Source organism: Heterocephalus glaber, unplaced genomic scaffold (assembly GCF_053883595.1).
Source record: "Heterocephalus glaber isolate CG9 unplaced genomic scaffold, H.glaber_assembly_v1.0 deba00001733, whole genome shotgun sequence".
Taxonomy (NCBI): Eukaryota; Metazoa; Chordata; class Mammalia; order Rodentia; family Bathyergidae; genus Heterocephalus; species Heterocephalus glaber.
In genome coordinates, this window is record NW_028258444.1 from 18503222 (window position 1) to 18555000 (window position 51779).

A 51779-nucleotide genomic window follows, 5' to 3' on the forward strand; every position below is an offset into this window, starting at 1 on the left:
CAACCAAGCCAGGCCCATCCAGGAGAAGGACCTGGCAGCTGTGCACAGAGAGACTAATAGCCTGGAAGGAAGGCAGGGCCTGGAGAAGAGAAGAAGGCGCAGGGATGTGAGCAGGCAAGCCACTGGCTCTGGCCCATCTCGGAGGACACACAAAGGAGGAGGGCATTCTGTCCTTGCGGAACAGAGGAGCTGGCCAGCCAGGGAGCCACCCTCCTCACCCCAGCCCGGGATCCAGCCTGGAGCCCCAAAATTGCTTCCCCAGATGCCCAACTGCCTTCAGGGCTAATCTGAAGTGGGCTGAGAGCCTCGAAGTTCCTAGCAGCGGCAGCCTCTTGGCTCCTGGCAAACCCAACAGGCCTCAGCGCCAGCTCCTGCAGACCCCTGGAAAAAGCTCTGTCTGCCCTGTGCCTGCACTCTGGAAGCTGTGTCACATGCAAAGGCCAGACATCAGCCTTCCTGCTAACTCAGAGTGTGGAGGGGCATGAAGGGATGTGTGGATGTGACACAGGTCATGGGGCTATGCCTGTCCCTCTGTCTGTGGGCCTGTCCGGGGCCTTCTCTCCCCTTCAGACAGCTGGGAGCGGGCATCTTAAGTTTCTCTTTCTCTTCTGTCCCCCTCCAGCCCCACTCATCCCTGGGTACCTGCACCTCCTCAATACCGCCAGTTTGTCCACCTCTCCTCCTTGGCAGCAGCTGCTTCCCCCTTCCCCTCCCCACCTCAGCAATCGCCCTGGCTCCCGGAAGGGCCCGTGACTGAGCAGCAGTTGATGGGGAAGGGGGAGAGGAAGAATCCAGTAAAGACAGACAGCATTCCACCGGCGGCCCACTCAGCCTCTGGCATGGCACAGACCCTCCAAGTGGAAGCAGAGCCAGCCACCTTCAGCCTCCTGTGAGGTACTCTCTTTCTTGGGGCCTGGGGAAGGTGCAGGTCTGGGGGCTGTGTCTTTAAGGCAGAAACAGCAGCAGGCAACCTCTGCCGGGGCCCAGGGGCCGGGGGAGGGGAGCTGGTCAGTCCATTAGCGCAGAGCTGGCAGCTCTACATCATCAGCTCTTCAGAGGGCCCTGGGGATCAGGGAGAGACCAGCCATTTGCCAGCCCCTTCTGCCTCTGCCCTCCTGTCGCCCACTTCTCCTGGGTGTGTGGTGAAGGAGGGGGTAGCTGATAGCAGGTGACAGCCCCGGCTTCGTGAGACAAGGGGAGGCAGAAGTTCTGGGGCCTACGCCGCCGGGCCAGCGATCTTTCGCCAGGCCTCCCAAGTCAAGTGCTAGAAGCTTGCCCTTAACCTCAAACTCTCCTATTCCCCTAATCTCTACCAGCTCTTCCAGGCAGGGACCCCAGCTCCAGTCAAGCCCTCTGGTCCCGGGTCCCGGCCCCAGTTTTGGATGGTTGCTGGAAGGCGCCGTAAGTCACCCCTGCCACTGGTCGCATCCCTGCTTCCATTCCTGCCGGGAACCTTGTGGCCCGGCGCCAGCAACCGGGGAGGGGAGGGAGCGGTGCCGCTGCGGTCCGCAGGGTGGGGCGCCCCCCTCCCCAAGCAGCCGGGCTCCAGCCCGCCTCAGGCCAGGAGGAGGAGCTGTCTGGCCCCCACCCCACCCCCACCCCGAGACCGCAAGGCTATAAAGCCCCTCGCAGCGTCCGGGGATCCTTCGCGCCCCGGCCCAGCCCTTCCAGCGCAGACCGCTGTCCTCGTCCTCGGCCGGCCAACATGAGCCACCACCCGTCGGGCCTCCGGGCCAGCGTGAGCGCCACCTCGTACCGCCGCACCTTCGGGCCCCCGCCCTCCCTGTCCCCCGGGGCCTTCTCCTACTCGTCCAGCTCGCGCTTCTCCGGCAGCCGCCTGCTGGGGTCGGCGTCCCCGAGCTCCTCCGTGCGCCTGGGCAGCTTCCGCGCCCCTCGGGCGGGGGTCCTGCGCCTGCCCTCAGAGCGCCTCGACTTCTCCATGGCCGAGGCCCTCAACCAGGAGTTCCTGGCCACGCGCAGCAACGAGAAGCAGGAGCTACAGGAGCTCAACGACCGCTTCGCCAACTTCATCGAGAAGGTGCGCTTCCTGGAGCAGCAGAACGCGGCCCTGCGCGGCGAGCTGAGCCAGGCCCGGGGCCAGGAGCCGGCGCGCGCCGACCAGCTGTGCCAGCAGGAGCTGCGTGAGCTGCGGCGGGAGCTGGAGCTGCTGGGCCGCGAGCGCGACCGGGTGCAAGTGGAGCGCGACGGGCTGGCCGAGGACCTGGCGGCGCTCAAGCAGAGGTCAGAGCTGGGGCTGGGCTGCAGCCATCCGGCCACCGGTCCGTCCAGGCGGTGGCTGCAGCCTCCCCGCCTCCCCAGAGCCCAAGGTCGTGGCTCCTGGGGCCAACCCGAGTGGGTGCGGGTTGCATCGTCGCCCGTGGACGCCGAGCCTCAGCCCAGCACTTGGACTTGAGCATTTGGGGAGGTGCAGGAAGGCTCTCTTGTCTCCCCCTGGGTATCAGGAGGACCCGCTTCTCAGGTTCCCGCCCGTTAGAAAGTCAGGACATTCCACCAGTCAGCCTGAAGCCCTCCCTTAGAACCCTGGGCGGCACAATAGTGGGTCCTGGGGGCGGGGTTCTGGGTGGTGACCCGCAGCTTCGTCTCTGCCCCCTCTGCTCCCCAGGCTGGAGGAGGAAACTCGCAAGCGGGAGGATGCGGAGCACAACCTCGTGCTCTTCCGTAAGGTGAGTCCCGGCCCCATGTGGAGTTCTGCCTCCTACCTCAGCCCTGGTGTGCATCGGTGGGCGCATCCTGAGGCAGAGAAGGAAGGCGCGGCCCGGCCCGCCCTGGCCTCGTCCTGACTGCGCTTCCCGCTCTCGACCCCCGCTCCCACCCTACGAAGGATGTGGACGACGCCACCCTGTCCCGTCTGGAACTGGAGCGCAAGATTGAGTCCCTGATGGATGAAATTGAGTTTCTCAAGAAGCTGCATGATGAGGTGAGTAGACTTGGGTGTCAGGAGAGGCCTGGAAGGCTGGGGAGTGGCCTCAGTTCCGGAGAGCCCGGAAGACGGGTGGGTGGAGCAGCAGAAGCGCCCCGGGATGTGAAAGCTTCTGGGGGTGGACGAAGCCGCGGGCCCGGGCCTTACAGGTGGTTTAATTCCCACCCCTGCGCCACCTGTTGGCAGACAGCGGAGCTGCACCCCGGACCTGCGGGCCGGCTGAGCGCTGATTTGGGCGCGGTTCGCGCAGTGCCGCGCGCCTCTTGTTATCCACGCAAGCATTTCTTCGCCTTTCTTTCTTTTTTCCTTTTTATTTATTTCTTCGCCTTTCTGCGCGGCCGCGTGGGTTTTCCGCCGTCTGTCCCGCGGTGGGCTCTCCTTTGCCTGCCCTGGCTGGCAGGAGCTTCAAGACCTGCAGGTGAGCGTGGAGAGTCAGCAGGTGCAGCACGTGGAGGTCGAGTCGACTGTGAAGCCAGAGCTGACGGCGGCGCTGAGGGACATCCGCGCGCAATACGAGAGCATCGCGGCGAAGAACCTGCAGGAGGCCGAGGAGTGGTACAAGTCCAAGGTGTGGCCCCGAGGGGGGCCCGAGACAGGGCCCGGGAGGGCGGGCGCCGGGCTGCGGGGGGTCGCGTCCATCCCGTTCTATCCTGAGTGACCCCCTCCGCAGTACGCGGACCTCTCGGATGCCGCCAACCGGAACCACGAGGCCCTGCGCCAGGCCAAGCAGGAGATGAACGAGTCTCGACGGCAGATCCAGAGTCTGACGTGCGAGGTGGATGGGCTGCGCGGCACGGTGAGCACCCAGCAGCGCCCCGGGGCTGCGGCGCAGAGGAGGCCGGCTTCTCGGCCTGACCCCGTCCCGCCCCCCAGAACGAGGCTCTGCTCCGGCAGCTGCGGGAGCTGGAGGAGCAGTTCGCCCTGGAGGCGGGCGGGTACCAGGCCGGCGCCGCGCGGCTCGAGGAGGAGCTGCGCCAGCTCAAGGAGGAGATGGCTCGGCATCTGCGCGAGTACCAGGAACTCCTCAACGTCAAGATGGCCCTGGACATCGAGATCGCCACCTACCGGAAGCTGCTAGAGGGCGAGGAGAGCCGGTGGGGGTCGGGGCTGCTGGGGCGAGGCAGGGAGAGGTTGGCCCTGGGGGTGGAGGAGAGGGGGTGCCCTGGCAGGAAGGCTGACGGCAGCACATTGCCTGCAGGATCTCCGTGCCCGTCCATTCCTTTGCCTCCTTAAGTATAAAGACGTCTGGTGAGTTCTCCACGTCTGGCTTCCAGCCTCTACTCCCCATGTCCATTTCTGCCCTGGTTGAACTCTTCTCGATGACTCTGCTCAGCCATCCGTTCTCTCCAGGGAACTACTGAGTCCTGGTCTATATCTGACCCCACTCCTCTCCCTCTGCCTATGGCTGCCCTCGGGGAGTGGGTGCCCAAAAGAAAAGATATCCCAAGTCTTTTCTCTTCCACCCCTCGTGCTGCTTTCTCCAGTGCCTGAGGTGGAGCCAGCCCAGGACAGCCACAGCCGGAAGATGGTTCTGATTAGGACCATAGAGACCCGGGATGGAGAGGTGAGGCCCCTGTCCTGGGACTCCACTTTTTGCCACGTTGTTCCCGAGATCCAGCCTGGCTGCCGATCTTAGTGTGCTGTGGTTGGGTGGGAAACCAGAGCAGGTGGGTGGATAAATTGGAGCCTCAGCTGATTATGCCAGGCAGGTGGGCCCAAGGAGGGCGGTGCTGAAACATCAGCCTCTCATATTCCTTGCCCCCAGCAGGTTGTGACGGAGTCTCAAAAGGAACAGCACAGTGAGCTGGACAAGTCTACTCACAGCTACTGAATCCCTTGGTTGCCCTAGGCCTACTGTAAGCCCAAAGCCTCTCACCCATTCTGAATTGGTCTCCCTTCCCTCCCACTGCATGTGTCTAGGGGATGGCACCAGGCCCCCCTCCCTGGCCCATGGCCAAGTAGCCAGCCCCCTCCCTACTCTAACACACAGATGTGACCTATATGCTTTCCTTTGTTCCCCAATAAAGAGGACTGTAACTCCCAGGACAAGTCTGCTGTGGCCATGATCCCTTGATCTGTAGGGTGGGCCAGGGTCTGAGGTTCGATTTGAAGTCAAATAAAACTGCTGTGGAGAGAAACTTGTCTGGTGGGTTTGTGTCTGGGGCTGGGGCTGGGGCTGGGGCTCAGAGCGCCAGCAGTGCTTTCCCTTTGTCTCTATCACTTACTCTTGCAGGCATCTGTGACTTCTTTTTTCCCTGCTAGGTTTTCTCCTACCCGTCCCTTTGTTCTGCCTTCTGTTCCCTTTGCAGCCAGGACTGAATGTCCAGCTGTCTGCTGGGTGTCCCGTAGCGCACTCTAACTCAGCATGTCCCAAACTGAGCTCCTTACCCTCTCTCCATCTGCAATCATGATTTTCCTTCCGGATTCCCACTCCTGAAGAATGTGCCAGTGGGACCCCTCTTGTCCAATTAGAATCCACCCATCTTACACGCTTATGCATTTCTTTTCTTTACTTGCTCCCAATTCTCCCTTCCTTCTCTTTCTTCTGTCCTAGGGTTCAAACCCAGGGCCTCACGCATACTAGGCAAGGGCTTTACCACTGAGCTATATCCCAGCCTCTCACCACCATGTGCTTCTTACTTCTCTTTCAAGATTGTGTAGTTCTCACGCAGGTGTGGTGGTGCCCACCTGTGATCCCAGCACTTGGGAGGCTGAGGCAAGAGGATTGCTGTGAGTTCATGGCCTGCCTGGACTACAGAGAAAGACCCTGTCTCAAAGATTATGTAGTTCTCCCCCTCCCCACTACTACCACCCCAGTCCAGCCCACCATCATCTCTTGTCTGGGTTATATAAGCTAACATCAAAGGTTTCCATCTCTGGCCTTGGCCTGCCATCTACCCAAATCTATTCAGTATACGTAGACACCAAATCCGATTGCTACCATCACCAGTCCCATACTGCTTGCTTAAAATGTCCATTTCCATGCTGCCCCCAACTCCATTCCATCTGACCTTTACCCTCAAGACCAAATCCGCTTTTGGATTTAACACTTCCTTCCCCATTCAATGAGGACACTAGGTTCAAGAAATAAGTCAGAGTCTCTGCTCTCAGGAGCTCCTGTGTGGGGTGAAGAGATAGATAACATGCCAGCCTGTGGTGGGCACTGTGTCTGGGAAAGCAGAGAGCGATATAATGGGAGGAGCTGCTAACCCATCTTGGAGGGGATCAGGTTTGCTCTGGAGGTGACATCACATCGAGCCCTGGAGAATGAGCAGCAGCTGGTAGAATTGGAGAGAGGAGGCGACTTCTCTAGGTAGTAAATTTCCAGGCTGTGAGAGGGCAAGTGGGGACTGGAGGTAATCTAGAAAGCTGGAGGAAAGTATAGGGGAGGGACACTGTTGAGACTGGAAGAAGAAAGTGGCCTGCTGTGGAGGGCTTAGTAGGCCTTATTAAGGCATCCAGAATTTGTCATAAGGAAAAGAGAAAGAAATGTAAGGGTTTCCACCAGGAGGGTGAAGTATTCTGATCTGCTTAGGGTTTTGTTTCTTTGTTTTCGTACTGAGAACTGAACCCAGAGCCTTCATACTGGGCTACATCCCCAGACCTTTTTTATTTTTTATTTTGAGATGGGATTTTGTTAAGTCACTAAGTTGCTCAGACTGGACTGAAACTTGCAATCCTCCTGCCTCAGCTTCCTACAGGTGTGCACCACCACACCCTGTTTTCATTTTAGAAAGGTTTCCGGGGAGGGGGTAAAAAGACGTAAGATGTGTACAGTACATTCTGTACTGTAAACAGGTGCTAATAACAATAAAAATTAATAAAAGAAAGGTTATTCTGGTAACATGCAGAAAGATTTGGAAAGAGAGATGATGGTGGGCAGGGCAGCAGGAGAGGGATTTGAGAAACGTCTGGGCCCCCAGGAGGAGGGACGGTGGTGTCCTCGCAGAAAGAGGGGAAACTGGAGGGGCTGGGGGTTGAGCTCAGTGGTGCCACCACCTGCTTTGCAAGCACAGGGTCCTGAGTTCAATCTCTGGTACCAAAAAATAAAAAAAAGAGGGGAAACTGGAGCAAGGGGAGGGAGGCTGAGACAGCAAAGTCTCTTTTAGACTTAGGGATGTGAGACATTGTGGAACATCTAAGAGGAAGGGATGGTAGGCAGCTGAAGCCCTAAGTCTGAAGTTCAGGTGTCACTAGACATGTCAGATACAGACTCTATAAGAATGTATTCTATTACAAGTAACAGATAACCTCAAAAAAAAAAAAAAAAGGAAATGTTTCATTTAACAAGGAGCCAGAAGTAGGGGTGGGCTCTGTTATGAACTGATTCAGCAGTTCAATGATGTCATCAAGGACTCTGGCTCTGTCCTTGGCTCTGCTTAGCCTTTCTGTGTGGAAGGCTTGTGTGCCTTGGGCCTCATGAACCCAAAATGGCTGCCAGAATCTACTAGCTAATGCTTTCCTATTCACATCCAGTAGAGGAAAGAGAAAAATCTCCTCCAAGATAGGAGATATTAATCCCTCCATTTAGGTTATTTAGCTAAAACAGTTGCTCCCTGACCAATAACTCTTGCCAGGAGAGAGCTTCTGATTGGCTTGAGCTCACCACTTGGTATGGAATGGATGTTGGATGCAACACGTATGGCAGAGATTACTCAGACTTCCCACCACCACCTCGTCTCCACAAAGCGGGCAGAGTACCGCCATCATCTCCATGCTATGTGCCTTCCCTGCATGTCACATAGTGGCATTTGGTACCCCAGTGGAGAATATCACAGCAGAAAATCAGACAAAGCTTTGGAGTTTCAAATGCTTAGGTTCTCCCTCTCTCTCTCTCTCTCTCTCTCCCTCTCTCTCTCTCTCTCTCCCCAACGCCCCCCCCTCAAAGTGTTTAGGTTTTCAAGTACGCAGATTTTAAATTTGGAAATGTTCACGCCAGAGTTTGTGTCCTGTGATTTGTACTGACTACAAGGAAGACAGATTGAGCTTCAGTAACGACATGGGACCTCTCAGGTGTCACACAGGAGAAATGAGAGGTGCATATAGAAGTGTAGACAGTGAGAAACACAAGGGCCACAGGAGGAGGAGAATCAGGAAATTGAACTCTGAGAAGGCAGGGTGAGAAAAATCCTGGAGGGAGTGGGCCAGGGAGAGGAGGTTGGAAGTCTGGTTGAGTAATAATAGGAAAATCTGAGATTTATCAACAAGGAAGATGCTAGAGACCTCTGCAAGGAAGGGCACGGAGTTAAGTTCAGAAGATACAAGTAAAATGGTCAACTGAGGATGAGATGAAATGAGGAAGTAGCAACAGACTACTCTCTCAAGATGTTTGTTAGAAAAAGAAAATAGGTCCTTTGGTCACAAGAATAAGGAAAGAGTCATTTTAGCATAGAAGTGCTAAGTTAGTGCTTCCTATTTAACCACTCAATAAAAAAATAAAATAAAATAAATAAAAATAGGGCCGGGATATAATCTCAGCACTCTGGGAGGCTGAAGCAGGAGAATCACAAATTTGAATCCAATGCAGGCAAATTTGCAGCCTAGTGAGATCCTGTCTCAAAAAAGAAAAAGGGTTGGAAATATAGCTCAGTGTAAAGGCTCTGGGTGGGGGGGAAGAAGAAAGAGAGAGAGGAGAAGAAAGGAAAAAGACAGAGAGAGAGAGAGAGAGACAATAGGGCTGGGAATGCAGCTCAGTGGTAGAGCACGTGCCTAGCATATGCAAGGCCTTGGGTTCCATCCCCATTACTGAAAACATAAAAGTCACCTCCGAAGTAAGGACGCGGCGTGGCCACCTTTATTTAATCGGCTGCCTGAAGAGAGAGCCTGCTTGTGTTGGGTGCGTGTCCCCGGCCCCCAGGAGCCACCCGCTAGGAACCACCCGCTATGGACAGTCATCTGGTTGCAAAGATGGAGCTGGGTGGAATCTTAGGCAGGGTGGGGACACGGGAATGGGAGAATGGGACAGGAAGACAAGTGCTGCAGCTGCCTCGAGGGGAAGCAGACACTGGGGTCTGGCCTCAAACAGTTGGGCAGTGACTGGGGGCCCCGGTAGCAGGTGCACACTGCTCCCTCACCCAGGCCTGCATGCCGAGCACACCCACACTGGCATGGCTGACTTCCTCGTCCCCCTTCTGATCTGCTCTTACCTCCCATCACAGAAGACAGCCTCCTCGCTCAATCCTATGAAATGAAACAAGATTCTTCATCTCTCTGGAAGACATAGTCATAGATCTCAGAAGTACTGAGCTCTTGAGTACTGGTGGGCCATTCCAGTTCCCTCTGTACTTTGGCTCTGATTAGTGAGTTAACAGATGTTAAATGCCGAACAAATGCTGGTTGTATTTGTTTTTAAATCTGTTTTTCACAGTCATACTTTTTTTCTTTCAGTATAGGGTCTAAGTTGCCAAATTGTCCAGACTGGGCTTGAACTTGCAATTCTCCTGTCTCAGTCTCCCAGAGAGCTGTGATTACAGGTGTGTATCACCAGACCTGGCTCACACTTGTTATATATCCTATAGCTCAAGTAAATATGTCTTAAACTGAAGAAAGACTGTGAGAAATACAGTGTATGTGGTTATGGGGTACTGGGGATTGAACCTAGTGCCTTTGCACTGAGCTACTTCCTCAGTCCTTTTTATTATTTTGAGACAAGGTCTCACTAGGCTGTTATGTTGCCCATATTCAGTTCGAACTTGCTATCCTCCTGTTTCAGCTTCCCAAAATGCTGGGAGTATGGGCCAGGGATTTAGTTCAGTGGTGCTGCCTGCCTGCCTCGAAAGTGCAAGATCCTGAGTTTGATCCCTGGTACCAAAAAAAAAAGCTAGGAGTAGAGGCTGTGCTACCACACTTGTTACTGATGTGCATTTAAAGACCTATCTGTCTAATAGGGGGCGTGGTGGTGAAGACCTGTAATTCCAGTGACTTGGGAGACTGACATGAGAATCACTGGAACCCAGGCATCCTAGATTAGCTTCAGCAAAATAGCGAGGCACTGTCTTCAAAAAATAAAATAGGACGGGTGTGATGGTACATGCCTGTAATCTTCGCACTGGGAAGGCCGAAACAGGAGGATTGCTGGGAGTTCGAGGCCAGCCTAGGCAACATAGTGAATTCAAGGCCAGTCTGAACTACATAGTGAAACCCTATCTCAAAACACCAAAAATGGGGTCGGAGATTTAGCTCAGTGGTTTCGCCGCCTGCTGCGCAAGCGCAAGGACCCGAGTTTGATGCACAGTACCAAAAAAGAAAAAAAAAAAAACACCAAAAATAAGGATCGGGTATGTAACTCAGTGGCACTGTGCCTCCCTGGCAAGTGCAAGGTCCTGAGTTTGATCCCCAGCACCAAAAAAAAAAAAAAAAAACCCACCAAAAATAAAAATAAAATAAAGCCAATGGGGTGACACATATCTGTAATCCCATATCTGTTATCTGTAATCTCTGAGAGGCTGAGTCAAGAGGAACTCAACTTTGAGCCCAACTTGGACAATTTTGTGACTTAGTGAGACCCTATTATAAAGTTAAAAATAACACTGGGGATGTAGCTCAGTGGCACTGCGCCTGCCTGGTAAGGACAAGGTCCTGAGTTCAATCCGCGGTACCAGAAAAAAAATAAATAAATAAAGTTAAAAATAAAAATGGGCTGGTGATGTAACTCAATACAATCTGGGTACTGGGTTCAATCTCCACTACCACTAAGTAAATAAATAAATAGCCAATCTAGAATTCTTGGTTTTCCATACATTTGGACAGATATAGAAATAAATGTGTGTGTGCGTGTGTGTGTGTAGACCATATCTCCTACCTCTGACTCCTGAGAAGAGTCTGGGAGCAGCAGCACCCTGACAGCACTGAGTGCAGCTAGTACCAAGTTTGGGATTTCTAAATAGCATTATCCACTTGAAGGAACCAGAGCTGCCTGGAGAAATGGCTGACTCCACAACTGATGAAGGAAAGGTGTATCTGGGCCTGGAGCATGTTGCTATGCTGAAAAGGGATAAGATCATGCTACAAGCATACAGACTACAACTTGAAAGGGCTCCCACTGACTGAATCAGCGACAACTTGTATATCAAAAAAGGAGTTCACAGTGATATAATTAAATGAAGCAAAAGCTTTGCACAGCAAAAGAAACCACCAACAGAGTGAAGAGACAGTGCATGGTGTGGGGAAAAATTTCTGCCAGCTGTTCCTCAGACAAAGGACTACTATCTAGAAAATATAAAGAACTCAAAGAAATCAGACCCTCCCCCCAAATGTAAAGACCCAATCCAAAAATGGGCATCTGAAATGAGTACATACTTCTCAGATGAAGAAGTAGAAATGGCAAATAAATATGTTAAAAATGTTCAACATTGGGCCGGGGATTTAGCTCAGTGGTTCCGCCGCCTGCCTCGAAAGCTAAGGACCCAAGTTCAATCCCCGGTACCAAAAAAATAAAAAAACAACACTGAGATTCCATCTCACTCCAGGAAGAATGGCTGTGATCAAGAAATCAACCAATAACAAATGCTGGAGGGGCTGTGGGGAATAAGGAAACTTTCTCCTCTGTTGGGAGTGTAGACTGGTGTAACCTCTGTGGAAATCAGCAGGGAGAGCTCTCAAAAAGCTGAAATAGAGGTTCCATTCAACTCAGCTATTCCCCTTCTTGGTATCTTCCTGAAAGAATTAAAAGCATCATAGCACAATGATATATGCACACCCATGTTTATAGCAGCATATTTATAATAGCTAAATCTTGGAAACAGCTTAAATGGCCATCAACTGATGAAGTGATAAAGAAGATGTGTCTTTTAAAAACAATGGAGTACTACTCTACTCTACCATAAAGAAGGATGAGCTGGAGACATTTCTAATTTTAGTATATGTGCTGCCGAAGCGAGCACTAGCTGGAGACATTTCTAGCTAAATGGATGCACCTTGAGATCATACTCTTTTTTTGCTTGTTTGTTTGGTTTTTTTGTACCTGGGATCAAACTCGGGACCTTGCACTTGTGAGGCAGGTGGTGGAACCACTGAGCTAAATCTCCAGCCTGAGATCATACTCTTAAGTGAAATAAATCAGACACACACGTTTAAATACCACATTGTTTCTCTGGTGTGAGAAACAGAAACTGGAAATAAGAAGCAAAATGTATAACAGATATTAGGAAATGGGAAGAAAATGTTCAAATGAGAAGGAGAACAAGGGAGGGGGGAAGGGGAAAGCAAAGAAGGGACAAGGAAAAAAGAGAGAATAGAAGGAAAAAATGTAAACAAAGCTTTTGTAAATAAGGAAGGAAACGGCCAGGGATTTAGCTCAGTGGTTCCACTGCCTGCCTCACAAGAGCAAGGTTCTGAGTTTGATCCCTGGTACCAAAAAATAAATAAGGAAAGAAGGGAAGAGAGGATGAAGGGAGGGGAGGAGAATGGGAAAAAAGAAGTGAGATATATCATGTACAGTTACCAATTTCCTATAATGAATGTTATCATTATGTGTATCTAAAATGTACCAATAAATGTTTTACTTCAAAACGAAGCTGATGAGGGATTAACAGTCACATAATTTCAATGTACTCCCCTGCCACAAAATCCTTATTAATTACAAAGGTAAAGAGTAACTGACCAAGGGCCGGGGGTTTATGCGCAAGGTCCAGAGTTCGATCCCCAGTACCAAAAAAAAAAAACAAGAGTAACTGACCAGGGAGAAATCTGGCACACACAAATGCACTCAAAGCAACATGTCAAGTTGAAATGAAAGCCACCTGATACAATGCAGTAGGAAGAATACAACATCCTTCTGTGACAGCCCTGCCATAGGTTAATCAAGTTTAATCATGATGAAATATCAGACACACCCAGATGGGAGTGGTGGTGCATGGAACTCAGAAGGCTGAGGCAGCTGCAAGTTCCAGGCCAGCCTGTGATACATAGTGAGTTCAAGGCCAGCTTGAAATACACAGTGAGAACTTGTTTCAAAACACCAAAACAAGCTGGGCATGGTGGCACACATCTGTAATCCCAACACTTGGGAGGCTGAGGCAGGAGGATCACCATGAGTTCGAGGCCAGCCTGGGATACATAGGAAGACCCTATGTCTCAAAAAGGGGGGGGGGGGCTAGGGATTTAGCTCAGTGGTTCTAGTGCCTGTCTCAAAAGCTCAAGGTCCTGAGTTCGATCTCTGGTACTAAAAAAAAACAACCCAGAGATTCTTGCTTTCAGGAAATACATGCTAAATTACTTGGGGGAGACTGGACAACATATTGTCAATTTGTTTTCAAATGATTGAGGAAAAAAGTTATGTTTATTCATACAAAGTTTCTGTCAGTTTTAGATTTTTTTACAAAACAAGAAGAAAAGAAGAATGGGAATGACTTAGAGGAGAGATTTTAGATGGTTCCCCACAAGTCAAGGCTGTGCTGGTATTCCTACTGTTGATATAATGTTGGCAGTTCTGTATAATCACATAAAAAAGCAACAAAAACAAAAGTGATGGAGACAATGTCACAATTAGGAGAAACAAGTTCTGGTGTTTTATTGCACAGTTCATGGCTATAATAACAATAAAGTTTTTACGAGTTCGATCCCTAGTACCAAAAAAAAAAAAAGTTTCTACTGTACACTTCAACATAGAAGGAAAGATTCTGAAAATTTTCACCAAAAGAAACAATAAATGTTGACAGGTGTGGTGACACATGCCTGTAATCACAGTGCTAGGGAGACTGAAACAGGAGGATCACTGAGAGTTTGATGTTAGCCGGGGCTACATAGTGAGTTCAAGGCCTGCCTGAACTACAGTCATATCTATCTTTTTTTTTCTTGGTACCGGAGATTGAAATCAGGACCTTGTGCTTGTGAGGCAGGTGAGGTGCCACTGAGCTAAATTTTGGGCCCTATGGCCAGCCTGAACTACATAGCAAGACTCTGTCTCAAAAAATATATATAACTGTTTAAGGCAATGGATATTCTTTTTTTTTTTACTTTTCTTTTTTGGTACCGGGGATCAAACTCTGGTTCTTGCGCTTGAGCAGCATGTGGCGAAACCACTGAGCTAAATCGCTGGCCCGGCAATGGATATTCTAATCACCCTGATTCAATCATTATGTAACGTTTACAAATATCAAAAGACCAACTAGATGCCAGGGATTTAGCTCAGTGGCACCGCACCTGCCTCACAAGCACAAGGTCCCAAGTTCAACCCCCAGTATCACAAACAACAACAAAAACAAAACACCAACTGGACAGGTGTAGCTGTAATCCCAACTACTTGTGAGGCTGAGGGAGGAAGATTGCAAGTTTGAGGTCAATCTGGAAAGTTTAGTGAAATGAAACCTGTCTCAAAATAATTTTTTTTTTTTAGCAAAACATTTATTGGTACATTTAGATATACATGATGATAACATTCATTATAGGAAATTTGTACCAGTACATGATATATCTTGATTCTTCTTTTTTTCCTCATCAAAAGGGCCACAATGTAGCTCAATGGTGGAGCACTTGCCTAGCATCCCCAAGGCCCTGGATTTAATTTCCAGCACCTCAAAAAGAAAGAAAAGAACCTATAATATTTTACTACATAAATATGTTCAATTATTACATATCAATCAAAGATAAAATAAAAAATTTTTAAATCAAACAAAACAATAAGAAAAATCTAACAAAGTATAAAGATTAAAATGAAATTTTAAAAAAACTGTTTTTGTTTGAAGAATAATTATCTCTTAGAAAACCCAATAGAATCAATAGACAAACTAGGAAAACCAAGAAAAGAGTTCATTAAGGGTGCTGAATAGAATATCAATTCTATTCTTCTGCAAACAAAGGAAATAGTTGCAGTGTTTCTGCGGACATTGGGTTTAGGCCTAGGCATGGAGCTTAGCAGCAGACCACTTACCTAACATGCACCAGGTCTGGTTCCATCCCCAGCACTCAAGAAAAAAAGTATAAAGAAAGCAGATTGAACCAGGCACAGTGGTACAAGCCTCTAAACCCAGTCAGTTCAAAGGCTGAGGGAGAAGGATCCCAAGTTTAAAGCCAGCCAGGGCAATTTAGTGATAGCCGGTCCCCAAAAATACAAGGTGCTGGGGATGTAGCTCAGTGAGCACTCTCAGAGAGTTCCTGAGTTCAATCTCCAACACTGTAAAAAAAGAAAAAAAGCAAGCAGATTGGAGAGGTGTGGTAGATATTCTGAGCATTGACTATTTTAAAAACTTTTCCAGGGTCGGGGATTTAGCTCAGTGGTTTCAACGCCTGCTACACAAGCGCAAGGACCCGAGTTCGATCCCCGGTACCAAAAAAAAAAAAAAAAAGTTTTCCAGCCAGGAATGGTTTTCCAGCCTGTAATCCCAGTACTTGGGAGGCAGAGGCAGGAAGATTGCTGCAAATCAAGGCCAGACTTAACTATGTAGGGAGACTCTGTCTCAAAAAACAAAAAGCAAAGGCAAACAAACAAATAAAAACTTTTCTGTTACAAAATCAACCTCCCCTAGCTGGGCATGGTGGCATACTCCTACAATCTCACCACTTGGGAGGCAGAGGCAGGAGGATTGTGACAAGTTAGAGGCCAGCCTGGGCTACACAGTGAGTTCAAGGCCAGCCTGCACAGCAAAGCGAGATCCTTTCTCAACCCCCCTCCCCTCAAAAAATAAAAAATAAAAAATAATAAAATCAGGGCAACCCACTTTCCAGTTACCCTTCTGTCTCTCATAGACAGAAGCTAGCTCAATAAATCTTCTTACTCTTAAAAAATAAAATAAAATAAAATTTCCTTGTATCTTGATGCTGTGACGAAGATGCTGTGAAGAAGAGCAGACATGCATACTTTGGTCATTGAAAGACCTATCACTCATAGTACTCAGCTTCTCTTATAAATTTGATTTCTGACCCAACATCTATTCTCGGTAGCCTGATAAACTTAAGTTTCCAAGTCCATGGAGTTGAAGACAAGTCCTGAATTGTGAAAACTACCTTAAAATCATGTACAACCAACCCCTGGAAGCCCATTTCCATTCTGGTGTCTCTTCTTCAAACTTCAGCCTTATACCTCTCTGTACACCAAGGCCTAGCAAAGGGCCTTACACATAATAGTTGCACGACACATACTAGTAGCCATCCCTGATGGTTAAGGTTTAGCACATCTGTAGTACTTGTTAGCAGAATGAGGTGATCTTTTCTTCAACTCAAGACCTCAGATCATCTTCCAGTTTTATTTCCTACTGTTCCCTACATTCCATTTCACTATTTTCTGAACACACCATTCCAGGTCTATTTTCTGAATACTCTATATTCTTTCTTTGCCTTTGCAAGTTTTAACTCTACTCTCTAGAACAGTGTGTGTGTGTGTGTGTGTGTGTGTGTGTGTGTGTGTGTGTGTTTCTGGGGATTGCAGCTAAGGCACGCTAAGTAAGTCTCTACCACTGTTCATTCATGACCAGTTTCGCATTTTGGAAAGATTAGTTACTGTAAGGAGGATGGATTCATCTGGAAAGGCAGAATGGAGGATGGGAGACTCTTGAGTCCTCTAGGTGAGATTAGGGGAGTAAGGTGGTGGTAATGGAGATATAGATTAATTCTAAAGTTAATTAAAAGGTCAAATTAGTAAAAGTCAAAGAGAGATGGGCGGTGGAAGGGGAGAGGATGAGTACAGGATTAACTCCTAGGCTCTTGGCTTGTGTAATAGGAATTGCTGAGGTCAGAGGACAAATATTATTAGCCTTGTTAATCTGAAACCACTACTTCCTTTCTTCTTTTAGGGGTTACCCCTTCCATTCTAAGGCTATTCTAGGATCTAACTACCTCACACCCCCGCCTGCCAATTGGCAGGTGAACCCTCCCTGCCATTCTCCAGGCCTGCAAATGACAAACTGAAGCTGAGGAGAAGGCTGAGGCAGGAGGATTGCAAGTTCAGTTGAGGAGCCTCTAAATTCGGGAATTAACTGTGTTCCAGCCACACCTAGTCTGACCACCTCAAAAGGTAGTAAGGCCTGAGTGAACAAATTGTTTTTTGTTGTTCTTCTTCTCAGGAGACTCAATTCAATTCCCTTCAGCTCTCTCTACCAGTTTGGAAGCAGTCGCTTGTCTCAGGCACTTGCTTTCTTTAAATGTCTGGAATGGCGTACCCAAAGCTTGGCCCGAATTAAGGACAGAGTCGGTAGTGCGCTCGGTGCAACCTCCAACAACTCCCGGGAAATAGGGAGGTCCAGGCCTTCCCACAATGCTGAGGGGCCCCGCTGTAGAGGACCCTGCCCTAGCCAGTCGCGAGACCTCGCGAGAACGCGGTATCGCCCGTTGCCGCCCAGACTCAGAGCGCCACGCCTTCTACTGCCTCAGAACGACCTCCTCCTACCGTTTTCCCCGCCTTCCACTCGCGCTCCGTTCTCGGATAGGCTGTTTGAGCCGGGTCAGTTTTTTTCCCTTGCCAAAAAGCGGTTCGACAGCTAGTCTTTCTTTTGGCCCCGCCTCCAAACGCCTAGGATTGGACGGTTGAATCATGCGTCACGCGCCTCTTCGCACTAGGACGAGCCAATCAAGAGCTCGGCGTATTTTACGAATTGGGGAAGTAGCAGCCCCAGAAGCTCAGAAATTTGGGGAGAAATCGAAGAAAGTGGAAGCGACCGTGAAGGGTTCCCGGGACGGTGCGGCACAGGGATCCTGCAGGAAATGAGGCCTGCAGGAGCTCAGAGGGAGATGAGCAGTTAGGGGTCTCGGGGCGAAAGAGGAGGGTTGGGGTGTCTGGAGGGGGTAGCCAGATAGAGCGGCCTTTCAGGAGCTGGGGGCTTCTGGGCGCAAAGACTGGGGTGGAGGTGGAAGTATCAGGGATGTTAGGACCCGTGCCCCGAGAACTGGTTGACTTTGATCCCCTATCCTGCCGACTTTCTTCCCCGTCTCATTGTAGCCGCCATGACCACCATCCAGGCCACAAAGGATCCCCTCCTCCGGGGTGTATCCCCTACCCCCAGCAAGATCCCAGTACGCTGTCAGAGACGCCCGCCTTTCCCCACAGTCAAATCGAGCACCCAGGACCAGGAGAACCAAGATCCAAGGGTAAGAAGGGCCTGGTGGGTAGAGAGTACTTAACAGAAGGCAACACAGCAATGCACCCTGGCGCTGAATCCCAGCTTTTTCTTCTTGTTCAACCCCAGAGTTTGGTGCAGAAGCCTCCTCTCAGTATTCAGCATACCCTTGTTGACTCAGCAGGCGGCAGGTCCAAAGCCATACACCAAACAGAGAAATCACAAAAGTTGATGGCAATCACTCAGCTCCGGAACCCCCTGGAGGAGCTCAGGCCTAGCCATGTGGGACAAAATGTGGGACTTCGTCCCCCTCCCCAGACAGGTACCACTTGGATGCCTCCTTAGCTGAGTGGGAGTGAGAATGGCCCGCAGGGACTGAGGGTGCTTCACTTCCTTGGTCTTCTGCTTAGTATCAGAGTCCAGGGGCCCGGGATTTAGCTCAGTGGCACAGTGCCTGCCTGGCATGCCCGAGGTCCTGAGTTTGATCCCTGGTACCAAAAAAAAAAAAAAAGTCCTGGTAACTAGGTGTGATGGTGTGTGTTCACCTGCAATCCCAGTACTCTGGGAGTCTGAGGCAGGAGGATTGCAGGTTTAAGACCAGCCTGAACAATTTAGTGAGACCCTGTATCAAAAAATAAAAAGGTGGGCTGGGATGTAGCACAGCAGCACCTCGCAAGCTCAAGGTCCTGAGTTCAATCCCTGGTACCAAAAGAAAGTGGGGGGGGGGGGGCGGCTAGGGATGTAGCTCAGTGTGAAGGGCCCTAGGTTCAATCTCCAGTACTGAAAAGTTAAAAAAAAAAAAAAAAAAAATCCTGGTTCTGCTTCTGGAAAGCTATCCTTAGAAGCCAGCTTTCTCCTCTTCAACAAAATGTCATCCCTTCTGAAGGCTTTTCAGCCCTATGTTCTCCTAATTCTTTGCAGAACTTCTTTTATAATCTGTCCATACTTTGGCTTAAGTCTGTTACCTTTCAGTAGTTTAATAATAGGGGCTTTGTCTTCTTCATCATTGACCTTGAGCTTAGAGTAGTCTTATAAATTGGACACATGCCTCTAATCCCAGCTACTCAGGTGGTTGAGGCAGGAGAAGCACAAGTTCAAGGCCAGGCTAAGCTATTTAGTGAGGCCCTGTCTCAAAATAAAAAGTATGTGACAGGTCCTGGGTTTAGTCCCCTAGAAAGAAAGGAAGAAAAAAAAAAGAAAAAGAAGGAGCTAGGCATGGTGGCATATGCCTATAATCCTAGCTCTCCTGAGGCTGAGGCAGGAGGATCACTGCAAGTTCAAGGCCAGCCTGGGCTACATAGTGAGACCTTGTCTCAAAAAAAATAAATAAACAAAAACAGGAAGGAAGGTATCCTACCTAAAGTTCTGTAAACATCTGGTGAGCTGGAGAGACCAATTAAATGTCTTTTTTGCTCACTTCTGCCCCTCAGGGTGACTGCCAGTGTCCCTGGCCCCTTAGCCTCCCGCTTCCTGTTCCTACTCACTTTTTCTTCTTTAACCTTGCAGAAGCTCCAGGGGCTATAGAGTTTGTGGCTGACCCTGCAGCCCTGGCCACCATCCTGTCAGGTGAGGGGGTGAAGAGCTATCCAATGGGGCGCCAGTCCAGCCTGGCTCAGAGAGTACTGGTTCGAGGGAACCAGGGAGGTACCGTCCGGAGGGGCCAGGTAATGAGACCAGATGTGAGGTCAGGCTGGAGAGGGCTGAAGAGAGAATCCTGAGCTCATGCTAATAACCTCGGTTGGGGTTCCAGGGTGCTTGGGCCTCTGTGTATGTGGCCCCCAGAACCCCCATCCACCAACTAGGCCCTGCCAGGGCTTCCTGCTTCTCAAGGCTGGAGGGATCGGGACCCCGAGGTCAGACTTTCTGTCCCCAGATGAGGCTCGAGGCGCAGGTAAGTGCACTGGAGGGGCTGATGTTTTGTGCTTCTGGGAGCTTCCTTCCAGGGACAGTGCTGGGACCTGGGAGCCAAGGGGTCCTACTCGGGGGATGGAGTTGGTGGCAAAGCCCGAAGGTTTGGGGCCCACCTTTGACTCTGCTTTTCTCACTTGCTCCTATGGATCAGGTTCCATCTTCAAGATCTTCCTTTCACCCCTCCACCCGCCCTAGTTTACAGGACCTCAGAAGAGAGATAGGTGGCAGCAACCGGTAAGGAGAGGATGTGAAGAAGGTCATGTGAAAAAAAATGAACCAGTGTTCGAGACCCAGGTCCCCCGGATCTAGGGCCTTCTGGTAGCTTTAGGACTCCCCAAAGAGTCCTGTGGCTGCCCAGGGTGAGCCCTTGGAATATGGTTCAGACCTTCACAGTCAGGCTTGAGTGTGACATGAAAAAAGATAGAAAGGTGAGGTGCTATTTCTTTCAACTACAACATAGACTGTGGCAATAAATGGGATTTAGATTTAACTCCTGACCCTTACGAGTACTAGCTGTGCAGGCTCGTCCTAACCTCTCTGAGCTTTGGTCCCTTTATCTGTGAAATGGGAAGAATGTTTGTACCGTCATTAAAGGTTGCTGTGAGAGTGAAGTGAAATGATGTATGTACATCACTCAGCACATGCCCATTTCATGGTTGGTACTCAGTGACTTCTGTGGTTCTTACTGTCATTAGGACTTCAGTGAGCCAGGCCTCAGGATTGCACCTGGAAACCCCTGTGCAGCCTGGTGAGTTTCCCCTGCAGCAAGAAACAGGATGAAAAGCACAGCAGGCTTTGGAGGGTAGGGGTTGGGTGAGGAAATGGGGAGGCAGTGAGGCTAGATCAGCAGGAGCAGGAGGGCTGGAAGCATTGGTAGAACACTTGTCCAGCATTTGAAGTGCCTGGGTTTCACCCCAGTGCTGCAAAATGAATGTATGAGTGGGAAAAGAGCTAGGCATGGTGGTACACACCTGTAATCCCAGCACTTGGGAAGCTGAGGGAGGAAGATCACTTCAGATTTGAGGCTATCGTGAACTACATAGCAAGACCCTGTCTCAAAACAAAAACAGATCCAGGGATTTAGCTCAGTGGCACTGTGCCTACCTTTCAAGCGCAAGGTCCTGAGTTCGATCCCTGGTACCAAAAAAAAAAGGGTAGGAGGGAGAAGGACGACAGAAAGAGATCTTCTGGCTTTTGGATAGGCCAGAGGTTGGCCAGTTGTACTTGTGTCCCCATTTTTGCCCTCTCCCTGCCACTTCTGCAAGATTGACCTTTCATTTACTGTCCTGTCCCCAGCTCACTCATGATGCTCAGATTGATGAGGATTTACTGAGGTTGTGTTGACTCTTGGGATACTCAATGGGTCCCTGCCTCTGGTGGGCAATGGGGACTCTTAAACTGGTGTACCTTTTTCAGAAGTTGCAAAGCCCTGTGCCAGACTTTTGTGGGTCTTCTTGATACTACAGCAGATTTCCTATCTCCTAGCTTCTCTCCTTGAAGAACATGAAAGTGTCCCTCATTCAGATGAAGGAGGAGGGGCCCTCCTAGGTCTGGCCCAGCGAGTACCTGTAAGAGAAACCAGAGAGAGAATACACACTGGGGTGAGAAGGGACCCTCCTGGTATGGGGATGGGGACACAGAAGATGCTTAGGGGGATTTAGAATTGGGAGTGAAGCCAGGCAGGCCTGGTCCTCAGGATGTTATGGCATCTGGGTTTGCCACATGTAGGCCGAAGCCCTCTGCAAAGTTGGGTCTGGGGCCTGGAGGGAGAGGTCACAGATTGGCATATATTTTATCACCATCAGATCAGTCCCAGGGCTAAGACAGTTCTGATACTTGCCAACCAAAAATATTCATCAGTGGGCCAGGGATTTAGCTCAGTGGTTCCGGCGCCTGCCTCGCAAGCACAAGGTCCCGAGTTCGATCCCTGGTACCAAAAAAAAAACCAAAACAAAAAATATTCATCACTTCATTCCAAAAATAGTTAACAGCTACTGAGTGAAGGTACTATTCTAGGCTCTGGACATAAATACTCTAGAAAGGGAGACAAAAACACGTGTGAAATATATATGCTCTCAGATGGCACTGAAGGGGACTGGAGAGTGGCAGAGTTGTTATCACAGTGTAATGTTGCTTGGGCAGGGGGCTCACTGAGAGATGACGTTTAAGTGAAGACCAGGAGTTGAGGGCCTAAGCCATGCATTTATCTAGAAGAGAGCATTCTAGGCCAAGAAAGCTGCAGATGCAAAGGCCTGAGGAGAGAATGTGCCCAGTGTGTTTGTGGTTCAGCAAGAGAGAGAGGCTAGTGAGACTGAAGCCGAGTGAGGAGGAGAACAGTAAGAGAAAAGCTTACAGTAATGACAGAGTCAGAGTAGGTAAGGATTTAAACCTGTGTAAATCCTTAGGTTATTTTGTTTTGATTTTGGCTTGGAATGAGTAGGAAGCCAAGAGAGGGAATGAATAAAGGAAGTGACATGATTTGGCTGTGACAGTGTGGGCCCCACAGGAAGGGGAATGAGATCGCTCTTGCCACCTTCTCCTTCTCCACAGGATGCCCAGGACTCCCACCTGATGCCCTCCCCTGCCCCTGAGGCCCAGCGCGTGCGTGGCCGCGTGGTACCACCTTCTGTCACTCACCCATCGCCCTTTGGACGGGCTCAGCGTGTACACTCCCCTGGCTTCCCTGCTCTGGTTTGTTTCAAAAACTCCTGGGGCCTGGGCAAGAACAGAATGATCTGGCTGGAGAACCCTGCCAGGCCTGGGGTTTGTTCCTGCTCAGCACCCACATCTCTCCCCAGACTTCATATTCATTGTTGCGGCGTCTCGGCATTCAACCCAAAACCCAGTTTACTCCATCCACCCCCAGAGTTCAGCAGGTAAGAAAAGTCAAGGGGGGCCGGGGATTTAGCTCAGTGGTTCCAGCGCCTGCCTCGAAAGGGCAAGGTCCCAAGTTCGATCCCTGGTACCAAAAAAAAAAAAAAGAAAAGTCAAGGGAGGGCCGGGGATGTAGCTCAGGGGCACCGAGCCTGTATGGCAAGTGCAAGGTCCTGAATTTGATCCCTGGTACCGCAAAAAAAAAAAAGTCAAGGGAGGTAGCTGACCTGGGCCGACTGAGGAGAGGAAGGAGACAGATGGGTACAGGGAGAGTTAAGACAGGCAAGGGGAAAAAAAAGACAGGCAAGGGGAGACTGAATCTATCTGTGGGTTACTGGGCCTTCCTGACACCTCATTTCTGTCACAGGCTCAGTGGTTGAGTGGCCTCACCCCTCAGTCCTGCACTGAAGAGCCTGCTCTGCCTTGGGTAAGTATGAGAAGCTTGTCTGTGTTGAGGTCCTTTGTGCTGTCCCCTTGGCATGGAGTCCTAGATGTTTGAAGTGAAGCAGGTGTGTTCTCTGAAGAAACCACCTACCTCTCCATCTCTCAATACTTCTGTGCTGCCCTTCTACTCATTTTTTTTTTTTTGGTACCGGGGATCAAACTCGGGTCCTTGCACTTTCAAGGCAGGCGACAGAACCACTGAGCTAAATCTCCAGCCCCCTGCCATTCTACTCTTAAGTCCAGGGCCTCTCAATTAGAGACTCAAACTGGTCTTCTTGGCCCAGCCTGGCTACCTCACCCGCCTTCTTTCCATCTATGTGGCAGGAGCAGATTGCCGTACGGTTGTTTGACCAGGACAGTGGTGTACGGTTGCAGGAGCAGCCTGGGAAACCAGCTGTGGCAAGTCCTGGATCTCACCCCTACAGAACCTTCAACTTCCAGGAGCTAAAAATGCAGGTGGACTTGTGTGAACAAGGCCTTGATGCCTGCTGGGCAGTGACAGGGCTGGGGAAGGGGGAGCTGGGAGGGGAGAGGGACCCACATCCTGACATGACTGTGGGCACTCTCTCCCACTGTAGCGCATCAGTATCCTGCAGCAGTTACTGCGCCAGGAGGTGGAAGGGCTGGCAGTGGGCAAGTATGCCCCACCTAATGGAGACTCCTCTCTGGATATGGTTGAATTTCATCCCCTGCTGGCTGAAATTTCTAGGACTCTAAAAGCCCCAGGGCATAATTCTGGGACTTCCTATCTTCCAGGACTGTCACAACACCCTGAGCTGCCAGAGCCCTGCCCTCCGGAGGAGTGTGAGGAACCACCGCCCTGCTCTGGGGCAGAGCCAGAGGTGACACAACCCTGCCCACCAGCAGAGACAGGGCCTCCAGAGTCCTGCTCTAAGGCCAGGCCAGGGATACCGGCGCCCTCCTCCCAGGAGCAGCCTGAGGTAGCAGAGCCCTGCCCACCAGCAGAGTCTGGACTCCTTCAACCTAGGCCCCAGGGACAGACTGCATCCAAAAAGGCCTGTCCTAGGATAGAGTTGCGGGCATCAGAGGCCCACTCCCTGGAACCAAAAAGCCTAGAGTCCAGCCCATGGCGCTGCTGCAGTCAGGGGGCTCCAGCAACCACCAGCCCACCTATCTGCTCACTTCAGTCTCCGAGGCCCCCAACAGGCCAAGCAGGTAAGGAGTTGCCTGGGAAGGGATTGAGCCAAGGAGATCCTATCTCTGGGAGTGGGGCCCTGACCTGCACCAAATGTTGCTATGCTTTCTTCCCTCTGCTGTCCCCTCTGTCCCAGCCTGGCTACCCTCAGGATGAAGGGATGAGCTCCTTCTCTATCCCTGGGCTCCTCACTGGCTTGGCTCTTGAGGGAGGGGAAGGGACCATACATGATGAGAGTACGGGACTCCAGTCTACCCTCGAAACTCTGTGGCCCTCAGGTCCCGGCCAGCTGGCCCCTCGAACCCTGGCCCTGAGGCAGCGCCTCAAAGCATGTCTCACTGCTATCCACTGCTCCCATGAGGCTCGTCTGGATGACGAGTGTGCCTTTTACACCAGCCGAGTCCCTCCTCCAGGGCCCACCCGGGTCTGCACCAACCCTGTGGCCACAGTGCTTGAATGGCAAGATGCCCTGGTGAGCCTCCAGTCCAGGCAGGGGTGGTGGCAGGGGCCAGCCTCCATTTCTTTACTGAAAAGCAGTGGGAATATGACAAGATCTCTTTCTTCTTCTAGTGTTTCATTCCAGTTGGTTCTGCGGCACCTCAGAGCTCTCCATACTGAGGCTCCCACCTCAACCCTCTCCACCTTACCCTTTCCCATTATCCCTTATTTATTGTTGGTCTGCCCATGGGACTGGGGGCCAACACTCTTTTATCTTTTAATAAAGTTTCTACAGTGTCTGAATAGCCAGCAAGTGAACTTGAAGTATCCAAATTGGGCAGCCACTGGTTGCTCTCCAGTTGCCCACATGGTGGCAATGTGCTCCAGCTCAGAGGCTTCCCAGGGCTCCAAATCACCCCCCAGGCTCCAGGAGAAGCTGTCTTGCCCTGCCCACTTTAGGCAATCTCCGAGTGGGTTGGGGTCAATTATGGGGTCTCTGCTTCTCCCTGAGACTTAAGATCAGTTCCAGGGACCATGAGCTACTCCCTCATCCCCTAAGCACCTTTGCTAGAACTCTCAACCGGCATGATGGTGCACACCTGTAGTCCCAGCCACCCAGCAGTGGGAGGATCATTTGAGCCCAGGAGTTAACCCAGCCTGGGTAATATAGTAAAACCCCATCTCAAAAACAAAAAACACCCAGCTCTGCTACAACCCTCTCCCTGCACTAGGCAGAATGGCAGAGCCCAGAGTCAAACCTCTGGAATCCTCCCTTATTAGTGTCACTGGACGGCATCCCCCTCGGCCTACAGAGGGAGGGCCCGCAATTCTCCTGGAGCTGATACTTCTTCCTTCCCGTAGCAGAGAAGCCTAAGCTGCCCCCCCACCACCACCACCTTGCCAGTTATAACTAATAAGCCTTTGACTTTGTCAGAGATTGACAGGCAGGATGGGAGTCCTTTCTGGAGATCAAAGAAAGGGCTGCCATTTCCCCCCATTCCATGCACCAAGTTAAAGCAGCCACACACGATCCCCCAACCTCATTTTATTGGAAGAGACAACAGCAGCTATAGCCCTGAGGCCTAGGCCCGAGAGAGTGGAATGGCGACTGTACAGAATGAATTTAAATGCTAGGAATGAATTCACCAGTACCTCCAGTTCACAGGAAGGCTGCCAACGCTGGAGCCTAGAGCCTGAAAATGGAGATGAAGGAGGAAGGGATGGCGAGAGAAAATTGTCATAAGCGAGGACCAGTGCCTATACCAACCTAGCGTCTCTTCTCGCCTACACACTGGCTCCTAGTTTTTGTTCTTTGCCTCCTATGCCACCATGGCTTCCCTTCTGGTTTCTGGGCCTCTGAGGCCTGGCTGGTCAAGCTGCTCCCCAGCTCCAGGCAGAGGAGCGGATCACGATCTTGGACCCATTCTGGTCAAGCTTTCCCGCACAGCTGGTGGATGCGGCCGGTCCCTCCCTCAGCGCCCCGCTCCTCCTCCCGCCGGCCCCCTCGAGCCCCAAGAGTCCGCCCTTTGGCTGCCTCAGAGTGGGAGGGTCCGCCCCAGGTTACTAAAGGATGGGGTGGCGCCTTGGGCGGGGCCCGCAGGAAAGGAGTGAGGACTGGAGCGAAAGGGGAGCGAAGGTGCGGAGATGATGCCCAGCTCAGTCCGGGTAGATGATGAAGCCCGAGAAGGTGCTGTACTTGTTGGTGTTGCCGCCGTGCACCTTCCCGCCGTCGAGCTTGATGAAAACCTCGTCGCCCACATCAAGGTGTAGAATGACGCTGTTGCTGGCGTAGTCGTAATTCTGGTCCGCATCCTGAGCAATGGCGCTGGCCCGAACCTAGTGAGGGAGTAGACGAAAGTGGAGCTGGGATGACCAGGGAGATGAGCGGAGAAGGTGGTACTAGAGGGATCAGGGTGTGGGCTGGGAAAGGCAAGATGAAGCTAGTAGATCCTGAGCGGCTCTGGCTGTGCCGTGCACTAGCTGTGCAGCTTGGGGCACACATCAGGGCCCCAATCTGAGCGATAAAATAGGGGGTAATAATAGAACTTACCTCCTGAAGTTGTTAGGATTAAATGGGTTGCTACAAGTGGGGTGCGTTCAGAACAGTGGCTGTTATAGAGCCATTGTTACTGTTAGTGCTATCATTATTCTCATTTTAAAAATAAAATTAGAGCTGGGCGTGGTGGTGCAGACCTGTAGTCCCAGCACTCCAGATGCTGAGGCAGGAGGGTCACTGTGAGTTTGAGGTCAGCCTGGGCTACATAGTTCAAGACCAGCCTGGACTATATAGCAAGACTTTGTTGCCAAAAGCTAAAATAAAATAAAACAAGAAGCCTGTGGGATAATTTTTAAGATTCTGTGCCCACTGGGCCCTCTGGTGAGTCCTAAACTTGTGCTGGGTCATAGGTAAATCCGAGTGTGTGCCACAGCATGCTGGCACCATTGCTCTGGCCTCTGGGGTGCCCATTTCCCAGTGGAGCAGCAGCTGGTGCCCAACACATTCTGCCAAAACGAGGAGCCCTGTCTCCCCTCTCTGGCCTCAGGCTATTGCCTCAGGCTGTTAGCCCCCTCTTCAGCCCCCCTCTTCCTGTCCCACTGGGGCTGGTTATTAACTCATTAATTATTCATCATTATTCTAATCATTATTTACCATCCCCAGGGCCGCAGCAGTGCCCACAGGGTGGACAGAATACAGAGTAGGAACGGCACAGCCCCCACCCCCTCCAAAACCAACACACTCGAAATACATACTTGTCCCTGGGCCTCCTCCCAGACACCCTGCATAAACCAAGCATGCCTGCTCAGTGCCACATGCCCATCTACACCACCACTGTACTTTCACCTTCGCCGTCCCCACCGACAGACACTCAAATCACACACACTCACACTTCCTTACACACACACACACACACACACACTATCTCACCCCCATATGGACACCCAGGAACTCTCACTTGCTTCCTTCTGGTGCTGTTGGGAGACCCCAAAGCAGGTGCAGGAGGTGGGCCTGCAGCTGAGGTGTCCCCCTTAATGCGGAAGGGTGCTGCGGCAAAGCTGGCTTAGACAGAACTCCAAAGAATAGCCCGGAGGTACCCAGGTCACACCTCCCTCCATCCATCCCCTACTCCCTCATGTGGGGCATTCAGGGGTCACTGCTCAGCTCCAACCCCATTTGGCCTACATCACCCAGGCAGCCACCTCCGCCCTAGCCAAAAGCCTCACCCAGCAGCTCTGTGTGTCTGCAGCTGAGTCCTTGGGACTATACCCCAAAAGAGGGAAAAATGACTGTCTGGAGGGGCAGCAAGCAGGAGAACCTGGAGGCTGGGAGATTGCTAAGGAAGAATGTGAGGACTACTACGGACCAGGCCAGAATCAAAGATCTTGATCCTCCCTGTTCCTTGCCTCATTCTTCCTCCAAATCCATTTCTTCCACCTCCTAGATGGCCCCTGAACTGTCAGACCATTTCCCATCCCTGCCTACAAGATTCAGTCTTGTCAGAGGGCAAGGAATGGTCTAGTATTGGCCCCATGATGATCTGGGGTGAATGATAGGATCACTGCCTACCAAGTGGGCAAGCATTTTCTATTTTTACCTTTTCCTTAAAAATCCAAGCTCAATGCCCCCACATGGGTTATGCCTACTGACTGCTGATTGCCTGAGAAATGTGTTACATTCTGATTCCAAAAAGCCAGATAGATTCCAGGTAGCTTACCGCACACCAGGGATGGGAAACCCAAAGGACAGGGAGGGTGTCCACACACATACATGGGAGCTCAGGATAGGAGGAGAAAGGGGGCTGGGTAAACGGTAGTACAACACAATTGCCTAAAGTTGTAACGTGAGGTCGAAGCTGCCCAGACACTAAGCTTAAGTCATGAGTTCTAAATCAGATACCATTCCTAATGCTCTGTGAGACCCTGGGCAGGTGATCTTTCTCTGGCCCCTAATTTCAGTTGGCTAAATGAAATTATTTATTTGTTCTTTGCAGTCTTTCGCTCCTGGATTCACTGACGCTGTTTCAGGGGAGGAGCTGGGGTTGTGGAATGAGTGCGGGATTTGGGGCTAGGTGGGAGAGGGACATCTCACCTGTCCATTCTTCATCAAATCTGCCCACATGCTGGTACCGTCGCCGCCGCGCATGAGCACATGGTAAGCGAAGAAGTAGACGCCCGGCATGGGGCAGGTGAACTTGCCACTGGCCGCCTCGTAAGCATTGCCCACGTTGGTCACCACGTCGTCGAAGCGAAGCACCTCGTAACCCTCGTGAGGCCGCCGCAGGCCCGCGTAGAAGGCAATTCGAGGCATGTAGCCGGCAGGGGGCGCTGCCCCTCCCGGGCCTGGGCCAGGCGGGCCAGGAGGACCTGGCCGGCCTGGCTCTCCCGGGGGCCCTCTGGGACCTGGGGGTCCCGGAGGTCCCCGCAGGCCTGCCTTTCCGCGCCGGCCCACCTCTCCCTTGGCACCTGGCGGGAAAGGGGGCACGGAAGCGGGCGCGCCGTCGGGGCCCGGACCTCGGGCCCCGTGTGGATCACACACCATGCGGCAGCGGCCCAGCATCTCATAGTGCGCCGGCTCGCGCGAGCTGTGCACCAGCAGTGGGATGGCCACCAGCAGCAGTAGCACCATGGCCACCCCGACGGCCGCGCCTGCCACCCGCTTGCGGCGGCTCAGCCGCGACGCGGCCAGGGCCAGCAAATCCTCTTCACTTTTGGGCGCAATGGCGGCGGGGCCTGGGGCTCTCCGCGGGCCCAGAAGGCAGTGGCCGGGCTCCGGCCTGGGTCTGGGTCCCCCCGACGGCGGCGCCTGGCCCCCTGCCCCTGGGGGCTCCCGCCGCAGCGGCGCCGTTCCCCGACCCGCCTGTCTAGGGGGAGGTCCGTCCCCCCGCGGGCTGGGCCAGCGGCACCTTCTGCCGGCTCAGAACCCTTGATCCTGTTACCCTTCCGTGCAGTCCTAAGGGTCCTGGGCGCCTGGGATCGCGGCTTCTTGGACGGCTGGTTTCTTACAGGTCTTGGATACCTGCTCTCCAAGCATCTGCTTTCTCACGGATGGCGGTGCCAAGGTCCCAGGCTACACACACTGACCCGGCAGGAATGGGGACTCCTCGCGCTCTGGACGTCCCAGGCTCTGAGCTGCGGGTGGTGGCCCCTAGACGCGACCTCCTTGGGGGTGGTGCGCTCTAGCTCTTGGGGAGCCCTGACCCGCCTTCCTCCCTCAGCCGCGGCCACAGCCCTTGCGGGAGCCTTGGCCCGGCGTCTGTCTCCTGAAAGCGCTTTCCTTCTCCGAGTCCCTACCCTTCCTCCCCTTCCTCCCGGGCCGGCAGTGCGGGTGGTGTGAGTCGCGGCGCGGCGGGAGCCACTATAAGCGGCCGAAGGCGGAGCGACCCCTGGCGCCCAGATGCGGGAACGCGGGGGCGAGGCGGGCATCGCCCGTCCGCCGCCCCCCCCCCCCCCCCCGGGTTCCCGGCCTCTGGGTTCTTTGCTGCCTCTGAAGGTTCTGCAGGGACTCGCTGCTCCCACCCTATTCTTACTATCAATCTCTACCCGAAGTTTGGCATTCTCCGAGCCCAGAGGAAGCCAGAATCAGCGATAGGATAAACAAGGGTGAAGATACAAAGCGAGAAGATAGAGATGAATTGCCGAGCTAAAGGTGGGGGGGGGGCTCATAAACAGAAAACAAAACAAGAAGGGAGAGAAAAGATAGAAATTCGACCCTCCGCGACCCAACAGAACGCTGAATAACATATGGTGAAAGGTGTAACGGATACTTGTTGGCCTGAACTGGAAAAGGCACATTTCCTGCCCCCAACCCCAGCCCCTAGGTTTGGGGGTGCAAAGAGGTGGGGGGTGTGTGCGTGCGTGTCTGTGTGTGTTTGTGGAGAGAGAGAGAGAGAGAGAGACCGACCAGCCTCGGGGAGCAAGCAAGAAACCAACAGAAAAGCAGAGAAGGAGGGACAGAGAAATCAAAGAGACAGCCGGATAGAGAGACGCAGAGACAGAGACAAAGCTGCGAGAAGAGACTAACTGACAGCCCCAGAGCGGGAGAGGGAGAGACAGAGACGGAAAGAGAGAGACTGGAGCTGAGACAGGTTGACAGATCCAGAGAGAAATGTAAATGGCGCGCTGCAGAGAGACACCCAGGTCCGTGTTCGGACTCCAATGTGACATATCAACTATCGGGAAGAGGGGGCGGGGCGGTTCTGCCAGCAGAGTGGTAGGGACTGGGCCTGTGCACTGTGACAGTGTGCTGGAAAGTGTGGAGGTGGCCACAGGATCCTGGCCTTGTGTGTCCTTGGGTGAGTGGGATTGTGGATTGTGCTGTTTCTGTAAATGTTTGTGTGCGTGTGAGGGCTGTTTGAAGAGAGATATTTGAATTTATCTTCCTCTAAATCCCTAAATTTGGGAAAGCAAATGCCATCTCTCCTATGTGAGGACTGAAGAGTTCGGCGGGGGGAGTCTGAAGGCAGCTGTAGTCTCACTTGCCTAGCCCTTCTCAGCCCAACCTTCCCCCTGCCTTAGTCCCTTTCTGCCTCAGAAGTCTGCCCAGTCCACCTCCCTCGAGTGTCTGCTCTTAGACAAAACCCAGAAAAGTTACACCCCACCTAATGGGCGTTTGGTTAATTATGCAAATTGATACAACTGAAATGCAGATTAGGTGCTAAGCACCTTTCTGTCACTGTCTGCTTTCTGGGTGACCAAGAAGGAATGCCAGCTTTGATTTATCAGGGACTGGGTAGAAAACTATTGGCTGCACCCTTCTCTAACACCCAGGCCAGAGGCTTGGAGAAGGAAGGGGCTCTAGACTGGCAAAAGTGGAGCTGTTTGGAGACCCTAGAGGTTGGCAAGAGCAAAAGCCTCTGAATGACTAGGGTAAGCTAGGAGTGTGATGTGCAGAATATGTTGTGTAAAACAGAGCACGAGGCACACCAGGGTGTGGTTGTTGGGTAGAAAATGATTTTCTCATTCTTTACTGCTTCCCTGCACTCTGTCCCCATAATGATTTGGGGAGACTGAGCTTGCTGAGGCTGGATCTGTGTCTGGGTTAGAAGAGGTCCCTAGGGGGCTGAAGGGATTGGGAGAGAAAGGGTTGGCAGCCAGTGGGGGAGGGGCCTCCTGCTCCAACCCTAAATATAAATTCTATTCAAGGCCTTTGTTGCCATTTGTCGGGGGGGGGGGGCTGAGGGCCACGTCAGCCCCGTGCATGTCTAATTCCAAATCTGCTCCCCCAGGCTGGATGATGGATGGATTAGAGCAGGCCTGGCTCACTCCAGCCTCCTCTACCCGAGCCCCAGGCCCCATCCACCCCAAGTCCAACCACTGCTCTTTTTCCTCCTTCCCCCTGCCCTGCTCCACTCAGTAGAAGCCCTTGCTCCCCAGCCCTGCTCCCCATCCCCCTCATCCCACTCCCCACCATCCCTTTTTGAGCCCCTCACCTCAGCCCCTTCCAGGTACCAGGTCTCTTCTCTAGGCTTGAGCTTCCCCTCTGCTCCCATGCCCAGCCCAGGCTGTGAGCTGTGGTGACCAGCAGGGCTGCCAGTGGCCGCAGCAGCGGCATGTGTGGTGGGGGGAGCAGGCTTGGCTCACAGGGAGCCGAGGGGCCAGCTCCATGAATTTATTCATGTTCTGTTGCTCTTTCCCCACGCTCTGGAATGAAGCTGCCAGCTCACCAGGTCCTTATTGCTTCCTCTGCAGCTGTCACATTCGTCTGAGGAGGGACCTGGGTAAGGCTAAGACCAGCCTGTGCTCCAGAGGCTAGAAGCCAAGAAGGAATGCTGGGGCCCAAGCTGGGGTCCTGGACAATTTGCCCAGAGCTCTTCTGGTAGCCAAACTGGGAGCCTTGGGTTGGTGGTGTGCTTAGAAATAGAAGTAGGTAGAGAATGGTGTGCTGCAGGACAAGAAGGCCATGGATGCCGAAAAATAAAATAAAAAAGAGGCCTCGGACCTAAGGGCAATGTTGGTAGGAGGAGGGGATAACCGAAGAGCACTTTAACAGTCTCCTAGGTGCTTCTGTTTGAAAGCACACCTAGTCTGAATCCTGTATTAATCTCTCCCTTGATTAAGTATGAACTCTGACCCTAATCTCAAAGGATATAGCACACTTCTCTCCAATCCTAAAATGAATTTTAGCTCCATGACCTGACCCTAGGTGGAATGCATCCCCACCTGTCCCAGAACACAGGGTCTTCCCAGAATTTCTCCCAGGGCTATAGCCAGGTGTGTGTCAGAGTTCTGAGGACCAGACTTTTGATTAGCATGTGATTTACATATGATTTGCATGTGATATGTGCCTTCTACTCTGCAGAAGTTTTCATGTTAAAATTTTATGAAGTCTAGCGGAAAGGTCCTAGGTCCTTGAAGGTTCTTTTTTGTTCCTTCTCACTTTTTTTCTTTTTTGAGACAAGGCCTTGTTATATGACTTTTTTTTTGAGACAAGGTCTCTCTGTATAGTTCTGGCTGGCCTTGAACTCACTATGTAGCTTGAACTCACTATGTAGCTGGCCTCACACTTGTGGAGATCCTCCTGTCTCAGCCTCCTGAGTGCTGGGATTACAGGTATGCACCACCACACCTGTCATGGGTCTTGTTATATAGTTCAGACTGGCCTTGAACTATGTAACCCAGGCTGATTCACAGCAATCCTCCTGCCTCAGCCTCCTGAAGGAGTACTGAGATTACAGGCTCACCTCTCTTACACTTTTTTTGATTGGATTGACCCAGACCCCCTCAAGGAAAGAAAGGAGAGGAGAAGATAAGCAATAGAGAGCTCTTGGAAGGGAAGATTCTGGTAGTGTGATCTGCCTCCATTACTTGCACAAGCCTTAGTTTCCTCATCTATAAGAAGAGAAGAACCAGCTGGCTGGTGTTCCATGAAGATCCAAGGAAGCACTCTTTCACCCCTGTACTCTCTCTTTCCTCCTCCAGAGCAAGCCCTAATCCTCCTATACTCTGGCTTTCACTTCCTTACTGGAGGTTACATACAGCGGGAAGGAAAGCAGCCTGGGTTACCTGGTACCGGAGAAGGGAACTTGGTCCATTTGAGAGGCCAGCGGATTGCATCGGAAGGGAAATAACAGTATCGAGTATTGTATTGTAGGGCTTTTAACATGCATTTTTATAACACTCCTGAGAGGTAAACATGTTGTTCCCATTTCATAGATAAGGAAACTGGGGCCTAGAAAGGGGAAATGTCTTGTCCAGTCTCACCCCATAAGGGACAATTCTAGAATTGGAGTTATGATAGCTTGGATTCTTTCCCAAAGCTCTGGAAAAGAGTCAAATGGTGCCTGAGGCATTGGGCAGGAGAAAGCTGAACAGGAGTGTGAAGTGAGATTTGATGGGGTCTCAGAGGAAATCTCTCTATATATGAAGCCAACTGGGCAGGGTCCTGGCCCCCTGTGTCTGCTAACCCACTCAATGCTGTCAACTCTGACATCTAACATGCCTCAATTGCTGACTGAAGGAAGGCCAAAGTTAGTTAGCTACAGAGAACTGTTCAGTTGGATGAGGAGAAAGAAGCACAGGATGCAGAGAGAACAGAAAATGAAGTGAGCTAGAGGAAAATTGTCTCAAGGGGCTGACATCGGTTGTCCTTTTCTCACCCTGAGAGGAGCAACAATGGTGGCCCAAGAACCTCTGCACACTTGGCCTCCTTGTGGAGTTTAGGAGGCTCCACCTTAGGGGCCGAGCCAGTGTGCAATCCCAGGCCTAGGGCCTCCCACTCCTCAGTCAGTGCCGCTGGTCCCGCAGCTGCTGGCAGTCTTGGGTTCAAAGGGTTGCATCAGGGCCCATGGGGCTAAGAACGGGTTCCCAGCACCCCAGAGAGTGCGTGGAGATTGTCTCCAAGGGGCCTGTCGGGCCAGAGAGCGCTGATTTCCACCGGCTTTGGCTTCTGGTCCTCACCTACTTCTCAGCTTCCCTTTGTCCCGCCCCGCCTCGTCCCACTGCCCTCGCACTCCAGCCTCTGGAGTAATGAAATGTGGCTACTGGCTGCATAGACAGCTGTCAGAACCCTCATTTCTCCGCAGGGATATTGCAGGCCGCGCTGGGAGACGCACAGGGGAGGGGAGGGAGGTACGGCGGCGGCCGGCGGCGAGCCGAGGGAGGGGCGCGGGCTGGTGAGGACCAGGAGCCCAGGAGGTAGTGCCAAGCTCCAAGTTTCCAGGGTTTGGCTAAGTGAGATAAGCCCTAGGATGCTCTTTCTGCCTGGGGGCCCCTAGTGTTTTACCCTGCTCTGACAAGCAGCAGACACAACGGCCCCACAGCCACCGCCTGCCGATAAGACTTGACCCCGCACTCCCGTCCCGCACCCTGGGTGGGCTTCAGTGCGCACGGGCGTGAAGCGCCTCGGAGCCGGCAGCCGACCCGGTGCTTGCTTCCTCCCATCTCCTTCCATCCCTTCCCTCTTGCTCCCCCTCCCTTCTACGCTTCCTCCCCCGCGGCCGCGGCCTTTATTAGGGATTCCGCGGCTGTCGGTCCCGCCATCCATCCTGTCCGCCGGCAATTAGGCGGCCAGACAAAGAGCAGCTTCGGATGGATGAGGGTCCCGGCGGATCGGAAATGTGAAGGGTCAGCGCTGCCGCCCGCGGCGTACCCCGCTCCCCCTTCCGCATAATCACTGGCCGCCCGTCACTCAGCCGGGCGCCAGGGGAGCTCCAGCCCGGGAGAGGGCGGGGCTGGGGCTGCAGCCTAGGCGCCCAGGGCCGGGCGAGGGCAGACCTGCAGCAGGTGCGCCTCCGGCGCGGCGACCGGGAGCGGGACCCGAGGCGCCCGGCGAAGGGAGAGGGAGAGATCTGGGCCTCGGGCGACCTCGAGGGGATTGAGGGCCAGCGGCCTGGGGCCTTCCGATGGGGAAGCCGAGACTGGCTGCGGAAGAGAGGAGGATGTGGCCCAGGGTGCCTCCTGCTGGGAGACTGGGAGAGAAAGCCATAGGGTCTCCAATCCGAGCAAGTGGAGCTAAGCCCAGGACCACCCTCCTTAGGGAAACTAAGGGTCTCTAGTGTAATGCGCCTCCTAATTGGAACAGAATGATGCTTCGCTTTCTAATCCCCGATCTCTTGAATGAAATCCAACCCATCCACGTCAAATTAAGAAAAGCTCCAAGTCCGGACGAACCTGAGTGGAGTCTAAAGGAAGTTCAAGGAGTCCAGGTTTTACTGCAGATTCTTTGGCGCTAGCTCCCAGCTGACAAATCAACATCTCAATCTGACAATTAGTGATCGAGGTGGGGGGAGAGAGGGTCTTGCAGCCCCGGCCGCAAAGCCCTCCGGGCGGAAGGCAGAGGTAGGCGGTTCTGGCAGTGATGAACGACTCCAGGGGGGCCCAGGGCCCCGAGCAAGCATTCATTACTCCGCTGACAGGTGGGCGGCGGGCCTGGCGGGATGCGAGTGGACTTGTGTGAGGGGTGACAGGAGGGGGAGTGAGGGAGCATTTAACATTCCCACCTCTGTCTGCTGGGGTTTCTTCACTTCGACCCGGGTAGTTGGCTTCCTTGAACTCAGCCTTCCAGGTGTTGAAGCTTGCCCCGGTTGCTGGATTAGGGAAGGAAGGGTAGGGGGACATAAACTCTCTCCTAAGGTTAAGCAAAACGGTGAGGTGTCAAGAAAGGGTATAGATAGGCTTTAAGATTAGGCTCTTGGGTGTTACCTCAGAGGAATTTTGTGATTGTTCACACAGAGATGATGCCTGTGGCAGGGATTGATAGGTGTGTATCCGTGTTGGGATCATTGACCATGTGCCAGGGATGTGTCAGCCTGATTTTGTCAGCGGATGTGTGAGCTCCGAGTGTCTGAGGATGAGCCACCACCCCTCCCTGAGTGTCAGCCCCCTTCCCAGCTTACTGTCAGTTCTGGAGGAAATGGCAGGGGACACAGTGACAGCTGAGGTATGCTACTGAGGGGTGTGTGATATAAGTTAACTGTGAGAGTGCTGGTCAGGACAACTGCTCCCTCCTACAACCTCCACCATATACCACTACCACCTAATCATCTCACCATTTCTTCCCAAGCAAGTAGTTAATTTCCAGTTGGGAATCTTGGGGTGGGGGAATGATTCCCCAAAGAGTTCTTCATAGCTGAACTTCCACAGTCCCCGGTCTAAGATGTAATCCCCAGGCCTAGTCTCCAGAGAGAAGAGGTAGGTGGTGTTGAAGTCAGGAAGGGAAGGGGCAGAACTTCAGTTCTCCAAGACAGCTCACCTCATTTAGGCCTAGAGTTGCAGCTGCTGGGACCCTGACAGTTTTATGTTGTTAGTTTCTAGGGTAATAATTCCTCCCCCATGCCTCTCTTTCGTCACCCAGCTTTGCCTCCACTCTCCTCCCTCATTCTCAAACCATCAAGAAGTTAAGCCTAGCTATCTTCTCAGTTCTGAATCTCCTGGGCCTGCAGAGCAGAACTGAAACAACTCTAGGTCTCTGACCTTTGTTTTGTTAGCGAGTTTAAGGCACTTTCGCTTTGCTTTGCTCTGAGAGCTAGGTTATAATTGGATTCCCCATACCTTTGTCTCTTCCATCTTTGTGTCTGCATGTTTCCACTTTTACAGATCTTTTAATTTTGTCTCCCTACATTTTGGGGAAGTCTTTGTTCCTCTTGGGGCTCCCCTCTCTGGGAATATGCCCATGGGGATTGTGCCAGAGGGAGCAGGGCTTCTTCCTTCTTGCCCTCATCAATAGGCAATTTCCAACCCAAAGATGGTCAGGCCACTTCAGGGCCTGGCACACCAGGATCTCTTCTCATTCCGGGCACAGGCGCACCTGGTCGATGCCCTGCTGCCCGTCCCCCCTCTAAACGGCCCTCCTCCTGGCCTCCACCCCCTCCCGCCCGCCTGGAAAAGGCAAATTTGACATTTTTAAATCCCGAGCCTTAGAGGGATCGATGCGGCCCGAGGGCCCCGCCCGGGGTCGATATTCCTGATTGGGAAGCGGCTGCTGCGCGGAGCTCGCGTGTAAATCACCCGGACTGGGGGAGGGGGCCCGGGGAGGCTTCCAGGTCCTGGGCACGAGGAGCCAGGCGGGGTCGGGGCCCGGGCGGGACCCGAGGGCGACAGAATAAGAGCAGGCTTTCAAGAACCAGGGAGAAGCCAGCCCTGGGCCTCAGCCCTCCCCCGCCTAGCCCTGCCAACTCCCCGAGCCCGCTCCGGTCTCGCTTCAACGACCGCCACCCTCCATTGCCCCTGGAGCCGCCAGGGAGGTCGGTGTCGGAGGCAGCCATGCGGCGGCTCCTCTCCGGCCGCTCCCGCGGGGCCCAGGCTTCGGCGGCGGCTGTCAAGGAGCCGACAGGCCGGGCCGGCCGGGAAGGGGCGAGTGGCGCGCGAGGCCACGGGGGAGGCTGGAGCAGATCTGGCGCTCAGTGGGCGCGCAACACATGCTGCGGAATTGAGGGACAGCGAGGTGGCCCGGAACACCAAGGAGCGCGGGGCCAGGGGCGAGAGGGCGTGGGTCAGGCAGGAGGCGCTTCAGACCGAGCAGAGGGCTGGCAAAGCTGCAGGTTGAGCCCAGGTATCCAGGTCGGAAAGGCCAGGAGAGAAGGGGAGATCGAGGAAGTTCCGGCCGCAGCTAGACCAGCCTCCGCCCCAGGGCCTTCAGTCCTTGTCGCGCTCTGCTGGGGAAATCGAGGCAGCAGAGGCAGAGAGGGACCAGGAAGACGAAAAGCGGGATCAACCACAAGGCTGAGGAATTCAGAATTCCCACATGGATCTTTATTCTCATCCGGCCGACCCGGGTCCAGTTGCGGGTAAAAACACCAGCGCGCCCCCCACTGCCGTTCAGACCCTCCACCCCCCACCCCGTGCTCAGCTTGTCAGATCCCCCACCTGCCACCCCGCACCAGTTTATAGAACAACAATTTGGGGAAAACAATCCGGGCCGAGTGACGGCCCCGTAATTGTGACAAAGTGAGTGCGGGCGGCTGGAGAGAGCTCCAGGGCGGGAGCGCAGCTGGGCGAGGCGCGGGCAGGGGCGCCTCTCGCCTGCTCGCCGCCCCTAGTTCTCATTCTGATCGCCTCCCATTCCTCTCCTTGACTCTTCTCCAATTGCTCTTCCCCGGCCCCTCGCGCTTCCATTCGCTCGTTCCTCCGTCGCTCTTTCCTCTCCCTAACAGCTCTCCTCCCGCTCCCCACCCCCGCTGCCCCTCCCTCGGGCGCTTTTTCCTCGCTCCTTCGCCCTCTCTCCTCCGCCCTCCACCGTCTTACCTTTGGGTCCCCAGTTCTCCCTGCACAGTTCCTTTCTCTGGCTCCCCAATCCTCGCTGGCATTGATGAGCCCCGAGCCCTTCCACCCGCTCTGCGACGCCAGCGCGGCCCGGCCCGGCCCCCCCGGGTCCCTCCCCGAGCCCGCAGCACTCTGAGCCGCCCTCCTCCGCCGCCGCCGCCTTCCCCGTCCCCATCAGGCTCCCAGCGCGCGGAGCTAGTTTGTTTGTCCAGGGCCGCGGCTGCCGCCCGCGCTGTTTGCCAAGCTTAGCGCGCCGCCGCGCAGTGCGAGCCCAATTAAGTCTCATTCATTATTCAGCGCCCCTCTTGCCCCGCTCGCAGCCCGCCGCTGGGGCGTCGCTCGGAGGCCCCTCCCAGACGAGTGCTCTCACCAGGCCCGACCCGGCCTCGGAGGGAGCCGCGTTTCCTCCGCGGGTCGGGGTAGGGACTGAGGGGCCGAGGGTTTGGGAGGAACTCAGGCGCGCTGCCTACCGCTGGGAGGGCTCACCCCGCCCTTAAATCTAGACTGGGAGATCTGAGAGATCCAAGCCCCTCCTCTGCAGTGGAAGAAATTGAGGCCCCCAAAGCGGCGTGACTTAGCCAAGGTCATGGGGCTGAACCTAGGATTGGAGCCCGGGATAATGGATCCGGGGGCTCTTCAGGCTCAGGTCTAGATATGGAGCACCCTCACTGTAAGGCCCGAGGCAGGGCAGCGAGGGAAGCCAGAGGGGGTCTCTCCCTGCAGCCTGGCCGTGGGTGTCTCTGCCTCAGGAACTGGAAGTAGGACCATCCGTGGCCGAATGGAAGGGCAAGCAAGTGAGGAGAGAGAGACAGTGCAGCCTCCCATTTGTAGGGGTACCAAGAGGAAATCAAAAACTTTTTTTTTAATTTTAGGACCACAGCTGGTAGGCTACCTTGCTCCGGCCAGCAGCCCCCGCGTAGCGATCGACTGGAATGCTGTGTGTGTGCCTGGCCACAGGATGGGTCTAGGACTCGGCCGGGCTCGCCCTTCTGTACTCGGCAGCGCCACCTGGCGGTCACAGTGCTGCGCTGCAGGAGGCGCGCTCACGGGGGCGAGGCGCGGCGCCAGCCCCCAGGGGACTGAGGGAAACCCGCGGGCCCGGAGTGTGGCTGGCTACCTGGGAGCGCGGACGAAAGGGCAGGCCCGGAAGTGATCCTCACCGGGCAGCGAGGGGTTTGGGGAGGGGCCTGGCCCGGAGAGGCCCGCCTTCCGCGACACAGCTGACACAGAGACAAAGTCCACTTGGATGGAAGTGGGAGCTGAGTGCGAGGGGCCATTTTGAGCCCGCGGTTAAAGGACGCGTTCTGGGAGCCCCTGCGCCAGGTACGGCCTCTCTGCCCGGGCCAGCGGGCCTGGATGGGCTGCTTCCGCTCCACCCAGAGGGCCGAGTGGGCAGGCTCGCTTTGGCCTCTGGTTCTGAGGATTTGTCCAGCCGCTTCGGAGAGGCTTTTCCAAGCTTGCCTCGGAAGCAGAGGGTTGAGTTGTGGGGTGATGAGATCTAGATCAAAGCGTTTTCCAGAAGCCGGGCGTGGTTGCGCACGCCTGTGATCGGGAGGCAGAGGCAGGAGGATCGCTGCGAGTTTGAGGCCAGCCTGGGCTACATAGTGAGTTCATTGCCAGCCTAAACTACATAGCGAGATCTTGTCTCAAAATTTAAAAAAAAAAAAGTTTTCCAGAACGTTTTAAATGGCGAGAATTCAGGACTCCTTTCTAGTTAGACTTGGTGGTAAAATTTACTGGCCTGGAGAGATGGGAAGGCTAGAAACTAGGACCTAAAACCTGGGTCAGGTGACTGAGAGCAGCCATGGAGGAGTTAAGGGGGTGGGGCAAGACTTTTCGAAATGTTTGTGAACCTTGGAAAGGGCGTCCTACGAAGTCCTTCCCTGTCACTCCCGTCATTCCCATCCCCAGTGTCTGAAATGTAAGCTTCTACTTTTTTTTTTTTTGTCCCGGCACCAAGTTATCAGTTTCCCAAATGAAAAATTTTTTTAAATTCTTTCCTAAATCTGAATTTGGTATAGTTGTAAAGAACAGAACTGAGGTGCTGGAACAAGAGTTTGGGACAGCTAGCAGCACACTTTCAACCACACTCAGGTAGATCTGGACTTAACTTTTATTTAAAGGGAAAATGGTTACTTTGTTGGTACTTGGATATAGTCTTATGATTCTACTTTTTTCCTGTATCTTAGGGTCTGAAGATAACTCGGTGGATATGCTGGCCGTAATTCTCACAGAGGACCCTGAGATTTCTGCACTTTGAGCAATGTCAAGTTCCACTGGACTTGTTCTGAGGCCCCTGCCCTAGACAATGGCTAAGGGGCTCCTGGTGACCTATGTTCTCTGGGCTGTAGGGGGCCCTTTTGGCCTCCACCACCTATACCTGGAAAGGGACAGCCATGCCCTCCTGTGGATGCTTACCCTGGGGGGCTGTGGGCTAGGTTGGCTCTGGGAGTTCTGGAAGCTCCCAAGATTTGTAGCTGAAGCCAACAGAGGCCAGAGGCAGAAGCAGAGCCCAGGAGAGGGAACACCTCCCCTGAGTCCCATTCGCTTTGCAGCTCAGATGATAGTGGGCATCTATTTTGGCCTTGTGGCTCTGATTGGTCTTTCTCCCATGGCCAACTTCTACATTGTAGCCCTTCCACTGTCAGTTGGCTTAGGGGTCTTGCTGGTGGCTGCTGTTGGCAACCAGACCTCAGACTTTAAGAGCACTCTAGGTGTGGCATTCCTTACTTCCCCCATCTTCTACTGCCGCCCCATAGCCATTCTGCCTATCAGTTTGGCTGCCAGCATCACAGCCCAAAAGCATCGCCGCTACAAATCCTCAGCAGAGTCGGAGACTCTCAGTGTGCTACTCTACCGGCTAGGCCTGGCTTACCTTGCTTTCACAGGCCCGCTGGCCTACAGTGCTCTGAGCAACACAGCTGCCACCCTGAAATACATGGCAGAAATCCTTGGCTCCTTCTTGAGTTGGTTCAGCTTCTTTCCCCTGCTTGACTGCCTCATTGAGTCCATCCTCTTTCTGCCTTTTCGGATCTGGTGGCTCATGGTTGGGGATCCTGGCCTCCACAGCAGCTACTTCCAGGAATGGGAGAAGGTCTGTGAGTCTGTTCACAGTTTTCAGGATGAGAAACATCAGCTGGCATACCAGGTATGGCTTTCTTCCCTCTTGTTGATGCCTGGGACAGCTCTGAGGTTAGGGTGGGCCTTGTTGGAGCTGGTTTCTCCCACGTGGAAGTACTGTTCTCATGTCCACTGGCTGGGTCCAGGAAGTGAGTCTTGGCCTTTATGTACTTCTGGATGTAATGAGTGAAGTACAGAGATGCTGATGGTGAGAGGGAAAAATATATGTGTATGGATATTGCGATAAAACATATATAACATGTACAGTTTTATGTGTTTACTACTCAGACCAAGGCATGAAACATTTCCAGCACTGAGGAGCTTCTTTTATGTTCCTTCCAACCTATATTCCCCTCTGAGGTAACCTCTATTCTGCCTTCTATCACTGTAGATTGTGTGTGTGTGTATGTGTGTGCTTGTATGCTGGATATTAAACTGAGGATCTCACACATGCTAGGAGATTATTGCTGAGTTACATTTCTAGCCCCAGGTTATCACTATAGATTAGTTTTTCCCATTCTTTCTCTTTTTTTCTAGTGTTAGGAATTGAACCCAGGGCCTTGCTCAAGTTTTGTCCATTTTTTTTTTTTTTTCATACCGGGGATCGAACTTGGGACCTTGCACTTTCAAGGCAGGCGGTGGAACCCCTGAGCTAAATCCCGGCCCTGTTTGGTAGGTTTTTTGAGACAGGGTCTTGCTATATAGTTCAGGCTGGCCTTCAACTCACTTTGTAGCCCAAGCTGCCCTCAAACTCATGGTGATCCTCTTGCCTCAGTCTGCCAAGTGCTGGAATTACAGGCGTGCACCAAAATGCCCAGCAATCAGTGTATATTCTTTTGTATCTGTGTCTTTCATTTAACATTGAGGTTTATTCATACTTGCATGCAATTATAAATAGTTTCATTGTTGTATAGTATGCTACTTTAGGACTATGCCACAATTTATTCATCCTGTTAATATTTGGGTTGTTTCTAGTTTGGTACTATTGGCCAAGCATGGCACACGCCTGTAATCCCAGCACTTGGGAGGCTGAGGCAGGAGGATTCCCAAGAGTTCAAGGCCAGCCTGGGCTACATAGTGAGACCTTGTCTCAAAAATAAATAAATAAATTAAATAAAGCATGCAGTAGTGATTAAAGGCAAATTCTGGCCCTTGTGTGAAATCCTGGACTTGTCAAATTTGGAATTCTTGTTTCTTTTTATTCTGGTGCTGGGTATTGCTCATCCTAGGCAAGTGCTCTACCACCGATTTATACCCCTGGCCTAAAAGAATGAGGTGCTGGGCTATTCCAGAGAAATTAATGGCCTGACTTCACAAAAGAGCAAGAAGGGACCCAGGAACCCTGACAACTTGTGAGACTCTAATTTGTTGGTTTCTTTGTTTTTGCTTGTTTTGGGGGGTTTTTTGAGACAAGGTCTCACTGTGAAGTTCAGGCTGGCCTTGAACTCACTATGTAGCCCAGGCTGGCCTCAAACTTCCAGCAATCCTCCTGCCTCAGGCTCCCAAGTGCTGCGATTACAGGCGTACACCAGCGAACTGGCTTAATTTGTTGGCTTCTGTTTCCCCAAGGTTTTGGGCCTTTTGGAGAAGGCAACAAATGAAGAAATACACCGGGCGGGCGTTACAGGAGCTAGTGAAGGTCTGGCATCCTGATCACAACAAGCAGCAGAGAGGAGGCCCAGAGGAATTTCCTGGAGATCCAGGCTGTGTATGAAGTCCTGAGTCAGTGCAGGAAGTCCAGGGGGGCCTGGAGGTGAGAAGTGGCTTCCGCTGGGATGGACTCTTCCCAGCAGAGCTGGGCTGCTCATCCCAAGTCTGACTTGGCCATATGGGGCATCCCAGCACTGTTAAACTGTCTGCTTGTGGTGGAGATGAAGAAAACCCTAAAGGGGTGAGGAAGAGTGTGGTAGAAAATATACTTGTGTTCTGAATTTCTGAATTCTTGACTCTTGCGTCCTTGACTATATTTTCTTAAAACCAGAGAGTAAAAGACATACTACAAATAAATACCTTTCAAAGAATACAGCATCTTTTTCTCCTCTGTGGTTCTGGGGATCTAACATTAAGGTACACCCCCAGTCCTCTTTATTTTTTTTTGAGATCAGGTCTTGCTGAGTTGCCTAGGCTAATCTTGAACTTATGATCTTCCTACCTCAGCCTCCTGTATGACTGGGATTACAAATATGTACCACAATCCCTGGCAGAATACATCACATTTTACCCACCCCTGGTACATTAATATGTGATAGAGGAACTTAACTCCCCTCCCCCTCCCTCTCCCCTCCTACAGGCTCTCATTATGCAGTTCAGGCTGCTTTGAATTCACTATGTAGCCCAGGCTGACCTTGAACTTGTGGTGATCCTTCTGCCTCAGCCTCTCAAGTGCTATTTAACTTTTTAAATGCACTTGTATATTCTAGGCAAGCACTCTACCTCTGAACTACATTCCCAGTCCTCAACATTTGTTTTCTTGCTTTTTGAGACGAGGTTTCACTGTATAGCTCAAGCTGTCCTTGAAGTTGCAGTCTTCCTGTCTCAGCCTGTCAGATACTGGGATTGAAGGATTCACTCTATTCTGTAGATTGCCAAGTGGTGAGACTAGGGGTAGATTTCAAAATTTTAGAAAAAAATTTAATTCCATTTACAGGAGAATTTTCTAGCAGCTATACTTTTTTTTCAAGAAGAAACAAGCACCGAGTTCGATCCCCGGTACCAAAAAAAAAAAAAGAAGAAGAAACAAGCAGCTGTGGAATAGAGCAGTTTTGTAGGAAGTGCTTAAAACTTACCTAATAGAGCTGGGCATGGTGGCACATGACTGTAATAGCACCACTCTACAGGCTGAGGCAGGAGGATCACCGTGAGTTCAAGGCTAGCCTAGGCTACATAGTGAGTTCAAGGCTAGACTGAACTATGAAGTGAGATCCTGTCTCAAAAAAAAATTGGGCTGGGGATTAGCTCAGTGGTTCAGGTGCCTGCCTCGAAAGCACAAGGTCCTGAGTTTGATCCCCGGTACCAAAAAAACAATTATCCTTGTAGAGAACACCAGCTTACTAGGGTTGAATGTTCTGATGCATCAAGGAGGTAATGTACTGATAATAGGCAGATTAACAGGAAAAAAGATACAAACTTATTAACATGCATGGGGGGAATTGCAGGAGTGTGACCTCAAATAACCTAGTCTTATTCTGTAGTACATGCTGGCCTCAGCTTCCTGAGTGCTGGGATTACAGGCATGCACCACCATAAGCAACAGTTGTTTTCTTCTTTTGCTGGTTAGTCTTTGGGGAAATAAAAGAACATTATAGAAAACCGTCCTTTCCAGCATTCGCTGTTGTCCAAAGGGTTTTATTTTTTTACTTGTTAACTTTTTTTTCCTGCAGTAATGGGCACTGAACCCAGAGCTTTTGCTCTGAGGTCTATCCCTACCCACCCCCACCATCACTTTTGTAAAATTTTGATACAGGGTGTCAATAGGTCACTAAGTTGCCCAGGCTAGACTAAAATTACGATCCTCTTGCCTCAGCCTCCCAGAGCACCGGGATTGCAGGCATTACTACCATATTCAGGGTCTTAGTTACTTTTCTTATTGCCGAGACAATACCCAACACCTACAGGATAAGGGAGGAAAGGTTTATTTAGCTCACAGTTTGTAGAGGTGTCGGTCCATAATCAGCTGGCTCCAAGGCAGGGTGGCATGGCAGACAGGTGTCACAGAGGAGAAAAAACTCATGGTGGACAGAAGGTAGCAAAACAAGCAAGGGACAATCACAGCTCTTTCTGTCCCCTGTATCTTATCCAGGCTACTTACGAAGGTGGCACCCACACCCTTAATCCTAGTGCCCTTGAGCCTAGCATTGCACCGTGAATCACTCCCAGTGTCACACACTCTAGATCCAGCCACCTGTGAAAAAGCCCCACCTATGACCACATGAGGCTTTGGGGGACCTCTAGACACAGCCATGACACCCAGATTTCCAAGGTCTTTAATTGAAAATAACCAGCATATCAAGGTGTCATATTTTAGAGTGAAATTCCCTGGACTCCTCCACTGACATAACTCTACTTTTGGGGGGGGGGCACCGGGGATGGAACTCAGGACCTTGCCCTTGAAAGGCAGGCAAAGTACCACTGAGCTAAATCCCCAGCCCATATAATTCTACTTTTTTTTTTCAGTAATAGGGGTGGAACCCTTTTGCACATTTGCTAAGCATGTGTTCTACCACACAGCTACATCCCCAACTTAATATATACATACATTACCCAAAGCTAACACCCAGAAAAAAGAAAAGTGTAATGGATGCACACACACAAAGAGCAAGAAAATGGTAGTAAAGATGCATAATTTTAACTCATGGTTTTGGTCTCTAGTCCTCCTGAATGCCCAACTGAATCCCCAGCTCTCTACAAATGAAAGAAAACTTAAAGAAAAGAAAACTTGCTGTCAGGCTTGGTGATTCAAGCCTATAATTCTAGCACTTGGGAGGCTGAGGCAGGAATGTCACTTGAGCCCAGAAATGAAGAGACTAGACTGAGCAACATAGCAAGATTCCTTCCCAAAGAAAAACAAGAAAAAAGAAAAGGAAATGAAAAGAAAAATTGTAGCTATTTCCTTAGTATTCATATATTAAAAATACTTTAAAAAATTTTGCCAAAGAATTTACTTTATGGTGTGATTTCAAAACCAAATTAACTTTTGCACCTTTTTAAATTCGCAAAAACTGATATACATTTTCTTTGAAAACTTTGTCAAATTATCACAGGGAATTTTTTTTTTTTTTGGTACCGGGGATTGAATTCGGGTCCTTGCGCTTGCGCAGCAGGCGGCGAAACCGTTGAGCTAAATCCCCGGCCCAGGAATTTTAATGAAGTATTTTCATAGGCTATGTTGTAGTCAGGGTTTTGGCAAGGGAATACATTAATTACAGGACACATAATTTATAGGATTATTTTATGATAAGTACCCCAAAAGTCAAATGCAAATAGTGCAAGAGATTAACTGCACACTAGAGAGGCCCAAAGAATCTAGCCGAGGGCCTGGATCCCAGCAATGTCCCACAGAAGTCTAGGTAAAGGCTTAGAGTCCAAGGCAGTGTCCTCCACGAGTCCAGCCGGTGGCCAAGAGCCCATGGCAATGTCTCATACTTGTCCGTGTTGAGGATCTGCCCCCAGAAGGCCCAAAGGCCAGTGATGGAAGCCCGAAAACCTATGCCAGTGGGATGAAGGATTTGTGCCACCAAGCTGAAGGATCCACATCGGAGCCAGAAAATGATGCTCACAGTAAAGATCAGAGCTCCCCTGACAAAAACAGCAGCCATTCCCAGCAATAGAGAGGCCCCTGAGCTCCTCCTCCTCCAATGAGAACAGCCTAGTTTGCATCAGGAGACCCATCTGCAGCAGGCTTCTAGAAAATCAACAGCCCAGGATCATCCCCTCCAGTTCTTTTCTTTTTTTTTTTTTTTTTTTTTTGGTACTAGGGATCGAACTCGGGACCTTGCACTTTCGAGGCAGGCGAAGGAACCACTGAGGTAAATCCCCGGCCCTCCAGTTCTTTTTTTGGCCTTCCAGTTCTTGTTTTATGGCTGTTGGTAACAAACCTCAGGTGGGTCTTCCATGCCCAAACACACTGATTCAGTTCAGCTGGGCTTTACAAGTTGACCATTAGTTAATCCACTACAGTACTGATGCTTTTAAAAAAAAAAAACCTACATTCCAATACGTGATAATATGGGGTCAAACAGAATGCATATTTTAAATTTGAGCTAGGGAAATGGTATGATAGTGCATGGCCAAGGCAGGAGGATCATCAGGAATTCCAGGCCAGCCTGAACTACAGAGCGAGACCCTGCCTAAAAAAATAAATAAATACGGCTCCTGCCTCACAAACACAAGGTCCTGAATTCGATCCCTGGTACCAAAATGAAAAAGAAAGAAAGTAAACTTTTCTTTTGTAACTAGCAAGCAGTGTTACCCTTCTGTAAAATTTTTGTGACGATGATGGGGTGAGAATAATATTTAATTACTTTAATTTGTATTTCCCTGACTCCTAGTGAAGTTGAGCATTTTTTTTTCTCACCTTATTTATTTATTTTTTTAATGCCAAGAATTTTTTTCATTAAGTTTATTAGTACATTTTAGGTATACAATACAGTTACATTCATCATTGGGATCTTGTACCTTTACATAATGTATCTTGGTTCTTATTTTTTCCCCGTTTCCCTGCCCTCCCTTCACCCCCTCCACCCTTCCCTATTTACAAAGACTTTGTTTCCATTGAAGTTGAGCATTTTCAAATGTTTACTGGGCATTTGCATTTCCTCTTCAGTGAATTGCTTAATCATATTCTCTACCTATTTTTATTTATTTATTTTAGACAGGGTCTCACTTTGTCGTTCAGGCTGACCTTGAACTCACTTTGTAGCCCAGGCCAGCCTGGAACTCATGCCAGTCCTCCTGCTTCAGCCTCCCAAGTGCTGGGACTACAGGCATGTGCCACCGAGTCTAGCCCCTATTTTTTATTTATTTATTTATTTATTTATTTATTTATTTGGTACCAGGGATTGAACTGAGGACCTTGCGCTTGCAAGGCAGACGTGTTGCCACTGAGCTAAATCCCCAGCCCTAGCCCCTATTTTTAAACATTGTGTTCCTATTTGTCTCTTTCTAATCTATTTTGTTGATCCTTGCTTGTTAGAAACCTTAACCCATTGTAATAAGTGTTGTAGATAATATTACCCAGCCTAAGACTTATCCTTTGATCTCGAGTATGAGCTTGACAGTCAGAAAGATTGACATTAGGATTTGGATCTGGTCCATGATTTTCTAACTGTGGAGTTTGGGTTTCTTTACCCTCTTAGAGCCTCAGTTTCCTCTAAAACTGAGATGAAAGTATCTTTTTTTTTTTTTTTGGTACCAGGGATCGAACCCCAGTCCTTGTGCTTACGCACCAGGTGGTGAAACCACTGACCTAAATCCCCGGCCCGAAAGTATCTACTTTTAAAGGCTTGAAGGGCCAGGGATTTAAAGAACCTGACTTCAATCCCTGGTACTGGGGAAAAAAAAAAAAAAAGTGTTGGGCTGGGGATTTAGCTCAGTGGTTTCACTGCCTGCTGTGCAAGCCTAAGGACCCGAGTTCGATCCCCAGTACCAAAAAAAAAAAAGTGTTGATCAGGAAGATAGTATATACAGAGCCGGCGAGTATGACTAGTAGCTCTCTTCCCCCTTTCCAGCCTTTATAAGTAAACAAGCTGAGTGTCTATTGAATTAACATCTATAATGGGGGTTGAAAGCTGAGGACAGTGATCCAAGTCCATAATCCCAGCACTCTGGGAGGCTGAGACAGGATAATTGCAAATTTGAGCTCAGCCTAGGTAATTTAGCAACTTCCAGTAACACTCAGTCTCAGAAGCTTAAGGAAAAAAAAAAAGGCTGGGAATGTAGCTCAGACACACACAGAATCTTTACCTCCTAGTAGAAAAATCTTCCTGATTTTTTTTTGGTGTGTGTGTTGTTTTACTTTTTTAAAATTTATTTTTATTTTTATTTTTTGATACTGGGGATTGAGCTCAGAACCTTGGGCTTGCAAGGCAGGTGGCGGCACCACTGAGCTAAATTCCCGGCCCTGTTATTTTATATTTTGAGACAGGGTCTCGCCATGTAGTTTAGGCTAGCCTTGAAGTCACTATGTAGCCCAGGCTGACCTTGACCTCATGGTGATCCTACTGCCTCAGTCTCCTGAGTGCTGGGATTATAGGGTTGTGCCTCCATGCCCAGCCAAGACTTCCTGGTTAAATCATGCTTGGACTTCCACTTCTGGTCCTGGCTTGTGAACAGTACTGAAATTGAGACCTTATCACCCACCCTTCGAGGGGATCTGTTCCTATATGTAATAGTGATATAACCCAGCCAGTTTTTGAAAGGAAGGAAGTAGCAATGGCACAGAATCATACAAATCTAGAACTTTTGGAAGGGAATTTTACTTTCCACTAACCCTTGGGACATTAAAATCCCTGAGAGGTTTTCTTGCTTCCCGAAGGAGCTGACATAATGAAAACCAGTTGAAAGCAGAAATTTGGTAAAATAATAACAAATCCAAGATTTTCATAATGAATTATCCTTATTCTCTCTCATAGTTTATTTAATGGAATCCAGGGATTTCATATTCTCTCATTCCCACAAATGAATAATTCACAGACCCCTTGAAGAGTTGGAAGGGAATTGAGAAAGCCTCCAGCCAGAACACCACACAGCACAGAATCTGGAAAGCAGCTTGCCTCACAGATGACTATTTCTCTTTTGCTTGAATGGGGAAAGAAAGCAAGAAAGAAAGGAAGAATGAGAATGAGAAAAAGAAAGAAAGAAAGAGAAAGAGAGAGAGAGAAAGAAATGAGGGCCCTTAAACAGGGTGTGGTGGTGCATACCTGTAACTCCAGCACTTTGGGGAGTGAGGCACGAGGATCACAGGTTCAAGGTCAACCTGGTCAATTTAGTAAGATCCTATCTCAAAATGAAAATTAAAAAGGAGCTAGAGATATAGTTCAGTGAGAAGGCCCTGGTTTTACCCTCAGTACTGCAAGAAAGGAAAGAAGAAAGGGAGGAAGGAAGAAAGGAAGGAAATAAATTTCCTTGGTGAGAACCCACTCTTTATCTCCAATCCTTCTTAAGTCTTCCCTTCTGAGTTTAAGGAAGCACTACAGTTTGGTAGAATGAAGAGGCCAAAGAAGTGACAGATGGAGCCCTGTTTCTGCCCTTTTTTCCCCTTGGTACTGGTTACCTTGTGAGGCTGAGGAAGCATGTGAAAGGCTGATGTCATGGGTGGTAAAAAGAATTTACCAAAGTCAGGAATATAGAAAAGTTAGGAGTTTATTGATACACTGCAAGAGAAGAGGGCAAATCCAACAGAGGACCGTTCTGTTGGGATGAAAGACTGAGGGATTTTTGTTTTTGTTTCTTTGAGAGAAGGTCTCCCTATTAGTTCAGGCTGTCCTTGTACTCACTATGTAGTTCAATCTGGCTTTGAACTCACCTCCTGCCTCAGCCACCTGAGTGCTGGGATTACAAATATGTACCACACACCTGGCTGAAAGGATGAGATTTTTATATTTGTTGTTTTTTTTTTTTTGGTACCAAGGATCGAACTCGGGTCCTTACACTTGCGAGGCAGGCATCGGAACCACTGACCTAAATCCCTGGCCCTATATTTGATTTTTAACAGGAATAGAGGGTCTGGTCATCCTGGGAGTGCTTTCACCAGGTCATGGCAGTTCTATTGTGCATCCATCTCAATTCTGAGGATAGTCAGATGTTGTCCGAAACTGAGTAATATTTTATTCCACAGTGTTCAATGCTCCTGGTGTTATTAAAAACAGTCCTTTCACTGGGTATAGTGGCACACACTTGTAATCCCAGCACTTGGGAGGCTGAGACAGGAGGATTGCTGTGAGTTCGAGGCCAGCCTGGGCTACCTAGTGAGTTCAAATCCAGTTTGACTTACAGAGTGAAAAAACAACAGCAACAAAAAACAGTTCTTCCAAGAAGAATTAATTAACAAATATAAGAAGACTGATTAACTTTGGTGGGCAAGGGGATCAGACTAAAATATATATATTTGTATTTGAAAGGGTCTTTTGATTTTATACTGGGGTGCTTGCTTCAGCAGCATGTATACTTTCTCTCTCTCTTTTTTTTGGTACCGGGGATCGAACTCGGGTCCTTG

At 51.1% G+C, this 51779-nt stretch overlaps 4 protein-coding genes and 2 long non-coding RNA genes across 10 annotated transcripts; 3 read left to right on the forward strand and 3 right to left on the reverse strand.

Annotated features, from left to right (window-relative positions):
• Positions 1-1520: 1520 nt before the first annotated feature.
• Prph (peripherin) lies at positions 1521-5079 on the forward strand. Of its 2 annotated transcripts, none has more exons than XM_004863034.3 (9): positions 1521-2241; positions 2624-2684; positions 2843-2938; positions 3342-3509; positions 3612-3737; positions 3815-4035; positions 4140-4189; positions 4426-4505; positions 4707-5079. In XM_004863034.3, the coding sequence occupies exons 1-9, from the start codon at positions 1706-1708 to the stop codon at positions 4770-4772; spliced, it is 1404 nt and encodes a 467-aa protein (XP_004863091.1). In that variant the 5' UTR covers positions 1521-1705; the 3' UTR covers positions 4773-5079. The 2 variants fall into 2 exon arrangements, with proteins under 2 accessions (XP_004863091.1, XP_004863090.1); XM_004863033.4 differs by having other exon boundaries at positions 1610-2241; positions 4710-5079.
• A 9298-nt stretch (positions 5080-14377) lies between these two features.
• Positions 14378-17309, reverse strand: LOC147821517 (uncharacterized). The gene is made up of 3 exons (XR_015446956.1): positions 17035-17309; positions 14811-15053; positions 14378-14454 (listed from the first exon to the last, which is right to left on the reverse strand). It is a non-coding gene; the product is annotated as an uncharacterized LOC147821517 (long non-coding RNA).
• A 68-nt stretch (positions 17310-17377) lies between these two features.
• Troap (trophinin associated protein) lies at positions 17378-25054 on the forward strand. 4 transcript variants are annotated; one of them, XM_021243135.2, is made up of 15 exons: positions 17378-17550; positions 17811-17959; positions 18058-18250; positions 19435-19592; positions 19679-20073; positions 20535-20587; positions 21325-21440; positions 22390-22530; positions 22638-22715; positions 23081-23140; positions 23482-23613; positions 23736-23790; positions 23914-24333; positions 24592-24785; positions 24884-25054. In XM_021243135.2, exons 1-15 carry the CDS (start codon positions 17406-17408, stop codon positions 24929-24931), a joined length of 2337 nt encoding a protein of 778 aa, XP_021098794.2. In that variant the 5' UTR covers positions 17378-17405; the 3' UTR covers positions 24932-25054. The 4 variants fall into 4 exon arrangements, with proteins under 4 accessions (XP_021098794.2, XP_012934421.3, XP_021098792.2 ...); XM_013078967.3 differs by having other exon boundaries at positions 19679-19819; positions 19991-20073; positions 23736-24333; XM_021243133.2 differs by having other exon boundaries at positions 23736-24333.
• Positions 25055-25750: 696 nt separating this feature from the next.
• Positions 25751-30066, reverse strand: C1ql4 (complement C1q like 4). The gene is made up of 2 exons (XM_004863030.3): positions 28839-30066; positions 25751-26587 (listed from the first exon to the last, which is right to left on the reverse strand). The coding sequence occupies exons 1-2, from the start codon at positions 29373-29375 to the stop codon at positions 26408-26410; spliced, it is 717 nt and encodes a 238-aa protein (XP_004863087.1). The 5' UTR covers positions 29376-30066; the 3' UTR covers positions 25751-26407.
• A 5796-nt stretch (positions 30067-35862) lies between these two features.
• Positions 35863-37494, reverse strand: LOC110345523 (uncharacterized). The gene is made up of 2 exons (XR_015446944.1): positions 36736-37494; positions 35863-36273 (listed from the first exon to the last, which is right to left on the reverse strand). It is a non-coding gene; the product is annotated as an uncharacterized LOC110345523 (long non-coding RNA).
• A 3355-nt stretch (positions 37495-40849) lies between these two features.
• Dnajc22 (DnaJ heat shock protein family (Hsp40) member C22) lies at positions 40850-44088 on the forward strand. Its single transcript, XM_087200137.1, is given in 6 exon segments — positions 40850-40868; positions 40969-41041; positions 41137-42095; positions 43637-43678; positions 43680-43735; positions 43737-44088. Coding segments are annotated over 4 exon segments (1026 nt in total). The 5' UTR covers positions 40850-40868; positions 40969-41041; positions 41137-41255; the 3' UTR covers positions 43825-44088.
• Positions 44089-51779: the final 7691 nt, after the last annotated feature.

Bases quoted from the DNA above. Each gene is read 5' to 3' on its own strand.
- Troap (XM_021243133.2), top strand. From the start codon at position 17,406: ATGCGTCACGCGCCTCTTCGCACTAGGACGAGCCAATCAAGAGCTCGG. The intron at 17,960-18,057 runs GTAAGAAGGGCC...GTTCAACCCCAG, and splicing joins AGGAGAACCAAGATCCAAGG to AGTTTGGTGCAGAAGCCTCC. The intron at 19,593-19,678 runs GTAATGAGACCA...TTGGGGTTCCAG, and splicing joins GTACCGTCCGGAGGGGCCAG to GGTGCTTGGGCCTCTGTGTA.
- C1ql4 (XM_004863030.3), bottom strand. From the start codon at position 29,375: ATGGTGCTACTGCTGCTGGTGGCCATCCCACTGCTGGTGCACAGCTCG. The intron at 26,588-28,838 runs GTGAGATGTCCC...CTCCCTCACTAG, and splicing joins ATTTGATGAAGAATGGACAG to GTTCGGGCCAGCGCCATTGC.
- Prph (XM_004863034.3), top strand. From the start codon at position 1,706: ATGAGCCACCACCCGTCGGGCCTCCGGGCCAGCGTGAGCGCCACCTCG. The intron at 2,242-2,623 runs GTCAGAGCTGGG...TCTGCTCCCCAG, and splicing joins CTGGCGGCGCTCAAGCAGAG to GCTGGAGGAGGAAACTCGCA. The intron at 3,510-3,611 runs GTGTGGCCCCGA...CCCCCTCCGCAG, and splicing joins AGGAGTGGTACAAGTCCAAG to TACGCGGACCTCTCGGATGC.